The 53,406-nt window shown below is 39.7% G+C and overlaps 1 protein-coding gene across 2 annotated transcripts; it reads right to left on the reverse strand.

Moving 5' to 3' along the window:
• Window positions 1–376: 376 nt before the first annotated feature.
• LOC311284039 (enoyl-CoA hydratase EchA19) lies at window positions 377–31,856 on the reverse strand. 2 transcript variants are annotated; one of them, XM_084398861.1, is made up of 6 exons: window positions 31,663–31,856; window positions 29,828–29,998; window positions 25,532–25,629; window positions 24,985–25,129; window positions 3,555–3,704; window positions 377–927 (listed from the first exon to the last, which is right to left on the reverse strand). In XM_084398861.1, the coding sequence occupies exons 1-6, from the start codon at window positions 31,796–31,798 to the stop codon at window positions 692–694; spliced, it is 936 nt and encodes a 311-aa protein (XP_084254987.1). In that variant the 5' UTR covers window positions 31,799–31,856; the 3' UTR covers window positions 377–691. The 2 variants fall into 2 exon arrangements, with proteins under 2 accessions (XP_084254987.1, XP_084254988.1); XM_084398862.1 differs by lacking the exon at window positions 31,663–31,856 and adding an exon at window positions 31,451–31,573.
• Between the last annotated feature and the right edge of the window lie 21,550 nt (window positions 31,857–53,406).

Consider the following 53,406-nt stretch of genomic DNA (forward strand, 5'->3'; position numbering starts at 1 on the left):
AATGAGCTCAATGTTAAAATTGACCGGAGTTCTCCTTTAATGTTAACAAATTGAATCTTATTATAAACAGTTAGCAATTAAATGCTTTGAATTTTATTACTACTACTCATACTTGGGTTAGCAATTTGAACAAACTCCTAACCCTTAGCTTTTGGAGATATCTTGTCCTGTTTGTGCTCCAGAAATAATGCATCAAATTGTGCAGCTTGAGCAGCAGAGAAGGTGAGCTGTTACATGTCTAAGCAAACTAATTTATGATGTTGATCTGGCAGAATATTATAGATCTTGGGGGTGGGCTTGTGGGCTCAGATTTTTAGCTAGTAAACACCCACCCATAGTGAATTTTGCACAGGAAAGCACGCATTTCACTCAAATTGTCTTCAGTATGATCTTTAATACATTTGATTAACAATAACAAATACACTGAGGGGAACTTGATCTGAGGTCAATTTAAAAATGCACATTCTTATGATTTACAAATAGAAACTTACAAATATTTAAAAAAGGTTCAGTTGTCACAGTTAAGTTATGGACAACAACAAACCATTATTAATAGCAGGCTTCATCTTACCCCAGGCCTGGACTGGACCAAATAAACTGTTTATCATAGACTCTAACATGTGATTCGCTGTACTTTAATATCTGTATTATTTAGTTACACACACTGACTAATTTCCGATCAGCTGTCCATTTACAGTTTACTCTTAGAGAACGTCCCTCCTCTTCCAGCGCCTGAGCTGAATTTTGTTGCCCCAGGGACTGCTTCAGCTGGAATGACTGGCAGACCTTGGTCGAACTCATATTGCATGGCTTGGGTGAAGGAGGAGGAGTCAAAGACAGCGTGGAAGGCGGAGTTACGGTCGGCACGGAGACAGAGCTGCGGAAATGCGCTGACCTGTTCAGCAAGTTCAAGAGCCACTTGAAGTGCTAAAACAAACGCACACAAGACTGATTGTTAGATGTGAACATGTTGCCAAAATGGGTAACAGACAGACAGAGGTCAAAATTTCAGCAATAGACGTGACACCTCTGACCAAAAGTTTTGCTTTTATTTTTAGCTGACCTTAAAGTCACCAATAATTTTTTTTTTTTTTTGTTCAAAAAGCCGTTTCACTCGGATATACGTCACAATAGGGAAGATAATACGATCACAACTTCCGTCTCATGATGACTTCAATGTGTGACCTTGAGTGACCTCCATATCATCACTCATTTCCTTCTGATATGGACTCATGTTGTCCTTCTGTGTAGCAAATTAAAGTTCTGGCCTCTGTCCAGATCTCTTATGGAAAGTCCACTCGAGTGACTCTCACTTTGAAACTGAAGTGTTTACTTTGATGGTATCTCTAAACAGCTTTGAGCTCATCTCATCTAACCTGACTGTGACTGTGTGAATTGCGGTCACATTACATTAGTTTTATCTGCTGACATTCTCAAGGGAACTCTCCTGTGGATGAATGAAAGATGCAAACACACGCATAGTGGTCAGATAACAACACATAGTCAGTACAGCATCAAAAGATGCACTGACATGCTGTGGAAAAACAGATATAGTCTAAAAGAATCACATTTTTATAAACATATATGGCTTTCTTTCTTCTGTTGGTCATTAAAAGGACCAGCTAGGACTGCAACTGAAGTCTTTAAGAAGTGCTTAGGGCCATTGATAATCAGAAACCAGTTATCTACTACTGGCTAAATGACAGAGTCACACTTTGGGCCCTATCTTGCACCCAGCGCAATTGACTTTGTACACTGACGCATGTATCATTCCTATTTTGCACCCGCGCAAAGCGGACTTTTCCCTCCACAGAAGCACGTCGGTTAACTAGCAAATACACTTGCGCTCCCCGGGGCGGTTCAGCGCAAAGAGGAGGCGTGTTCTGGCGCAAACGTTCCCTCATGCTATTTTGCAGGTTTAGAAAACAATTCCGCCACAGACCAGGAAAAACCTAGTCTAAAGTCAGTGGCGCGTTGGGCATGTTATTCATGCTATTTTAAGGGCGCATGCTTGGCCATAATCAATGTAGCGTGTGCACAACGCGCATTACAATTTGATGCTCTCATCTACACAGAAGCAGCCGTTTTCATTTTTGCAAATCATACATTATTACTAGGAAAAATATTAGGTCTTGTAGGTTTTGATAAGCCTAGGGCTTCTACGTATCCCTTTACGAACAGTGTGATTATTAATTATGCAAAAAAAAAAAGGTTTTGTTTTTCTTGATTTTGTTTTATTTTTATTGATGGATATTTAATGTGTTGCTGTCTTTGGTTTAATTTATTTTTTAATTGTTCGAAAAATGAAGATTTCATTCATTTATTCATATGTTGTGTCCATGAAGATGTGAAAATAAAATAGGCATAAATCTAGCTTACACATTTAATCATACGCCCAAATTATTATACGCCTGTTTAACCGAAGCTAATTTGGGTGTGTTTGTTTCTCCATCCCCAATGTTACTTCTCTGTGTTTTACGGCCGTGACGAGGACGTCGGTCTCCTCGGCTGTGAACCGCTCCTGGCGCGCGCCTGGCAAGTCCGCCGTTATAATAGGAATCCGCTTAGAAAAAGCGCGCCTGCTCTTAAAGGGAATGTGAGATGTCGCTCTGATTGGTTTATTTCACGTTACGCCCAAACCACACCTATGAATAATGAAGCTACTTCAGACCAACCCCTTTTAGATTTGCGTTGGGCGCAAGAGTCATTTATCCCGCCGGGAAAATAGCAACAGCGCCGAGACCCGCCCACAAAGTTACTTGCGCTTTGCGCTTTGACACTTGCGTTTCAGATCGTTAAAATAGGGCCCTTTATGTCAAAGGTACACTTTGGACATTCTGTTATCTAAAAGTAATAAATAATAAAAGTAATTTTAGATAACACTCATTAAAGTATTGGTAGACTGTAGTAGACTGTTAGGTTAGTGTTAGGTGGACCATTGAAATAAAGTATTACAAACGGCAGCTCTGGCTCTACCTTCAGGTTTCAACCTGATTGGTCATGTGGCAAGCCAGAACACCTTTTAAACATTTTTTTTTCTAAGCAAGACACCATCAATGACATTTCTTCAACATGGTTAAAATCTATTCCAAGTGGTTTATGATATTCAATTGCCTCTGTAACGGACGCAGGCCAGTAAAAGTTGTGCGTGTAAACCTCACTCCCCTGGCCTCAAGAGGCACGTTAGCGACTGACGCAAGAGGCTGCGGTCTTTAGTGTCCTTGTTAGCGGGCCCGCCTCCCACGCCGGAGACCCCAGTTAGAACCCTGCTCGGAGCGGGTCGAGTAGGACCGATTACATTTGGTGCCGTGACCCGGATGGGAGTGAGGTTTAGGGGGGTGAATGTAACAGACCTAGGCTGTAAGAGCAGTGCGTGTAAACCTCACTCCCCTGGCCTCAAAAGGCGCACTAGCGGCTGTGGTCTTTAGCGTCTTGTTAGGGCGCCTGCCTCCCACGCCGGAGACCCCGGTTCAAATCCCACTCAGAGTGGGTAGAGTAGAACCGGATACACCTCATCATGCTAAAGCAAGTTTCAGGGTGTACTGTATGTGTACCTTGGCCATCGGGCACCACTCTGTTTGCCAGTCCAAACGTTAAAGCCTCTTGCGCCTTCACCGGTCGGCCTGTGAGAATGAGATCTAGAGCTCGAGAAAGACCAATCAGCTGTGGCAATCTCACAGTACCTCCATCAATCAATGGAACACCTGTGTGAGACAGATAAAAAGAGGCTTATAGACATAGGATCAACTGTAAAAAGTTTAATTTTGAACACACAAAGATATATGGTACTGTTTGAGGTCAGTTTTTTTCTTTTTTCTTTTTTTATAAAATAATACTTTTACTCACCAAGTAAATACATTAATAATGTTATGAAAGATTTATATTTAAAATAAGTGCTTCTATTTATCAAAGAATCCTGAAAAAAAATCTAAGTTTCACAAAAATATAAAGCAGCACAACTGATTTCAACATTGATAATAATAATAAATGTTTCTTGCGCAACAAACCAACATATTAAATTTATTTCTGAAGGATCATGTGACACTGAAGACTGGAGTAATTGTTGCTGAAAATTCAGCTTTGTCATCAGCAAAAAAAAAAAAAAAATTATAATATATATTTTAGATCAAATAAATGCCTAGGTGAGCATAAGTGTCACAAGTGTATGCAGGCAGACGAAGACACAGAAGAGTAAGGTTCCAACACAAAGTTTACTTATATAATCCAAACGGGTAGCCATCCAAACAGACAGAAGAGTTCACACACTTAAGTATAACAGTGACCGGACAAACTCAAAGGAAACAGACATTAACTAATATACACAAGATAATGAGGTAAACACAGCTAACCAAACTAATTGATGACAGTAACCATAGAAACTAACGAGTGGCGAAAATTGCAATGGCGCAGACCGAGGACCGATGGAGCTCAGCGACATCGCTGGTGCTGGAGACCCAGGCGATTCCGTGGTGAAGAGTGTTGGCGGTGGAGCCAGAGTACCCATGGATTGGGGTGGTGCCGGTGTGACTGAGGACAAAGGCAATCCCGAAGGGAAGAAGGAACCCGCTGCAGCTGTAGGGGAGGAGGGACGGAGCGCAGCAGACAGAAGTAGAGCAACGACTGACCAAGGGGGAACCGGTGGGACGAGGGAACCTGCTGCAGCCGCAAGGCCGAGGGTCTCTGGTGGAGCATAAAGTGGGAGGAGCCAAGGCAGAGCCATCAGGTCGATGGACTGAGATGGAGCGAAGTTATCCGAGGCAGGAGGAATTAGATGTTGGGTGGGCTTGGGTGAGAATCGATTCTTCCTCACTGAAGTCCATCAGCCAGTCCTCGGTTCCCGTTCCCTTGGCTGCTGGTGTCGCGGGCTGGTCAGACTTGCTAGGGGTTGCACTTCCGGGGTGATGGTGAGTGCTGTTCTCTTGTCCTCTGGCTCTGGCTCACTCACTCATAGCAGCGGGTGGTCCCTCAACGTCTGCAGGGGGCTCTCACAAATTCTTCACAGTCGAAGGTGGTAAACCTGGCTCTGGGTCTGGCTGTGCTTTGAATCGGGGCCAGATGCTTTTCAGACACCTAACGATGGCCTCCCTCCAGTTAAGTCCAGTGGTGTCTGGAAGGTCTATAGGGTGGTGAAAGTTCGCCCCAATCCAGAACAGGGTCTTTAGTGTCTCATCGTCGAGGGGGCAGGTGATGGCAAGACGTGCTCTTCTGAGCCACCTGGATGAACTGGGCGTTCCAGTCCAAATTTTGTGGTCCGGTCATCTGTCCCAGGTGTATGCAGGCAGGCAGACGAAGACACAGGGTGTGAAAACTAACAAGTGGTGAGAATCTAAACAAAGGGAAACCAGGAACTGAAGGATTACAAATTAAAAGTCCAAGAACAAAACAAACTGGACATAATGGTGACATCATGAGACGTCTTTCAAAAATATAAAAAAAAAACCCTCTTGAGCGATACCGTGTAAATTAGGTATGTACAATATATGTGTGGCCACATTAATTCTGAATTTAGCGAAATATTAGCTAGTGACATCAATTATTATGTTAATATTAGTAAAAATGTATTAACATTTTCACTAATATTAATATACAGTATATTTTCTAATGGATTTAAATCACTTTTGATATCAATATAAAATATACTACAGATATAATTTAGATATTTATATAAATCACAAATATTGATTAAGCTAAACTGGGGAAATGTGATGTCACAAAATTAATTCATATGTATGAGCTGTTTTATTTAAGCCCTTAAAATAAGATTTACATTAAGCTCTAAAGTCTGAGTTGACTTGTAGATTAGGGTTTTAGATTATTTTAGATTCGTTAAATATAGTAACAAAGTAAAGATCCGCACACCGAAGAGCTCCCATTTACATGATTTATTAATGTGTGACGTTTTGGGCCTTTCGCGGCCCTTCCTCAGACTAACAGGAAGTACAATACAGTTGCCCTTTTCTAGTCTCTGTGTCATGTGATTACACCACAATTTTTTTATAAATACATTCACATCCAATATTGCACCGTGCCCATGTATACACAAAACACTCATCAAGCAAAAATACATACAGGGAATAAATATACATATCAATATATCAATATATAAATATACACAAATAAACACGCATATGGGTTATTGCACATTGTCCGTGTAAAACTAACATTCATCAAAGAATGGACATATCAATTATTATACCATGTCCGTGTATCCACCATATATACATATAATCACATATCATATACATATTAACATCAAAACACGTTACAATCTTACTCTTATTGGCCCTCATTTATCATTCTTGCGTAGAAACGGGCGTACATATTGGCGTAAGATTATGCTTACACTCCTCTCATCGCCTGATTTATGAAGCTGTGCGTACCTTTGAAATCCAGGTGTACGCAATACCTGCGCTTGATAAATGCCGCGGCTGAAAACGTCATTAGAATAACACGCCCCTATATATTCAAGTCTCCGCTCCCCCCACGCCCTCATTTTACGCCATGGACACACGGAAGACGGCAAAGAAGAGAAACTTCTTTGAGAAAGAGAAAGCGAAACCAGGGAAGTGGAAAGAAACTAAATTGATTTCTAGATTTTTATTATTAATGACGCTTATTGTTATTTAGAAGAAGAATGTCGTTATTATGTGTATTATTATTATTATTATTATTATTATTATTATTATTATTATTTAAAAGAAGAAGAATATGTCATTTTTATTATTTTGTCAGTCTGAATTATTTTTTGGTCATTGAAAGCCTTTCATTACTAAACCCAGTCCGTGCACACCTGCCGGGCCTAACCCTGGCCTAACCATCGTTTCAAAGAATAGTACAACGGCGAGCGCGTCGAGTATTAAACGCCTCGTCCGTTTGGGGAGGTGCGCGCGCAGTCTGCGGAGACTCGCGCTGCGGAGCCAGGCGAAAGTATAAACAAGGCTTGAAACGTCAGGTAAAGCGCACAGGCTCGGAATACATATGCCTACAAATCAAATGCTTTGGTAAAGTCACACAAATTAAACATTGAAGTCAATGTTGCACAAAAATAAACACTGAAGTTTATAATTACTATGTTTTTTTTTTTGTTTTTTTTTACAGTGGGTCATAATAGATCATATCTTTTAGTTTGTCAGTGCGTTTTGTGGTGTTAGGAATTGTTTTTCTGCGCATTCCCGCACTCAAAACGTGCGTACACCACCTCCCGAGCTGGCGTAGGATTTGAGCGTGCCGTACGCCAACGTCCATATTGATAAATCTCAAAGTCACCGTGGTTTTGGGTGTACGCTGGAAATTTGGTGTACGCACTTTTGATAAATGAGGGCCAATGTGAGTGTATGAAATCACAAATCCGATACATATCTTTACCGTATTTAAATTAACAACATAATCAGGTCAAGTAAAAAGTAAAAAGGTGAACCATTTTATCCACTCTATAAGACAAGTTAGAGGCATCTGTTATTCTCTCAAAATTGCATCATTAGACAATGAGGACCAAATACTCAGTGAGATTATACCAGTCCATATTTATAAAATAAATAACTACATAAAGATAGAGAAATGTAGACAACAATAGAGAGTCTCAGAGCACCAGAAATACTACTCACATAACAAATTACCCTAAAAAAAGGTCTGATATCAAATTCTTCATTGAGGCCTCTAGGAGCTAAAGTATTTAACGTATATATCCAAAATAATTCTCTCTTTAAGAGTATGTTATCAACGTTACCCCCCCCTACGTAGACACTTAATAGTCTCTATTCCCACATATTTTAAACTAGATACATTGTATTTGGTATTCATGAAATGTACAGCAACAGGGCTAGATATAACACCATTTATGATAGCACTGCGATGTTCCGAGATCCTAGTTTTCAATGTCCTAGTGGTCTTGCCTATATATGATAATCCACAGGGGCATGTCAGCATATAAATCACATTGGTAGTAGAGCAAGAAATGACCTCTTTTATCCTATATTTGTTGCCATTATGTGGGTGATTAAATGTGTTGGTTTTATAAGTAAAATGACATTGTTGACATCTTCCACATGGGTAGTTCCCAGTAGGTAGCCTATGTTGTTCAGGAAATGAGGAGTTATTATAGAAGGTACGTCAGCTCGTACTAGTCTATTGCGTAGATCAGGTGGTTTTTTAAATACCACTCGAGGAGGATCTTGGAAACAAGATCTTAGTGTTGGATCCGTATTCAGAATGTGCCAATGTTGTTTAATGGCACCCTCTATAGCTTTAGCTACCGGTGAGTACTGGATGGCGCATACTATTCTCTTGTCATCCCTATTAATCTTTTTCTTTTTTAGACAATCCAACTGTGATAAATTCGCAAAGCGTGTTGATGCATCATTAATCCAAGATTCCTTATATCCCCTTTCTCCAAAGCGTTTTAAGATTTGTTAAATATTGCATGGATGTATAATAATATTAGCAATTGTATTGCTGTCTTCATATTACTACATGAAAATAAATATCTTGTAATAAGCATCAGTCAGAATATATATATATATATATATTCTGACTGATGCTTATTACAAGATATTTATTTTGGCCCTAACTACAGCCTAGTGTTTTATTCTGTCACATATTTATATAGCTGCGTTGAGACCAAATATCACTCAGTTGATCAGTGATGTTCTCTCTCACCGACAATGTTGTAGCTTCCTGCATTACATTTATTTCTGACTGATCTAACTCCCATTGCTTGTAGTAGTAGTAGTAGTAGTACTTTATTGGTCCCAGTTGGGAAATTAAAGTGCATTAGCATCAATACATGAAGACAGTAAAGTACTCGCAGTACACACAAAACATACAATACACATTTAATAAATAAACAAATAGCCATCATCTTGTTAGAAGTTTAAGAAGGACAAAAAAGAGTAAAATATAAAAACAGGTCAGACAATAAAAGCAATAATGAATATTTTATGTCTGATAATTAACTGCCTTAAGTACAGCTATACGATGACCTAATTCCTAGACCTCGGCACAGGATAGATGAGTTGTAAAGTCTCACAGCAGTAGGCATAAATGACCTCCTGTAGCGTTCTCTGTTGCACCGTGGCTGGATCAATCGGTTGCTGAATGTAAGGTATTGTTTGTGATGTTCAACAGCTTGGACATTATTCTCCTATCTGTAACAACCTCAAACATGTCCAGATCCACTCTAATGACAAAGCCCGCCTTCTTAAAAAGCTTATTCAGCCTTTTGGTATCTCCAGCTTTAATCCCAGTGCCTCATCACACTATGGCGTAAAACAAGTCACTAGCGATGACAGATTGATAGAACATGTGAAGCATCTTGCTACACACATTGAAGGACCTGACCTCAAGAAATAGAGTCCGCTCTGGCCCTTTTTATAGATCGTTCTGGTGTTTTTTGTCCAGTCAAGTTTGCCATCTATGTGGATCCCCAAATACCGATAGGAGTCCACTATCTCAACGTCTCTGCCGTGAATAGAAATAGGTGAGGGATGGTCTTTTTTCCTTCTAAAATCAATTGCCAATTATTTTGTTTTATTTACATTTATTTGTAGATGGTTCACTCCACACCACTTCACAAAATTGTTGACCAGAGCTCTATATTTCGTCTCTTGCCAGCCCTCAATGTAACCAACAGCTGAATCATCTGAAAACTTCTGGAGGTGGCATGACTTCGAGTTGTAATTGAAGTCTGAGGTATAGGGGGTGAATAGAAACAGAGACAAAACCGTTCCCTGAGGAGCACCCATGTTGCTCACCACCTGCTCAGACACACAGTTCTGCAGTCTCACAAACTATGGTCTGCCTGTGAGGTAGTCCGTGACCCAGGAGATTATGGAGGAGTCCACCTGCATAACATCCATTTTCCTTCCCAGTAATGCTGGTTGGATGGTGTTGAAGGCACTGGAGAAGTCAAAGAACATTATACTCACAGTGCTGCCAGCCCTGTCCAGATGTGAATAGACCCTCTGCAGCATGTAGATGATGGCATCGTCCACACCCACCTGAGGTTGGTAGGCAAACTGTGAGCCAGGACCAACCTCTCCATGGTCTTTATAATATGGGAAGTCAGTGCTACTGGTCTATAGTCGTTTAGAAGGGTGGGGCGCCGTTTCTTTGGTACTGGAACAAGGCAAGATGTTTTCCAGAGCACCGGAACTCTTTCCAGGCTAAGACTCAAGTTGAACAGGCGCTGGAGCACTCCACTCAGCTGGTCGGCACAGGCTCTTAAGACTCTGGGACAAATGCCATCAGGTCCTGCTGCCTTACCCTGGTGAAGTCTCCCCAGCTCCCTCTTAACCTGATCCTCTGTGATTGTCAATGTGGCCTGACGGTTGTCAGCAGTGAAGAGTGTCTGAGAGGGAAGCTGCTGGGGGAGTTGAAGGTGAAAATGATTGTTGTGGGTGGTCTCTATCGGTACAGTGGAGAAACTGTAGGGGGATGTGCATTGGAGAGCAGTCTGGGGCCCTATATCAAACCTGTTGAAGAACTGATTCAACTCGTTAGCCATCTCTAGGTACCCCTCCGTTGCAGTCCCTGGCTGTTTAAATTGTTGTGTCTCTGGCCATCCTGATTACTATTAGCAGAATTGTCTAGGGGTGCAGTTCCATCTATTCAGGACCTCTTTTGATCAGAAACACCATCAGCTCATCATGGATATGAAAAATGAAAAATGAAAATGTGCTTGACTGCCTTTTTGACCTTTTGGCAATATGAACTTATTTTTATTGGAATAATTTGTCAGGTATACACTCTCCAAACTTTCCGCAGTTCACAGCGCGCAAAACAAAAAGCTGTAAGCTGTCACCATGTATTGCCCTTGTTAACATACAACTGCCGGAACGCAAAATCTGACATTTTCCTGACCAGCATCCAGCAGGATCTGGCTCAAATTAATCACAGAGTGCTTATGTATTATGTGAATGATCATAATGCACACAGGCCATTGTTTTACCTTCACTTATTGACACACACCTACACACACACACAGGGGTCTTGAATACGTCTAATCGCCAGCAATCTCTCTACACAGAGACCTCTCTCTATCTCTGCCAATTCAAACTCGCATCATTACTAGCACATTCTAGAAAGGACATTTTCTCCCAAAATTATCAGCCCTATTGTAACGGGTTATTGAAATAATGCAGCTTTATTCATAGCGGCTTGAGAGGGTGAGAGATAATGAGTGGATACATCTGCTACCAATCACATGTCCTCCAGTCCAACACACTACACATCTGGCAGCCCGAGCTGAGGTAGGAGGGAGTTTTTGTCAGTGAGCACATCCTTCCATATTTCCTCTGCTCCTTTACCCCATTACTCAAGTCTGTCGTTCAGATAGTCAGTCCTCCATCTCTATTACACATCTGCGAACATGCAGCTGACATGACAGACATGATGAGGTGCATCTGTTTCAGAAGGTGAGTGTAGTCTAAAAAGCAGAGGCAGAATGTAGAATACATAAATGAAAGAACCCAAAATGTCACTAGATTGCTACTGTACACTTTCTACACTCGCTCATTAGCAATTATGTTCAACTTTGTTTCACCAGCAGTCACAGTCACTCAGTTAGCTCAATTAGCCACTATTCATAAAGAACAGTTGACGTCTGGTTTCTTTGTCATGATTTTGAGGTTGTAGAAAGAGCCAGGTCCATTAGAAATCTAGCGGAAATACAGCAAAGTGGACTTTGGAAAGCATAATTGGATCTGAAATTCTCATTAGTCAGTGGATGTCAATGTCAGAGCATTATCCAGCAAAAGTTTTAGTCGTAAGATACAGTGCACTTTCACAAACCTTGCATTGTTCCTCTATGTCCTTGCTCCATTTGAATCAATGCTTCCAAGTGACTATGACATACAAGATCAGAAAAACATTAATGTTTATGGGTCAGTGGGGCAGTACCCTCAAAGGTATATGTACCTTTTACCCCTACAACAGGGTGCATATTAATACCTCAAGAGTACATATTAGTACCATAACAAGTATAAACTGGGTATAGATGCTGCCTTTAAGGGTAAATAAGGAACAAAGGTGCACCCATGATGGTAGTGCCCCAGTGATATATTTTTGAAAATTTTGTTTTACAACAGGCATGTTTATATACACTATTTTCTTTTGTCAATCCAAATAAATCCAACCCAATTTCAGATTCTGAAATCTCTATGTACCCTAGACCAGTGCACATTCATTAAACATTAGCCCTGCTCACACCACCAGCGACACGCAGTGGCAAAACGTTTGGATCCCATTCATTTTCAATGGAGAGCTGGCGACTTCCGGTGACAGACAGTGACCGCTGATGACAGGATGTGGGCATGTCCAGTGACGAGACAAAGTTGAAAAATGTGTAACTTTATACAAATGAACAGCGACTTTTGGGAGTGACAGCCAATACAAGACACAGCTCACGTGAATCTTCGCCTCTATCTGAATTAATTGTGATATATATATAATGCCCTCTAAATCTATAAGTACCATATGTAAACATCACAGCACTGCACATGTGAGATTTTTGAATCCGATTGAGAAAGTTGTTAGATCCAAGGGTTTCCATGGCTTAAATTATTCTTGTTAAACAGATTAAGATCTACACCACCCATTTCAATCAGATCGGAATTAATTTAGGATCAAGCTCAATCGAGGGTGGCACGGTGAGCCAGGCTCTTTCTGTGTAGAGAATGTTCTCCATGTGTTGTCGTGGGTTTCATGGTGCTCTGGTTTCCCCCATTATCCAAAGACATGATAGGTGAATTAAAGACAGTAAATAGCCTGTAGGTATGGTTGAGATTGTGATACCCATGTCTGTGTGTGTTAGCCCTGTGATGGACTGGCCATCCATCCATGGTGGTTCTTGGGATAAGCATACCCCCAACACCAAACATAAAACTGTTTTTTTTATTTTTTATTAAGCTATCATCCAATTGACCTATCGGTAAGCCCCTCCCCTCGAACGCAGATGAGCCAATGGCAGTTGAGTATCAATTGCACGGAGACCGGAACTCGGACATCTTTAGGTTTCAGCGCCATAGAGAAACATTGGACGATCCGAAGCTCTCATCGGTTTGATGGTGTTTATGCTACAAAAATGGTAAAACGATGTGTACTTGTAACACTGATTCTAGGTATCCTGAGATTTTATTTTATTCCATTTCCTAAACCTAAACAAGACAGAGCAAAATGTCTGCTTTGGCTTAAGCTGTGTATTAATCCAATGATGTGGGTGCAGTAACCTAGTCCTTAAGTATTCAACCCCAATCCCAATGAAGACGAAATGAAAATGTTAATTTTCTGATTGTCATACTCTCAATCAGTTACAAATAAAGTTAGTGAGTCCATGCTAACGTACAAACCTAAATAGCTAACTGTTCTCACGTCATGTACAGACTGGTGTACAATTCAATGCCTCTCCATATTAAGCTGGTTAAACGTAAATTAATTTAATTTACCCTGCGGCACATGAACAGTGTTGATCCTGGACGTTGTCATCTGCGATCGTGACAACCGTAACATAAGGGCTTCTCCCACTTGCATTGTGATCACTTCCAAATGAATCTGGTTACCCACCATATTTATTTTAAAATCTTTTATATATCCCTCCATGGCATATTTAAGTCCAACATGAATGCTCCTTGACGAGAGGTGGTCCTTCTGTGTCCAAAATGTATCAAAACATCTTGGGACAAGGTTTAGCAAGTTAGCAACTCCGAGTTAGATATTGTCCGAGTTAGCAATAGTAACAAAAGAGTCTCACTTACGATAGGTCAATTATAAAATTAATTATTAGGTTGCATTTAAACGCAAGTGCATAGATTGGTCAATATCTCAGCCAACACACCCAGAAAAGGGAATTTATTTAATATGCATCAGAGGGAAGAGTTAGCTAAAGTAGCCCATACATCTCATCAAGTCAATCCACTACCTTCATAATCAGACTTTCACTATTGCGCAAAGACACACACACACACACACACACACACACACACACACACACGACATTGAAGTTGTACAATAGTTTTACAGAAATCCCTGCATGACTCCATGTCAGTAGTCCAGCATTAGCACCTGGGTGATTTCAGTTCACCTCAGGTGTTCGACTGAATGAATGGATCTGTCTGTGTAAGCCTGAGCCTGCGGTTGAACTTTTATGTCTTCCTGTGTGAGTTCATGCTGGTGATACTGGTATCCACAGAACATCAAAGTCCCAACAAAGCCTATGATGCAAGCTTGCACACACAATGGTGTTGGGGTAGGCCTAATGCTGTTACACCGCACCAGAGCTCAGGAAAAAACCTTTACACGTACACACACATATTCAGTTACACAAACTTAACAACAGCTAAATGAGGACACTAAACTTTAAGTTCTGATCTACATGTCTGTGAAATCAGAACCAATAAGACAAAGCCTTGATACAAAGCCTTATTAATTATATTTCTAAATCCCTAAGGGTTAAACCTGAGTTAATTCTTAAGCTATTTAACTTAGAACAAATGAAGATGCTCAGAAAATGAGTATAAGTCTTTCATTCTCAATATCCGTCAAATCCGTCAATGTATTTTATGAAAACTTCACCTCTGAGTCCAAGCATTATAAGCCAAGGAAGGATCTGACGGTTGAAAGAGAATGTCTGTAAAATCGGAGAAAGGTCGAGTCATTTCAGTTGTTGGCAGCTGCTCCGGTGGCTGAGGTGAACGAATGGAAATTGCATTCAGAACAAGTGGCTTTGACCACCTGGGCTGTTGGATAAGATACAACGTGTGCAGTTAGGGCCTCTTAAAAATGATAAACTCAGATTTCACAGATCTTCTGGTCTCTGATAAATGTACTGCATTTCATTTGAGCTGGGAACAAACTATCCAAAAGAAACAGAATATTCAAAGAGGGAAAAATAATTGGAACATGAAAAGTGGGCGTTCTCCTCTACAAAAATGGAATGAGACCTGAATGTAAAGTTCATGCGAAGTTCCCGTCCAAGACTCTGCCGGAGCCCACTATTTGACGTGGAGGCTGAAAGTCAGGTCATGACATTTTGATACATCCCAATGGTAACACTTTTTATCAAATTACCTGCAATGCCTAAATAGCTAGATGATGTCAACAAACAAGAAAGGTCAATTTAAAGGCATAGAAAGTTATTACATTTAAATGAAAAGTTATCACAAAAACATATTTTGCTTTTCTTTGGTATAACATGCACTGATGAATTGTGCACAACAGACTTAAAACAGACACCCTTATGCGTGCAGTGGGTTTGATGGGAGGGTTATTGAGAACGAAAGGTGGAAAGTCACGTGAGAGGAGGCAGTGCCTCCATCGCACTTTGATTGGATATGATTGGTTCATGTGATAAATCCCACCTCTTGTTTTTGTGCGTGTTCTCATCGGCCTGAATGAAGAAAATGATGGCGTTAATGACTAATTAAAAATAAGTAAACAACTTAGAGATCACCGCTTTATGTCACGTCAAAATCAAACTTGAAATGTCCTGAAAACATGATGACTGTGTATGGGTTTTAGTGAGCATTCAGCTTGGGGAAATTAAGGTACATCTTCACGTCTGTGACCAGTGTATACAAGCTTGATGACTGCTGAAAATAAGTTGGCTATCAAAAAGAACAGCTGAACATTAGTTCACAAATAATATATATGTAGTTTAAATTGTTACTGCCTTTAGCTATTATTTTGGAATAAATGTAGAAATGAGTAAAATCACTAACTTGCTGAAATTTATACTTGGTTTTTCTATTTATTAAAACCAAGTATAAATTTCATCATACTTCATAGTTATTGCAAAAAATACAAAACAGAAATTGTATTTGGTCTCTCTTTTTTATGTAATGTTTATTTAACCAGGAAATTAAGTGTTATTGACATAAATGTACATTTGATATACAGTGAGGACTTTGCCTCATTTTAAAACACCACCGCACACCACTAGTGCACAATAAGACAAGGAAGGTGTATTAATAAAGTAAAAAGGGACAATATGATAAAAACTGCGTAACTGTACTCTGTCAAACAATATTTCCCTTGGAATATAAACTGTATAACTTCACTTAAATGGCTTGCCCACATTCTTTTCAGGGCTTTTTTTTTTTTAGTTTACTGGCTCAATGTAGTATTCTGAAGACACAACAGGAAGTATTTGGCCACATCAGACAGATTTCAGTGAGTTTTGGTAGCATATTTTCCTTTCCCAGTGTTGCCTCCCCCACCCGCGTCTCTTTCTCATTTATTTCTCTTCATCTCTCACCATGAGGGATTCCCCTAGGCTGTTCCCATCTTGGTCTCCCAAATACAGCCCAAAAATAAAGCCCTAAAACCTGCCAAAACAAGATTAGGTAAAATAAAACCGACAAGCAGGATGTTAAAATAAACCCTTTTCCACTGATGGTGGCCAAGACGTCTATTATGTGAGATGAATGGTGTTTAAGGGCCTACTGTGCACTGTAGGGTAAGTACAGGAGAGAGTGAGGAAAATGCAGAGGAAATAAGTGGGTAGTGTCAGAGTGCTTAGCCTTGTTCTGGGTGAAATAGTCTCCAAATGATAGTTCTCATTTAAGCTCGATCATAGCAGAATGGCCACAGGAACCAATGTGTGGCAAAAACAACACATAAAATTTGTTGACAAAACATTTTGGTAAGTTGAGTGAATGGTTACATGCTACATGCTCCGATCAGATGTGTAATGTGACTAGAGATGCAATGTAGTGGATAGATACGATTTTCTGGGGGGAAAATGTGTGGTTTCTGTCCATGCAAAAGTCACTACAACAATGTCAGGGTGTTGCTAGTGGTTGCTCAGCTGTACTGAGTATGTTTGAACAAGTTGCTTTGTGGTTGATAGGGTGTTATTGGTGGTTTCCAATGAGTTGCTATGAAGTTACTTAGATGTGCTGAGTGGTATGTAGGCTAGCATATTGCTGTGCAGTTGCTAGGGTGTTGTGGGTTGATATGTGCTTGCATACAGTATCTCTTCTGAGCATAGATATGTATATGTAGATGCCTTATTAGGGACTGCTTCTATGGGCAGCTATGTGTAAGCCTTTCGCCATCCTGGAATGGTCAAATCAGGTTCATTTGCACTTGAGAGCAAGTTCTTCATGCCTTAAAAGAAAGTTTGAATGTAACTCAACACCCTTGTCTCATGTAGTATACACGGAACCATGAATATTCAAATTAGCCCTGCCTCCACTCACTCACACCAGCTCAGAGATCCACTCGCTTAACTCAACGTTTTAAAATGCATAACTTTTGCTACGGTTACGCCTGTCGTCTACACTACTCCAGCGTTTTCGACCCTCGAAAATGGAGACTTACAAAAATGCTACAGATCCCGATTTCGTTTGATATCTCCGGGGTTGTGTTTCAGTGTAAACGGACCAAAACTGAGACTTTTGGCTTGACTACGTATTCAAATAGCTACTAATTTGTTGCTAATGTTACACAAACCATGTTCCCGTTCACTTTCTCAGTCTGCCTTCTAATAATCAGCATCCCTAGAAACGCATTGAACAACTTTAAACATCAGTGGAGAAAGGCATATAGTTCATCATAACTTCGTAATATACATCATATACATAATTCACCCGCTATATTGCTAAAACTACCTGATTTTTCATATAAACAGAAAAAAAAAATACCAGGATAACCTGGCTTCTCTTGAGACTCCACTGCTTTCCAGTTAATGATATGCAAAAACCCAGCCCCCACATTGACGTGATTGGTTGCAAGGTAGTTTGTGACGTAAGAAACACCAGCGATTTCAAACCGCGTTTTTGTGACTGTCTTTGGTTCACTGGAGTTTTAAGGAGAAAATGCTCAGTAATGGTGTTGACTTATGAATATGCACATGGTTTGTCTTAAAGCATATTAAAAACACCACAGAAATATATTAACAACATTAAAAACATGAGGAAGAACATTAACAGTTGCCAATTTTACCAATTGTTAAACAGAAATATGTAAGAAATAATTTACATGGGGGCATTGAATAATTAAAAAATAATGCACACTCGAGGTGCTAATGCGTTCATGATCCAAAGCAGAGTGAATCATTTTTCAATAATTAAACAGACCACAATCATTTATACTGCTTATATCCAGGTTACCACAGCTCAAGATATTGGGATTTATTCACTAATAATTGCATTCACTATTCGTATTTATATTTTATGTGTGTGATTTTTGCGTACGAATGGTTTTAGTTGTTCCTGTATTTTTTCGTAAATTCAGAATATATTTTAGAAAGAAAGTTATTGGTGAATCATGATTTGTTCGTGAAAACTTTTATACGCAGATTTCACGATGCGTACGCGTGCTATGTGAATGACACCCATTGTTCAGATGTTTTATTTCAAGATATTAGATTTTAGCCATTAAAACGGTTGTACGCATAACAAATTTCTTATGCATCTCATCCCAAGCCTCCATTGTTAACTCCATTTTAGAACTAGTGACGGAGGCTAGAGAAAGAGAGAGAGATTAAACATAAGTCTGTGTGGCTCTCAAAAGTGTTCGGCAGCAGTGTCTCTACTAATAGCTAAACTGTACGTTTAACTGCTTCAAAAACAACGACGTTGCTACCACACTACTTAGAAATGTCATGTAACTTTTCAGTTGTGAACAATTTTATAGAAAAAGTTGATCGCAGGGCAGCGCTGACAATACATTTCTGTGCACATGTATGTTTTCGAGTGTGTCAGTACAGTACGTGTGCATGAGAGAGAGAGAGAGAGAAAGAGAGAGAGAGGGACAAAGCATGCTTTCCATGAATAATAAAAGGAAATTTGGTGGGAAAAGTATGGAAATTGTTTTTATTTTTATCCTTTTGTTCGCTTAGGTCTGTTGTGGCAAAAATTCATTAAACAATCATCAACTGCGTAAGAGACACTCTGAAATTCAAATGATCATTAAAAAGTATTTTATTCTTGCAAGAAGGCCCAGTTGTCACACAGAAGTCACCAGTACAGTCTGTGGAACAAGTGCGACAACGAGGGAGGAAGAAACAGAGCCTTTATATCTTTTCCAAGGTCTCTTTATTCCTACAAACTCAGAAGTCCCAAATGGGACCACCTCTGATCCCAAGGGGTCAGAGGTTCCCTTTTCAGCTCTCTCCCCCTTTGTCTCACAGTGTTCACATTAGTTCAGAAACACAAGTCAGCTATAATATTATTTCAAAGTCTTACTGCAAATGGAGATTCATACTGCAGTCAATGAAAATAAAAAAATTCCATTACAGGTCCATTTGCTGTTGTAATGTAGACTGTAAGGATCTTTGAATTAACTTAAATAATAATGGCAAAGTAATATGACTGCAATGCGATCTACAGGCCTGGAACTACTTCATAGCTTCATACTATTGGTTTGTCAACCAATCAGAATCAAGCATTCAACAGCTCTGTGGTGTGTGTGTGTGTGTGTGTGTGTGTGTGTGTGTGTGTGTGTGTGTGTGTGTGTGTGTGTGTGTATATATATATATATATATGAATTAATGCATTTTGCATAATGTTGAGGTGGGACAAGTCGGAGCTCTCAGAGTTGTAATTACAAGTTCAACAAGGATGTGAGCTGTCAATTTCAGTGATCGAGCCCTTGGTTAAGTTCAAACCCCTCTGAGTAAAAATCAATGAGTTTTCCAAGATGCCACAACATTGTGCAGCTTCTGGTTGACTGCAGAGATTTCAATTCCCAAAGAAATGGGACAACCTTTCACAAGTGAGAATGTGTTGGTTTGCATCTTTTTATATATGTTAACTCAATGTTACAGGTTTTTAAACTATGGTAACTTTTTAATGTCGTGTTAGCTAATGCCTTCGTCTTGTTATATTGTGCTAAAGATAAACAAAATTCTATGAAAATCATCTGCTGAAGTCTATTGCAGATATAGAAATCCATACATGCGTATAACTGTGGTTGTAGATGCTAGAGCTGTCGCAATAACCGCAATATTGTAATACCATGATACAAATAATAGCCCAACAAAATTATTGTCAGGTTTATATTCTGTTATGTGGACCCTTATTTTGACATTCTATTCGGTTTCCTTTATTTCCTGTTTCCTCGCTCTGTTTAGTTTTGGTTTCATTGGTTACTAATTACATCCTCATTTGCTTTTGTAGTTACGCATTGGTTTCACATGTCTAGTTTACTTTCCATTGCTCTATCCCTGTTTATATAGCCCCGTGTTTCAGTTGTTCTTAGTCAGTTCTTGTGTGGTTTGCATTATTTTTCTGTGTGTGTTTGATTTATTAATAAAGCCAAAATCTCCATCTTCATGCGTGCTGACCGCATCGTAACACTTATTTATATAGCAATAAATAAATAAATAAATAAATAAATAAATAAATATCATGTGTCATATATCGCAGATCGTGATATTGAGCAACTCAAATTCACCGCAAGGGAAATTCCTTCAGTCTGACAGCCCAAGTAGACGCACAGTCAACTTGCTCTTGAGTGTTCAAGGACAATGGCTGCATCTGAAGTAGGCAGGGGCGTTTCCTCCTCCGAGGAGGCATTGGAGGCAGTGCCTCCTCAAAAAAAATTGGATGAGAAAATAATCCATATTATAAAAATAAACCAATGCAAATATTACAAAATGTGACATTAGAAGTGTATAAATCACTAGTTTTTCTAAAGTAACACTATCCAACAGCAACACCAGCAGCCCATTGAGTTTTACCAGACCCCTTAAAGCCTGCCATGGGTTTGGTGGGGGTTAACAGAATAAATGTGAGAAAGTTGAATGAGAGGAGACAATACCTCCATCATGCTATGATTGGATATGATTGGTCCGCGCAATAAAACCTGCCTCTTTTTTTCCGTGCAGGTTCGCAAATCGATCTGAATGAACAAAAAGTAAGTAAACAAATCACCCACTTAGATATCACCGTTCTATGTCACGTCAAAATAAACTTGAAATGGCCTGAACACAAGATGACTATGGGTTAAAGGTTTGGTAAAATTTCTAAATAAAAACAGAAAAATGCTCAGTAGCACTAAAAATTACACAAACATTTTCACTAATCATTACTGTAGAGTGCCATTAAAGACTTCTAGACAGCAGACGTCACGCCTTCCTGGGTGGCGCGAGTGCAGTAGAGGCAGACAGTCTGAGGAACGGGTTCACAGGCACATGCGGGCAATGCCCGGATGCTTGGTTTAATGAAAGAGAGAGGGTCATGATGATGGCTCTATGTTTTAAACGAGCAGCTGGAAAAATCAGTTCCTGGCAGTAAATTATAGCACTGCTGGCATATTTATACACACTGTGGTCATACTGTATCTGTAGCATAGAGAAACTAGTACACTCAGAATGAAACTGCATCAAATTTCTCTTTCTAGGTAGTTTCTAGTCTGTCTGCAATATTTTTGCAGCCCAGGATTTAATTTACCAACATTTTTGGGGTTGAAATTGACATTTTATCCGTCGTAATAGAGCCATTTACAGTATTCAGTAGACATCAAAACAGTACTCTGCTGGGACCACTGTACAGTAATGTATCAGATATATCAAGCTTCATGAATATGGTAATCATTTAGTACTAGGGGTAATACTGACAAAAAATTATATTTCAGTATTTTCTGGAATTTTGTCAGTAATGATAATTAGACAGTACTTCACTGAATGTGTCTCTGTGCTTGTTCATTGGCTGGTTTAGGCCCACAAGTATCCCTCATGGACAGGTGACTCTCAAAGCTTTTAATATTCTTCATATTCTGTGTGGTGGTTACTTTTTTAATTAAGGGGCGATATTTGCCACCTCAAATTTACCTTTATAAGTGCAATTTTTTCTAACCTTGTTAGATTTCTGCATCATCTTATATGTCAAATGCTTACATTAAATCGAAAAAATCTAATAAGACACCATAGTCTTACCTGTTAAATTTAATCAAAAGTAACAAAATCCATTTTTGCACTGCATAAGTGGCACAGAATGTGCATCTAAAGCACCATGTATATGTACAACCCCATTTCCAGAAAAGCTGGGATGTTTTGTAAAATGCAATAAAATCAAGAATCTGTTATTTGTTAAAGGCACAATATGTAACTTTTTTGCTTTAAAAATAGCAAAAATCACTATATCTATATTATATATATATATATATTTTGTGTACTTACATTATCCCGACTGTTTCCAACAACTTTCAAACCAGGATAAATTTGTAATTTAATTCGAAGACACGTCCCGTTTCTTTATTTCCGTTTTGTCGCCGTCAATGACGTCATATCCGCGTTGTCCCTGGTTTCCGCTCGTACTGCCATAGCAACCAGAGCCCTCTGATAGTAACCAAAGCGACAGACGTGGACAACTGTTAGTTTGCAATGTCTATTTGCACGCTGTTGTTGTTTCGTTCAAACATTATGGACCATGGCAAGCAGACTTTGGATAAAAAAGGAGAACTAAAATCAATATCAGCGCGGTGTTTTGGAGATGCGTAGAGCTCCCATAGACAGTATATAAACGAGAGCTCCACGTCCGAGACTTCGACCGCTCCTACATGTACTTTATTAAACAGGTGAGCACATTTACATAAAACTAATCAATGTTATATAGTTCAACAATGATAAAATGTTAGAATATGATCTGTATGTTATTCTAATGTTGATCTAGCTTACTGCTAGTCTCATACAGACAAACTAACACATACATTTCAACACATTCAAATGCAGTTTAGTGTGATAGTGTAATGTTAGACCAAGTGAAACAGCGCTGCGTTACCTGTCTAATAAACTGACCTGTGAGTTGTAATTCTGCACTTGCGTGTAGTTCGGTAGAATGAAATGTCCATATTCCTTTTATATCCACGGGACTCGCGTCGCGTGTGGAGCTGATAGCTGTCTCTCCCGAACTGCTTCATATCACAGTCATGATAAAAAACATCGATGTATTCAGTCATCCATAAACATTATTAGATCGGTCGGCTTGACGTTGATGACAAGATCCATAATTCTTAGCAAATGTTGCATCATCAAACTACGCCTTTGTTATTGTAAAGAAGTTAGCGACCACTAGCGGCGAAAAATTTACATACTGTACGTTTAATTCTCTTTAACCTTTATTTAACTGACAAATGTACAAGGAAAAGATTTTCAAAGTTTTCACTGAGCAACTTAAGTGTAGTTTGTAAATAGAAACACATTTTAATTTTGATGGCTGCAACACACTCCAAAAAAGTTGGGACAAAGGCAAAATAAAAGTGAAAAGCTTACAGAATATCTCATTTAAACTGTTTTGAAACAGTCCACAATGACCAGGTGAACTGGTAAGTCTCGTGATTTAGTGTAAAAGGAACATCTCTCTTTTTTTTTTTTTTTAAGCAAAGATAGGTAATGGCTCATCACTTTGTGCCAAATATCATGAGAGAATTGTCAAACAATTCAAAAATCACATATCTATATGCAAGATTGCAAAGAATTGATGTCTTTCACCATTTACCATAAAAAAATAATGTGAAAAGATTCAGGGAATCCAGAGAAATCTCAGTCTGTGTAGGGCAAGGCAGGAGACTTATGTTGAATGTGCGTGACCTTTGAGCTCTCCGAAGGCATTGCATGAGAAACCATCATGCGACTCTATTAAATACAGCCACATGTGCTCAAGAGAAAATGGAAAACCATTTTCACTGAACACAGTCTGACATTACATCAAGAAATGCCACTTGAATCTCTGTTATGCAAGGAGAAAGCTATACATCAGTTCTATGCAGAGATGCCGGCGAGTTCTCTGGCCCGAGCTCATCTCAGATGGTCTAGAAGACGGTGGAAATGTGTGCTGTGGTCAGATGAGTCAATGTTTCAGTTTGTTTTTGGGAAAAACAGACAACGAGTTCTCAGTCCAGACTTTCATCAGCGACAGGTGCAAAAGCAAACATCTGTCCTGGTATTGGGGGGCATCAGAGCAAACGGCATGGGTGACTTGCATTTGTCTGAAGGTACTATTGACATGGAGGCATATATTGGGAATATACAGAAACATTTAATGGCATCAAGATGGCATCTTTCCTGGGAAGCAAGACAATGCCAGGCCTCATTCTGCACATGCTAAAACTGAGTGGTTTCTAGACACTCCGCACCATAGAAGGGATGTGCCTGACTGCAGTCCAGATCTGTCTCTTATGAAAACGTAAGGCCCATCATGAAAAGGACAATCGGACAGTGACGACCACAGACTGTTGAGCGAGCAGTCTTGTTTCAGTTAAGATTGGGCAAATATTCCGCTTGAAAAACTGCAACAAGTAGTATCCTCTATTCCCAAAGGATTAAAAAGTGTAATTAAATGGAAAGGTGATGTGAGAGTGGTAAACATACCTCTGTCCCAACTTTTTTGGAGTGTGCTGCAGCCATCAAAATCTAAATTTGTTTATATTTACTAAATACACTTAAGTTGGTCTGTGAAAACTTTGAAAATCTTTTCTTTATTTTTTGTAAGTTAAATAAAGGTTAAAGAGAATTAACAAAATCACAGATTCTTGATTTTATTGCATTTTACAAAAAATATTGAAATGCTGTATAAAATCAATATCACATTTGCAATTGTGCTGAGATTTGGGAAAAACAGCATAAGCACAGTAACTAAACCATGGGCATTTTTGCGCTATATCGAATTTTGGGGTCAATCGAACTACATTGTAAGCAGGCACTCTCAAAGCGAGTTTTTTTATATTGTTTGTTTGCAAAGTGAGTGACTTACTCAATAACACCAGCTTTAACATTGTTAAACTATACATCTTGTACACTCCAATTTAGTACCATGGTATATATCACAATAGTGCTGGTCTAAATAAAAAACATGGTTTTACCATGCTTTCTTGTTATTGTAAATAAATAAATGTTCAAATAAATAAAAAAAACTCTAAAATTCTAAAATAATTTAGGCTTAATGCACTTAATAAACAGAGCAATTCCGTTAGATATGACTGCATACCTCAACCTTAAGCAAAATAACACCTCAATGTGAAATAACAATAACAAACAACAATACCTACCAAATCTGCGGGAGAAAACGCCCATGATGGAGCTCTCCTCCACCACCCTCAGGTCAGCCAGCAGGGCCAGCTCCAGACCTCCAGCCACAGCATACCCACCGACTGCTGCGATCAATGGTTTTGAGAGCCTCATACGCGACGGACCCTATACAGCAAACAACACACATCAGTTTATTTCTGTTCTAAATATCCTGCAAACCAATAGGTTTATAGACTCAACCCTCCACTATGAATGACATTTACAGTGACAGTTTTTAATCATCAGAAGCCGCTAACTCGCTTTTACTAGTAAGTGTTTCCAACAGTATCACATGGTTCAGAAGATTGCGTGAGTTTCACAGTCTGCACTACTCTTGGTAGTTGTCGATGGTCTCTGTCAGAACAGGCCTTAAGGCTCAGAGAGGGTGGAAAATGGTCATGTAAAACTATTTTTGCTGCAAGAAACATTCATTAGTTATAATATTACAAGCTGAATTAAAAGGAATGCATTATATGACTCCTTTAGTATTAATATGCAATACTGCATCTGAGAAGGACCACTCCGTACCATGGGACCACGACCACGGCGGACATCTTGCTCCAGTTTGCGGGAACCAGAGCTCTGGGCCAACTCCTTCAGATCAAATCCAGCACAGAAATTCCCTCCTGAATCAAACAAACTCAATTATACAACAAAGCAGATTAAACCATGAATGTCAGACAGCATAACATAACTTAATAGCACGAGTATCCCTTTCATGTGTTCAGGCCTACACGCTCTATTCTTATATTAATATTTTGACATGTATTCAGGTTCTAAATTACATATAAAAAGAAACTGAAGAAACTTACACATTAGAAAGAATTACCAATACAATGGCATATACTTTGGTAAAGACAAAGAAACCCTTGTGAAAAAGAAGTACACTTTAGCATACTTAAAGGGATAGTTCACCCAAAAATGAAAATTCTATCATTGTTTACTCACCCTCAAGTTGTTCCAAACCTGTATGAGTTTCTTTGTTCTGCTGAACACAAAGGAAGATATTTGGAAGAATGTTTGTAACCAAACAGATCTCAGTCCCCATTGACTACCATAGTATATTTTTTTCCTACTATGGAAGTCAATGGGGACCGAGATCTGTTGATTACAAACTTTCTTCCAAATATCTTCCTTTGTGTTCAGCAGAACAAAGAAACTCATACAGGTTTGGAACAACTTGAGGGTGAGTAAATGATGACAGAATTTTCATTTTTGGGTGAACTATCCCTTTAATCATTTGAAGTATATTATTACGATAATAAGAACTTAAAGGTCCCGTTCTATGTGATCCCATGTTTCAAACTTTAATTAGTGTGTAATGTTGTTGTTAGAGTATAAATAATATCTGTAAAATTATAAAGCTCAAAGTTCAATGCCAAGCGAGATATTTTATTTAACAGAAGTTGACTACAAAAAACGGCTGGATTGGACTACACCCCTCTACATCCTGCTTTAGTGATGTCACTAGAACCGTAACCTCCGCCCACAGGAACACAGGCTGATTGATGGCGAAATGTCAACAGACGTGGTTGATGTTTATCTATAATCGGATACCGCAAAAGTTTAATTCGAAGTTGTTAGTTTGCTCTGTCCATTTCACCACGGACTGTTTTTCTAACCTGGGATAATATCAAGCAGGCTTCTCTCAGCGTTTCATACTGACGAAGGGGGCAATTTCAACTATATTCCAGCAAGCGGTAAGTAGTGATTTAATATGGAAGTAGCGATCACTCTTCACATCGTTCGTTTCTCTTAGTAGGATAATCTTCCTTAAACTGTGATTAATATACAGAAAGTGATCAAAGAACAATCCCTTTCCAATCGCCCAAGCTATCAATCACACAGCGCGAGTTTATCTGGACACTTGCCAAAACTCGTTATGAAATCAATGACGCTGTTACACTGCACAACGAAGCTCTTACTGTATTTATCATGTTTGCATTGGTGAAATCATTAGTGAGTGCAGAAACTGCGTTGCAATGATAAGATCTTTCACGCGATCAACAGGCTGTCATCTGCTCAATGCTCATAACTGCAACCTTTTATGTGATTGAAATAGATCTAAATACTTAAAAAACTTCTCACGATTCGTTAATCCAGATAGCTGTAATAGTAAAAACGTATAATAGCTGTAATAGTAAAAGTTTTCCAGATAGTTCCACATTTAATGCCAGATATTTCATATGCAAGCATGTCAGCCAATCACAGCAGAGGGCGTTTACACTGAAGTCTCACAGCAGACACGCCCCTTCAAACAGAGTGTTCAAACCAGGGAATTAAATCAGGCTAGGAAATATGCCTTTTATTTCTAAATTATAACAATTTTTTGATCTAAAAAACATACTAACATTATAAGGGCACCCCTGGAAACATTATTAAATAATAAAAATAATCCATGGAATGGGACCTTTAAGTACAAACTGAATGTTCTGTTTTCAGACACATCACTGCAAGTTAATTTCAATTAAATTAAAATGTATTATAGGTTAAATTTATATTAATTGCAATTAGCTGACCCTATAAAGTATGACTTGAGTATATTCATTTCATAATTACTTCTGTTGTTTTCAAATATGGTTAAAGTGTACTGTCGAATGTTCTGATATGGTAAACTAAAGTATACTTTAATGTAATTTCTTTTGAAACTTGCATTTAAATGTGATGTATTATGTACAAATGTACACATTTGTAATGATTAAGTTGCATTTAGTACATTTAAAAAATATTCACTTTAAGTAACACTTTATTTTAATGTGTCATTGTTACATGTATTTACTATGGTAAATTATTCATAATTACAAGTACTGTACTAACACTAAACCAAATCCAAACCCTTAACTTAATAGTAAGTACATGTTGTTAACTCTTATTTGTGTAATTACACTGCAAAGTGTACTCCCTTTAAGTACACTTACCCTTTTATTTTATTAATATAATATTATCTGCAAGACAAGTAGTTTTTAATATACTTTAAAGATTTTAAGTACACTACAAATGCACATTCAAAATAATTAAGCGCACTTCTTCAGGGAAACACATGCTAATTACAAGTCATTTTAAACTTCAGTAAAAAGTTACGAGTTAAAACAGTCCTTCAGTGTACTTGAACAAATCATTGCCCGAACCAGCAATTATTCATAATTTAGCTGAAATGCGAACATGCCATGGACACAATTTTCCTAATGGCTTCCTAATGGACTTGTAAAATCTAGACCAGTAAGTCAGCTTGTGTAATGTGCTCAATTGCATTTTAATGTTCATTTAAATGTCTTGAGATACAGTAGATGTTAACACAAATAAGGGAATTCTTGTGTGGCCAACATTAACTCTGACACTTCTTCAAAACTCAAGCAATTACTGTCATCACACATTCTTTACATGTGTTGTCAATGTAACGTTATCTGCTGTGGTCAGTTCACCTGCAGATGGTCCTCTGGCTGGGATCCAGGTTTAGAGTGTGAGAGAAATCAAAACCTCTCGTTTAACTCGTGATAAAGGTGACTGAGGAAATTTGAGTAGGGATGGTCGGTCCAGGTTGAACAAATTATTTCTATTTAGCGTGTCCAATTTGATGGCCTGAGATAATTGTTTTCAATGTGGTAATATTTTCATCACAGACTTTGACATAACACAGGACTCTTAAAGCCATGTGCATGTCTTTTAGCAAATGAAGGCAGCAAATTGCAAAGCAATGTTAATATGCTTAAGACATAACCAAGTAAACATTTAATATCTACATTAGATCTTATGTGCCATCCTTAGAATTTGGTCTTTAAACTTCAGTTTTTGCGGTATCTCTGTATATTTCTATAGGTGCGTCGCAATCAGCTCCCTAGTTCAGTAGTCAGGGCACTGATTAGGGAGTCAACCCTGACAGTAAAGGCTGTCTCAATCGCAGAATCCTTCCAGTGCACTGAAACATTTGCTCCCTAAAAGGTCCCACAATGCACCGTGAAAACCAGGCAGCATCGATCCTCACTATGTTCCCTAAACGGAAGTTCTGAAGCGCAAAACTTAAATCCTGTGAGCCAACCTACTACACAATGACACGTGATAGATGTTTTTAAAAATAAAAAACATTATTTTATTATATTTCAGCATAAACATTCATCGCTAGACCATAATCTTGCTAATATTTACAATTTATTTACAGCTGAAATGTTGCATGTATATTTAACAAGCCAAGTATTTATCATAATGTAACTTAAATAACATTACAAGTAATGTCAGAAATATATCAGCTCTGCTGTTGTTCATAAAAACCAGTTGTGATGTTGTACAATGAGGACGTTCTCATGTCGCCGGAAATAGAGTCATCAGTGTACCAATGTGTAGTGAGTGAGCCAGGGTCCTGACCAGTGCCCGAATTCGTGAACCCGATATACTGATTCACGAGCTAGGAACTAAATGAGACGCACCCTATGGCATCGCTGTCGAAGAGTAATTAGCTGGTGAAGTGGATATATTTATCATGAGCATTGTAATGTTTGAAGCGGATGTCATAACAAATGTCAGTAGACCGGGAAGACTTTAAAACAAGCGGTTTATTCATAAATCCGTGAGATCTTACCTTCATGATGTGGAAATACAAACCAGAAGACAGAAAACAAACAGTGCCGCTCTGAAAAGGAGTGGGGCTACATAAAGTCTTTACAAATTTCGCAGCAAAAGTTGGAAAAAATGCAGGTGCATTTATAAACTATTCTTTGCTTTACTGCTCAATCAGACGACATTCTTCATTCTTTCCACTGACCATCAAACTGAACTGAAGTCAGCCCACTTTTTCCACAGTGTGTGACAGTAGTGTGTAACTGAACTTACCGACTCCATAAAGCACTGCCACATTAAGGCTGTTGTCCTGGTCAAAGGCTGTCAGCTCATCGGTCAGTCTCTGAGCAGTCTTTTGATTTACTGCATTACGTGCTTCAGGACGGTTAATCCCAATGACCATCACCGCACCCCTCCTTTCAGAAACCACCGTCCCACCTGTACCTGCATTAATCACGGGAGGAAACACATGAACATTTGAGCAGAATGAATCTGTCTGCAGGTACATACATAGAGTTTTTCAAACAATAAAAGATGACATAAAAAATGAAAACAAAATATTAAAATTTTCATTTATTTTAAATGTCTATGATTTTTTCATTTTGAAACCTAAGAAATGTTATTTTGAGAAATGTCTTGCTAGAAAAGTGGGACATGTGTTAACTGCTAGAGCAGTCACAGGCAATTTTGTAACAGGTGATATTCGTTTTAACAAAAATTTAGCTAAATCGGAATAACAAGGCCTAACGTTACTTCTTAAACAGCCGTTAAAATAGTAACGTTATACTATTCCAAAATCAGTCCGTAGCTTTCTTACACACACCAAGGTGTAGAATCTCTGATTTTGCCATCACAAAATCTCTGCCAGACAGGCAATGATGACAGAATGAGTTTTGTAAAACAAAGTCAAGTGTAAAGTGTAGTAAGTTTATACTGACCAGGGGTCTCATTTATAAAACTGTGCGTAGGAACCTTACTAAAAGTGTACGTGCGCCCGAAAGCCAAAAATGGCGTACGCAAAAAAATATTCAGACTTATAAAACCGTTCGTAGGCTAGAACCTGCGCAGAATTCACTTTATAAATCCCAGTCAGCGGAAGATTGTGCGCACATGCGTCTCCACCCCGAAATAACCATATATGGAGTTTACAACGCCTAGTTTTACTATGCAGATCCTCATATGCATAACATTTGCATATGATTATTCATCCATTATGATAACGTTTAACGGTACAAGACCATACAAGACACATTACATTAATAAAAATCATGTAGTTGCCTATCCTTGCCTTGTTTTTGAATACATAAATCAAATAGTGTAAAATACATTTCAGAGAAAGTTTTTCTCAATCTTTTCCACTGGCTGAATTGTATTTTTAATTGATTTATATTTTTAATGGAAACAGATAGGCCTTGGGCATTATTTGCACTTAACTATTTTCTCAGACAATCTGGTATTATCATGATAAGCAATTATCTCTGTGGTTAAAACAATAAAACACTGCACGCCACAGGTCACACAGGAAAAGTGTTCAAAAACATCGCATCCACAACAAATATTTGACTGAATTAGGCTATAAAAAATGTTGTAACTTCTCAGTAATGATTTCATGTTTAAGTGTTTAACTCCATTAATTTGAATGGCATATTTAATCTAAATGTTTATATCAGAAGTAAAACATAGTTTAAATCATTATTTTATTTATTTAAACTGTTATTTGCGTCAGTTTCGTTAAACGGCCCAACGCGCTCGCTGGCGCGGACATTTAAGAAGGAATGGATATTTGCTTCAAGTGATAGGCTTGGTGAGTGAAATTATATTTTGTATTATCTTTATGTATATGTCTTTAGATTTTCTGTCTAAAAGTGACCAAAAAGACATTTAACTCCAGCTCACCGTCGGTGTCGCCGAACTGCTCCATCTCCAAAACGTTCGTACATGCATGGGTCAGAGTTTGCGTGCAGGTGCGCAAAGTTTTTATAAATCACAACTTGTGCGTCGGAAGTGGCGTACGCCTCTTTCAGGGTCTGTTTTGTGCGTACGCAACGGTTATAAATGAGGCCCCTGACCTCTACTGTTAAGAAATGGAAACACAGTTATAACTTTACCTGAGTTACCGCTGTTTATCTCTTCTTTTAAAACGGTGCTATACAGTCTTTGTCTTTTCACTGAGTTGAAACACGTGTGGTGGATTACCCTCCTTAAGCCATTATCAACTGACCTTCTCGCTAAAATTAAAGCCATAATTTCGGGAAAATGCTGAAAGCACTTTTAATCTGTGTTTTGCAAAGTTTATTGTGTCAAACTTCACTGTCTTATGTTGACGTAAGAAGAATCAGCATTGCGGATTACCAAAGTAAAAGTCACTCATAAATCACATACTGTAGTAACACACACATCCTCTATTTTACTGCCAAAATTACCAAGAAATGACACCAAAGGTTTCCAAAACAGTAAATGACAGACCTTCCACTGCATCTAAAGAGAATTGCACTTCTTATCCAAAACATGGTGTAATATCTACAAATGAGAGAAACATGCTTCCTCTGTTTACAAAGAAAATCAGTCTGTTATAAGGTAGCCTATATTACAAACTCACATATCTGCTTGGTTAAATTAAATATTTTAAATAAACCAATTAAATGAAATCTACCATAAGAAGAAAAAAAACCAGTCATATAGAAACACCAATCTGAAGATGATACTACTTTTCTGAAATTATAATAAATAAATAATAAATAAAAAAGCAGTACAAAAATATTACCATTATGTGTATAAATACTTTACAGTTTACAGCTTTCTTTATGCAAAATATAACTCTTTTGTAATTTAATTAAAATATGGAACATTTTTGTAACAGGTTTAACAGAGAAACACATGAATAAACACAGCATTGAAAATTAATTGTAATTTAACAAAAGTAAAAAATAAAATAAAAACTATTGTGTATGAAATATGTAATTTAAGAATGTGTATGGGATTCATTTCCCATCAAAAGTATTGTGGTCACGGTTTTAAAAACGCATTGTAAAATTTTAAAACGCATGTAAATAATATATAGCACAAACTGTGTTCACAGATCAAAAAATAATAAGCGTGAATCAAAAAATTAAAAGCGCATTTAAAAAGAATAACATTTATCAAAAAATGTTAACACATTAAAAATGATATTGCACAAAACTTTAATGCAAAATAATCTGAATCACACAACATTACGATTTCCTTGGTTTTAGTACTTTGTATTTTGTGCTCTCTTACCTTTTCTGCTCATATTTGTTTTTGAACACTTCTGCTGTTTTTCTCTTCACTCTTCTTTCCACGTTCTGCGCTTGGTTTTCAAATGTTGCAGTGTAAATTAGGCCATAACCATTGTTCCACTTCACTAGATTGGCATGACATCTCCATATATAAACATATGTGTATATTCTACACTCTCAGAAAAAAAGGTACAAAAGCTGTCACTGGTACAGTACCCTTCAAAGGGGTTCTAATATGTACCATTTAGGTACGAATATGTACTGTGTGTGTGTGTGTGTGTGTGTGTGTGTGTGTGTGTGTGTGTGTGTGGCAGAGAGATTTGTGAACATAAAGCAGGATAGAACACAAAGGAGAGGAAACAGGCAATGAATGTATAACATCAGATTGATCAGAGATGCATCAGAAGAAGGGAGGCAGATGGCATAAAGTATAGTACATTACAGTATGTATGCCATGTGATAAACTGATTACCATGGTAGAGACTGCCACATTGTTTTTACTCACCCTTCATCTGTAAAGGTCAACTACAGTATACAGTCATATGGCACAGTGAAAACATTTACTGTATTGCCAGCGAACTCTGTAGCACAAAACATCATGGCAGTTTCATAACTTCATCACAGGTTTTGATGACACACTAGATAGATACTATTACAAACATTATGAATTCAATTTCATAAGTTATGTAATTAAGTGTATTTTCTAATGTGGCAACTGTAGCCTGTATTACTGTAATTATTTCAGCAACAATGGTGAATTGAAATATGTATCTTGCATTGTTTGCTGTTGAATTATTTGATTGTTGTTGAATGAATTGTTGATTGTTAAAAGTACTAAATTGAAAGAAGATCATACTGTTGTGTTTCGGTGATTAAACCAAATGTTCTCATTACATATTACAATAATCTTGTGTTTGAAACAATGATTATGTAGACTGAAATGTGTATAACTGTAATGAAAGCATGAGATCAGGTTTTGAAAGAATGACTTGCTGTGTTACAAGTGTGATCTGTTTGGATTTTTGTACTAAGAGTTTTGAAAATGTACACCTTACTTGTGTAAGGTGTACCAAATAGTACCAAAGTAAAAAAAACAAAAAAAAAAACAAGGTAATTAAATTATATGCTTAACAAAAAGTGGCCCACCTGCATTCACCCTGGTGCACATATGTACTGTATAATGGTCGATGATGTGTTGGCTGTGAGACTTCCAACTCCAAGAACATAGCTGTATGTGTTGATGGCATGTAGGCGACCTTGAGTGTCCAGAAAGGCGCCAAATAAATAAAATGTATTATTATTATTATTATTATTATGGCATCTTGCTCATGGTGTCTACCCCACTAGATCCATGGCTTCATAATAGGCCTTTGTCTTTGTTGGCATATTATGTCATTGATTAATGACCTGCCTGGATTAGCAGCAGTCAGGACACGGTGTGTCTGGAGCCTGCAATGCAACCCACACGCTCCTGATGCCACTGGACACAAGATGCCAGGCTGATGGTTGCTCTTTCCACCTTGTCCACCTCCTCTTCAGTTACTTCATGCAGGCTGAAACACCATGGCTTCTTGGATGTTGTGGCAAAAGCGTTGAAACTGTTCAGAACCTCTGCATGTGATGATCTATCATCTAGCATGTCCAGAAATTGCAGCTGCTGTGAAGTAGAGACTTTTGGAATTTGGGGCTTTTCTTTTCCTTTTTATTCCTCTTGATGTTTTCTCAGAGTAAAAAGACAAGTGCAGGCTCAACTTTTCTTTTACACAAATCTGATTCCATACATGGTACTTTATTAAACCCCATCCTAACACAAGCCTGAATGACCAGAGGTGTCGTTTCCCGACATTTGTTGCTACCTGATTGAGTCACCAGGTAAGAGACAGCTAATCTTAGATTATTCAATCTACTAATATGACCTACTCTTGACCTTAAAATGACTTCCCCCCCAGACTGAAAGAAAAACATAAACAGTAGTTATGGAAATACAAAGCATGAAACATATCAAGCTTAATATTCATATGCTCTCCAGATAGGCTACACCACTTACCCTGCTGTGCAGTCGCAATGACCTGTCATTACAGTCCCGTCCCCCTGCACTACAACCCAGGGCTGATGGGGCTTTTCAGTAATAAATAATAAATGAATGCTGCTCCCTTATATTTTGTGATGTAAAACCACTCCCACAAAGCCACTGGTGAAAAAATTGTGAGCCTCCAGGGATCTGTAATTCATCATGTTGCTCTGTGAGTAGATTCCTGTATGATATCACATGGCCGAATATAGGCTAATAGCACTGAGTATTCATCGACACTGAGTATAGCGTCGCTGCTACCGTCGAAGCTGTGCATGATAGAATGTATTTATTTAACATGCTAAGCCATAAACATAGGACATAAGACATAGCTTTAATGAACATGGGATGACCCTGGGATACTGATATTAGTCAGACTGAATAATTTAAGATTAGCTGTCTCTTACCTGGAGACTCAATCAGGGCTGTGTTCAGCCCCGACAAAACGTTGCACAACGTTTTTTAAACAGAAACGGTGATGCATTGAACACACTGTTCTGATGAAGCAAGAGTTGCAACTATGGCAGCTGAGAAGGCCATTCTTTGTGTTCTTTGTGAAGAATTTTCGGAGCCTGATGAAGTCGGTATAAATATGTGTTTAATACTACAAAATATGCCCGATGTTACAGTTACTGCGCTTGCCGCCCAGAACAAAAGAGAACATCCCAATCGAGTGAAGGGATTGCTGAAACTGAATTGGAATTACACATCTTACCTAATTCAGACTAAAACACATCTATTTAACCTCACATACTGACTTTATTTGTAGTTCATACTGTTTTAATACCCTGTATTTTCTTTCTCATTTTTAGGAAAAGCACTTAATTACAATTGTTTATTTCTATACTAAATGTCATACACTTGCAATGAAGCTAAAAATATAAACAACTACATCATTATGTTGATATCCTATATTTTTACAATAAAACTTAGGACAAACATGTCTTCTAATATCCTCAGTTGTTGCGTATACCGAGCTGCATCGAACACATTTGTAAATTACTTTCCTTGAACCCATTGTGCGAGTTCACTTTAATACCGCGTGCTTTATATACATGTTGCTGCTGATTGGACTGCAGTTCTGACACACCCACCAAACAAGAGAAAACGTATCTCAAACCCCGTTGCACACCGGTGCACACCGTTTCCAGGAAACATGACGTTCAACCTGGAAACTGTAGCAAAACGTTGCGCACCGTTTTGAACTTAAACGTGCCCCAGGTAACAAAAAATGTCAGGAAACGACACCTCTGGCCATTCCGTTGTGTCATTTGTCCAGTCACAGATACTGTACGAACAATCCGACCCAATGCGGCTCAGTTTCTCTGCGTATCTTACTCTGTCAAGTGGCAGAAGTGATTCTAAGAAGGACATTCTGGCTTAAAGGGATACTCCACTTTTTTCGGAAATATGCTCATTTTACATCTCCCCCAGAGTTAAACAGTTGAGTTTTACCGTTTTAGAATCCATTCAGCCGAACTCCAGGTCTGACGGTACCACTTTTAGCATAGCTTAGCACAGATCATTGATTCTGATTAGTCCAGTAGCATTTCTTTCAAAATGACCAAAGAGTTTCAATATTTTTCCTATTTAAAACTTGACTCTTCTGTAGTTAAACCGTGTACTAAGATCGACGGAAAATGAAAAGTTGCGATTTTCTAAGCCTATATGACTAGGAACTACTCTCATTCCGGCGTAATAATCAAGGAACTGTGCGGCTGTACCATGAGTGCAGCAGGCGTAGTGATATGACGCAGCGCCTGAAAATAGGTCTAATAGGTTAGACAAACTTAGTCCCGGTCACGTTGGAAGAAGTTACCGAGCTGGGGACTATTTTCAGGCGCTGCGTCATATCATTACGCCTGCTGCACCCATGGTACAGACACACAGTTCCTTGATTATTACGCTGGAATGAGAGTAGTTCCTAGTCATATCAGCCTAGAAAATCGCAACTTTTCATTTTCCGTCGATCTTAGTACACGATTTAACTACAGAAGAGTCAAGTTTTAAATAGGAAAAATATTGAAACTTTTTGGTCATTTTGAAAGAAATGCTACTGGACTAATCAGAATCAATGATCTGTGCTAAGCTATGCTAAAAGTGGTACCGTCAGAACCGGAGTTCGGCTGAATGGATTCTAAAACGGTAAAACTCAACTGTTTAACTCTGGGGGAGATGTAAAATGAGCTTATTTCCGAAAAAAGTGGAGTATCCCTTTAACACCATGCTTTTCCAGTCAGGGGGAAAGGATTGTTTCCCCAGCTTTGACTAGACACCTACCAAGTCTATGGGGGTCCACTAGTTCTAGATTGACAGTTCCTCCTATAGCCAATCAATCGAAGAGGGGAGTTGACATAAAAAAAAACTAATTCATAAGGACAAAAACTGTAAATAAAAAATCAGATCCATTGCAGCTTCCAAATGATCAAGGGCTTAGGGTTTAAACACATTTCAAGGGTTCCTGCAGTGACGCAACGCAAATAATAATGTTTATCCGAGTGAACAAGATGGAGGGAAGTTAGCGAGGAAAAGGCATAGAAAATTGGCTGCCCTGATGACTGGATTACTCATGGTGTCAAAAAGTCAAGCCACAGCGCCGCCATATTGGTATTCCTTAATATTTCCTCTCATTCCATTTAATTATTTGGAAAGCATCTGATTTTAAAGAGAAAAAATGACCTAAAGACACAGCATTTTTTACATAAGAAGACTCCCTGTACATTAATATATAAACGCAAACGTCCTAAATATTTAAATGGCTATTGTTTAAAATCGGGAATTTCCCCTGCTTATTAAAAGTTATTTTAATCTTTATTGCAGTAGCGAATATCAGATCAGCTCAGACACGAGACACTTCATTTGTATTACAGATGTCAGAATGATGGTTCGAGAAGTCTGAATACAGAATTATGCTTTGTAAGGCATGCACAATCAACTTAATTCGCCATGAACAGCACAACTTATTCATAGAACCGATGCTGACTGCGTATGGATTTAAAGAAGCTTTATCCAAGCATTTATACTGTTGCACTGAGCAAGATGATGCATGGTTTAGCTTTTTAATATAACATAGTTCAATAAGTATAGGGGATTGTATGTATTGTAATATTGAATGAATATTCAAATCAATTTCTGCTAATTGGGTTAAAAATGCAAAGAAGGTCTGCACTCTAAAATAAATTATTCTTCAGCCCTTTGCCTTCGTCAGTTGATTGCTATTTGGGTTAGACTAACCCTAGGGTTAGACTAACCCTTACAAAAAATAAGTTTATTCAAGTGTTCTATTAGTATACTTCTTTTAAACTAAAAATAAGAAAGTATATTTTCAGTCTACATTTTATATACTTCTCAAAAATATACTTTATGTACTTCTCAGAAATATACTTAAAATTACACTTAAGTGTACTTGACTTATACTGAGAGAAAAGTCCAAGTATATTTGGCCTGTACTTGTACTCAATCTTTTGATCAAGATATACTTAAAAGTATAATTAAGTATTCAAAGTATACTTGGCTTGTAGTTGTGTTAACTCTTTTGATTGAGTAGCCTAAATATGCTTTTTTTTACATCGTTTTTCACAGTCTTATGAAGCTTACATTGTTTGAAAATATTGATTAGAATCTTGATATAAAACATATGTTTCTAATTCTGCGTATCTGCATTTTTGTGAAGGCTTGTCCACTGGTAGTCTTTAGGAATTTACTCTAATTCTACTTTTCCCCACCATTGACTGTATTTTCCAGCTATCCATGTGTTCACTGTTATACGGTAGGGGGTGCTATACAGGGACGGATTGACAATCTGTGCGTTCTGGAAAAGTCCAGAACGGCCTTCCAACCAACCGAGGGCTGTCGGCACAAAAAAAAATCTAATAAAGGAATATGAACAGCCAACAGCAGGGGCACTAATACGATCACTTATACGCTACGTGTAAAAAAAAAAAAAAATAATAATAATGAGGAAGAAGAGTCGGCCTACTAGCCACTGACAGAAAGTTAGTTTTATAACTAAGGCTTACCTTTACTGCACTTTTAAATTTGCTTACATTATATTTGAATAGTTAAGTTATAGTATAGCAGTGGTCTCCAACGTGGTGCCTGTGAGTTGCCCGCTAAACACATAAATAGCCCCCACTTGCCAATAGCGATCCACTGTAAGTCGGGGCTCCAGACTTCGACTAAATGGTATCATTTTGCGACCTTTTCAACTAAACTTTTCAATTTGCACTTTTGCCTCTACAAAATTACCCAACTCTCTTTGATTATACGCTGTCATTTGCGTTGCGTATTAGAAACTTCAAATGGCAAACGCTCCCAAAAAGCGGAACAAAACTTGTTTGATCTGAGCAACGCAGAGCATTATCAGCTCGGCCTAAAAAACAGTGATCGCGGACAAAGCAGCTGTGCGGGCTGATCTCGATCACGCGAACATTATTACACAGAGCTGCGCGAGCCACTGAGAAACCCACAGATGACTATGTGATTTAAGCTTGTTAAAAGCCAGGTGAAACAGCGCTGATATTCTCAACATATTGGCCCAAAAAAACAGGCGAAACATTGTTCCAAGAACAAATCAGTTAAGACATTTCACTCCACAACTTATGAATTAACTGTAGTAAAACAAACTTTGTTTTCTTTAAATTGAGTTTGTTATTTACTGTGTGTGTATGAGTAGATGCCAATTGATGGTGTTCATTTGTTATAATGCCAATGTTGGAGTTTTTTAACTTTGAAATTTCTAGCTATTTATTATTTAACATTGACGAACAAAATCAACTTTTCTACTTCTATGTATAGGCTACGACTCATGTCTTCTCACCCACCCACTCAAAACAAACCTGTGTGCCCTTAGGGCTATTATTTCCCCGGTTCTCCGGGGTGGCGTAGTCAATCATATATTGCCATTTCTGGCGTCTCTCAAGTGTAGAGTGTGGTAAACACCCCTCAACTTTCTCTATTCTCTCATACCACAACGCTACACATTCATGAAATGGAGAACTACTGTAGTACTGACTCAATAATACTTACCACTGTGAATTCTGATGTTTGACGTGACATGAGAATTTTCCAAATTTTGTGCTGACAACTGTTTTTGCCCCCGTGTGAAAGATGGCGTGATAAGTTGTGCACCCAGAAATGTGAAGTTGTCCTTTAGTGTGAACCCTCTGTCGCCAAAACAGAAATGACAAAATATAACTTAAGATAAAGACACTACACAAATATATTCCATCAAAACATATGGGAATGGAGCCTAATGGAACATGGGGAATACATAACTTCAAATGCTTTCAGTAAAAATAGGAAGTTTCAAGTTAAACTCTGACCTGATCTCCAGCTTGATGGTACTTACAATCTGAACATCTGATGCTCTTCTGCCCCAGCCTTTGGAGACGTACGTAATTGCGCCAGATGGGTGGCATGCAATGAAGTATTTTACAGTAGTCCAGTTCTTGTATCTGGTTTAATTGACTGATCTGTGGGGAGAATTTTAGTTTTTCATTTTGGTTTAGATATGTTATATGCATATATCTTATCTGTGCAGTATAGGTGGCCATGAAAAATCTTAACATTATAGGAAAAAACTGTTTTGATCAACTATAAATGGTATGCATTGCTGGAATGCATCAGCTTCTTCGAATGATCAATTCTCATCTCGAAACAGTCGATAAGCCTTGGGTACTGTACTAGCACTTTAGCTGGTACCGTGCTCCGCATGCATTCCCTTTCTGGCCAGGCAATCATGAAGGATATTTTGGCATACATGAGGTCCAGTCATCAGGTAAATATGTCACTAAACATGCTGTGTGCAATATGTAATATACACATTAATTCAGTAATAGGGTTCTAGCACAGTTTAACCAGAGTAATGAACAACTGGTCTTCAGTTGAAAACTTGCACAGGACCCTTGGCTTGACAAACTGCACCAGATACTGATGCAAAAATGTCAAACCATGACAGGCCTGTTTTCGTCAAGTTTCATAACAGTAGTCGGCACTTCATAACAGGTAATTTAATTTATCCATATGTTATAACAGAAGTCCTGTATTTTAGTTCCAATTAGGGAATGGAATCAATGGAATCAAAGATGAAGCGATCAGGCAGTTGAAGAAAGTCAAGTTTTCGTCAGACAGTGTGGAAGGAAATGACAATAAATGCAGAGTATTTATTGTCATTTCCTTCCACACTGTCTGACGAAAACTTGACTTTCTTCAACTGCCTGATCGCTTCATCTTTGATTCCATTGATTCCATTCCCTAATTGGAACTAAAATACAGGACTTCTGTTATAACATATGGATAAATTAAATTACCTGTTATGAAGTGCCGACTACACACATACACGTGACGAGATGTAGGATCCCACAACCATCCTGAGGAATCCTGCCGCCCGATAGATAGCCTGCAGCCACTTTGTTCTTCTTCCCGGCTCCGTTTGTTTATTCGTCAGTATATAAAACTTCAGATTTTTTTATTTTTTTTATTTTTTATTATTAGAGGTGCAGAATGCCACACAGCAATTTTTCGGCATTACACCAAGCAAAAATCAATCGTAATTATTACTAATAGTAAAGATCAGGTCTAGTCCTAACCAGGTCTACGGCGAGCGTTGGAGCAACCGAACACCTCCAACCCATATTGCTCCGTGACGTGTCAACGGTCGCTTGGGCCAGGTAGTATTTATCATAGACATAATAAATACATAGACGCCCTATTGGCCGCTGGACCGTACGTCAACAGTGCCGCCATATTGCGGAGGGCAACTTTCCGATATCTCTCATAACAAGAATTGAGAAAAATGCCTGCTTCTTGTGCTACTTGGGGCTGTACAAATCGCCGCACAATTGAAGGACTGAAGACTGAACATTTGTTTCTGGTTGTATTTGGTCATTATATAATTAGTAATAGTAACGTTAGTTGACCACCGGAGTCAGTCAGACTAAAATAGCAATGTCGCTAGTTAACTTAGCTGTGAAAATTGAGATATGAGTTGACATGATTTATATTATAGTTTTAGCTTATATTATATTTTATATTATAAAGTAAATTTCCTGAAAATCTAAATATTCATCTATATTTTCTTAAATCCGACTTTTATGACAAGTACTCGTTTCGGGTAGGCGACTGAACATCGCCCGACTGACTGTGCCATAGACCTAATCCCCGGTACCATGCCACCCAAGGGAAGGATTTTTCCATTGTCTCAACCTGAGTCTGAAGCCATGAAACGTTACATCGAGGAAGAACTGGCCAAGGGGTTCATCAGACCCTCAACATCATCAGCCTCAGCCGGCTTCTTCTTTGTAAAGAAAAAGGATGGAGGGTTACGCCCCTGCATCGATTATCGGGGACTTAACAACAATACCATCAAGTTCCGGTATCCGTTACCCCTTGTTCCTGCCGCACTAAAACAGCTCCGCCAGGCCAAATACTACACTAAAATGGATCTCCGCAACGCCTTAAATCTGATGCGCATCCGCAAGGGTGATGAATGGAAGACGGCATTTTCCACCACTAGTGGGCATTACGAATACCGGGTTATGCCGTTCGGCCTGGCTAACAGTCCCTCTGTCTTCCAGTCCTTTATGAACAATATTTTTCGGGACATGCTGGATAGGTGGGTGATTGTGTACATTGACGACATCCTGATCTACTCCACCTCTTTGGAGGAACACATTCACCACGTCAGACTGGTCCTAAAACGCCTCCTCCAATACCAACTCTTCGCCAAAGCTGAGAAATGTGAGTTCCATCGCACCAGCACCTCCTTCTTAGGATATATTATCAGCTGGGATGGGGTAGCCATGGATGAGGGGAAGGTCAAGGCAGTTCTGGATTGGACACTCCCACAAACAGTGAAGGAACTACAACGCTTCTTAGGATTTGCAAATTTCTACCGCTGGTTCGTTAGAGGGTTCAGCAAGGTTGCAGCTCCATTAACCACCATGACGAAGCGTCAAACGTCCCATCTGAACTGGTCCACAGAATCTCGTCAAGCCTTCAATAAACTAAAAACTCTCTTCACATCAGCTCCCATCCTGCGACATCCAGATCCCGAACGCCAATTCATTGTGGAAGTCGATGCCTCCAACACAGGAGTAGGGGCTATCCTATCCCAACGTCAGGGTGATCCAGCAAAGATGTACCCATGCACCTTTTTCTCTCGAAAGTTGACCCCCGCTGAACGTAATTATGACGTGGGAAATCGAGAACTGCTAGCCATGAAGCTGGCTCTCGAGGAGTGGCACTGGCTGGAGGGAGCAACACAACCCTTTATCATACTCACTGACCGCAAGAACCTCGAATATCTTCAGTCAGCCAAACGCCTAAACCCACGCCAAGCTAGATGGGCTCTCTTCTTCACCAGATTTCAATTCACCGTAACTTACCGACCAGGTACCAAGAACACCAAAGCCGACGCTCTCTCCCATCAGGCCGAAGAAACCCTCGCAACCCAGACCCCAGAAACTTTAATTCCCAGAACCCTGTTGGTGGCTTCCGTGCAATGGGACATACAGTAATCACTGAAATCGAGCACGCCAACCAACAAGTGACACCTCCCTCCGACTGCCCTGCTAACCTCTTGTTCGTTCCGGAACCTCTACGCCCTCGACTCCTCGAACAAGTGCACTCAACGCCGATTTCAGGTCATCCCGACATTACCGCCACCACTCATCAACTTCGTAATCGCTTCTGGTGGCCTACTTTACCCACTGATGCCACTAAACATGTCCAGAATTGTGCCAATTGCAGCACCACCAAATCTCCCAGACAACTTCCCGCCGGTCTCCTGACTCCATTACCTACACCCCTTCGGCCCTGGTCTCACATTGCCATTGACTTCATCACTGACCTACCCAATTCCCAAGGACACACTACCATACTCACCATAGTTGACCGATTCTCCAAGGCTTGTCGCTTAATCCCTTTACCTAAGCTTCCCACATCCCTCGAAACAGCGGAACTCCTCTGCAACCATGTATTTCGGTTCTACGGTCTACCCGACGACATAGTGTTCAACCGAGACCCTCAGTTCACCTCCAGAGTGTGGATTTCCTTCTTCAAGCATCTCAACGTTAATATCAGCCTCACCTCCGGTTATCATCCCCAATCCAACGGCCTGGTTGGGCGAACCCACAGAGCTTCCCTCCTGTCCGTTTGGGACCAAGCCCACACTCATCTTCTTCATGCTGTCCGACGACAAGAGCGACTAGCCAACCGCCACCGCCGCCCTGCTCCTGAGTACCACCCTGGTCAATGGGTCTGGTTATCCACCAAAGACCTCAGACTCCGATTTCCATGCCGAAAACTCAGTCCCAGGTATGTTGATCCGTTCAAAATAGCTAGACAAATCACTCCTGTATCTTTTCGATTAGACCTACCCGCTAATTACCGTATCACTCCCACTTTTCATGTCTCCCTTCTGAAACCTGCCGGTGGTCCGAGAGGAGAGTCGGAGGAAGGAGCCTCACCGCAGACTCCCCCATCCATCCTGGTTGACGGCGAGGAGGCGTATCGCGTGCACGAGCTGCTCGACTCAAGACGTCGGGGTAACATGCTTCAGTATCTGGTCGATTGGGAGGGGTTCGGTCCGGAGGAGCGATCCTGGGTCAACTTTGGGGATATCCTAGATCCCACACTCACTGAAGAGTTTCACCGGACGCACCCAGGGAAGCCGGCCCCTCGACCTCGTGGGAGACCCCGACGTCGTTTGCCTCCTCTCATCAGGAGCCGCTCGCAGGGGGAGGGCTCTGTTACAGAAGAGGCTCCTGTACCGCCTCCTCTTCACCACCGGAGGGATCCGTCCCCGGAATATTAATCATTACCAACTACAATTCCCATAAGCCTCTTTCCTGGGACTGATTGCGCACACACCTGCATCTCATCATCCACACACACCTGCATCTCATCCACACACACATACATATAAACCACTTCCACGCACCACACCAGTGCGAAGTCTTGATTTGCCCTGGCTGTCATTACCGAGTGTTTATACTTGTGGATTGTTTATTACCTTGACCTTGGACTGTGTACCCCGTTTCTGATCGTTCTCTGCCTACCTCGACTTGGATTGTTCTCTGGACCTTGCTTCTCGCCGCCTGCCCTGACCATTGCCTGTTATTTGGTTTGTCTCTGCTGTTTCTCCATTGTCCTGTTTGCTGGTGTTGACTCCTGCCTGTTTGACTCCGTTTATAAAAGCTGCAAATGGATCCTCTAGAGTCTGATGCATCATTACAGCTAGAGTGGAGAGTCTGGAGCGAGAGAAGAGGAATGTGAACGGCCGAGAACGGAGGGCAAAGAGCACTGTGCATGATCTTCTGGAGGATCTGAAGGGGAAGAACCTCATAAATGAAGACTTGAAAGAGAGGCTCAATTTCTACTCTGGTAAAAAAGAAAAAGAAAGAAAAAAGAAAAAACCTTTGAACTTTATGCATATTTTATGTGTACACTTTCACATTGTTATTATTATTTCCATTATTACTGCAAGAACACTTATTAGTTAGTCTTTTATAACTGAATTTCAGATCTTCCGATAGACCTCTTGTCAAAACAGGGCCACGAGTACACAAAAGAGCAGAGGGAGTTTGCCCTCACTCTTCACTTACATGGCCTAAAAGCCTATAACTATTTGAGAAAGTCTCTCCATCTCCACCTCCCACATCCACATACATTACAGAGGTATTCTTCATTTAATTTGATTTGAATTTGATTGCACAACTGATTTTGTGCACAAAGATTGCACATTGAATTTGATTGCACAAAATGGTTTAATACATTAATTAACTACTTTTCATTTTACAAAGGTGGATGAGTTCTGTAGATTCCAAACCTGGCCTCAACATGATGATGTTGGACATGTTGAAAAGACGACAAGAGGAAGACCCGGCTAAATATGGATGTGTGACTCTCATGTTGGATGCCATGGCTATCAAAAAAACATGTTCAGTACAATACTCATGCGCAGAAAATGTCTGGATTTGAGGATATGGGGGATGTTATGAATGAAACTGATGTTGCCACCGACATCTTGTTTTTATGGTGGTTGGCCTACAAGGCCATTGGAAGGCTCCAATTGCCTACTACCTGACCAACTCTCTGTCACCAGATACACAGAAGGTCTTAATTGTGCATGCCTTGGAGGAACTGCATGAGCGTGGAATAAGAGTGGTATGTGTCACAATGGATGGGCATGCCTCTAATATTAGCATGTGTTGTAGCAAATTCAAAGTTCTTTTTGGTTCAGGTCTCAACGTAGTTATTAAGTTATAGCAAATTCGAAGTCCTTGGTTCAGGTCACAAAGAAGTTTATCAGAGTCGAGGTTCCAGGTCAGAAGAATTAACTTTATTGACAAGCAACAAAGTGAGAAGATGGCTGGCCATCCGGACATCTGAGGCTACAATGGCCAGTGTTCATGTCTTATACTTTTTCTTATCGCTAGGTGCCCAATGGGCACCGTCATATCTATCTCTTCTTCTTTGTCACTCCTTGTGGCCTTGCCACCATTAGATACATCTCTCCCTAAACCTTCTTCTATTGGTGGAACATCTCAAAAAATATGTTTTTCTGCCAGCGCATCCCAACTTACAGTCCAGTAACCAGCAGCACTGGTCAGATCAACTGGACATTCATTGTTCATCTAAATGATGTTCAAGTCAAAGATGGAGTGCATGCAGCCAACAAGGTAACAGGCAAGCACGTGCGTTTTGATACCCAGAAGATGAAGGTGTCTTTGGCTGCACAGACACTAAGTCGCTCAGTCGCTGTAGCTCTGCGCACATTGAGAGACCTTGGCTATTCACAGTTTAAACACTGTGAAGCAACGGCTGAATTCATTGAGGTAATCCTATGCAAAAATGTTGATGAATCAAATGCTTCCTCTTAATGCAAACATTTGCTTTTAGATGATTGACAGGCTATTTGACATAATGAACAGCCGCAATCCATGTGCCAAAGGGTTCAAAAGTCCCCTGGGTTCTTGGAATTGGAGAGATAGAGTAGAGTTCTTGTTGAGAGCCAGGGAATATTGGATCAGTTTGGTGATGAAAGATGGCACAACCCTTCATCAATCAAAGAGGTTATTTAAAATTGTCAAGCTTCTGTTCACGTAAAGAGTTCACAAGTTCATGACATAATAAGTTCATTTGATGCACTTGTTCCCTTGTTCTGATATTTTCACTTTCTCTATTTGTTTCTGTTGGAATTTTTCTATGTTCAGTATTTTTTCAGTTCTTTCAGGTGGCAAATTGGTATGCACTATGTTCATATTTTTAAGCCTTTCCAGTTCTGTTCTAAAATTGTTCCTAGTTGGCTTATTGCCCTAGAGGTAAATCATTTACTTAAAGGTTCCTAACCCTGACGCTAATTTATACTCTTAAGGAGCATGCAGTAATTTATGTACTAGGAAAATACAATTACCAACCAGAGACATTGCAATGGTGTGGCTTCTTGGGAATCGTACCTGAATGTTTTCTCAAAAGCCCCAACGTTTTTGGATTTTACAAATACCTTTGTATAATTTGCCCTCAGTCTCTCTAACTAATCTGCTCTACAAGTCAATTGAGCAAATGTTCTATTATTAGAGCTTTCTATTGGTCACCGCAATGGCATGTCAACGTGTTGCTGTGCCACATCAAGACCATTTACAACTTTCAGTGAACAAAATGACATTGTGCTCTCTTAAGAGTATCTTGATTTTGCCATGATCATATTGACAAAACATTTTGTTTTAAAGGTACCTGTCTGTCATGGGGTTCATCATCAATATTGACACCCTAATGTTGATGATTCCTGAACAGCAACGATTTCAGCGGTACATCTGCGGTACACTTACCATTTTAGCCAGGATCACTTGGAGCTCCTCTTCAATTCAGGTAGGGATTTCAGAAATTTAGAAATGACAAAAAAAATAAAAAATCTGAAAAGAGGCAATATCCGTATCAAAGGAAGAGCTGCATGATTAATCTTAAAATAGAATATTGATTCAAACACCTACACCATCTTATTCCTAAATGACAATTATTCGTCTATGTCTATTCGACTATGTCTATTCTTCCAAGTAAAATGGCTGCCAGGAGGCTTGCCCGGGTACCTGCTCTGCTATTATGTTTTGCACTTTTGTCTGTGGTATATGTGAGGGAAACATCATGCATCACAACAGAGTCGTGAGGAGCTGTTACATATCAGGATTACACCTGACAATTTGTAATTATTTGCCAACATTCCAGAGGATAAACTGGATGTTAACAACACTGGATCGCCACCATGGGGAAATACATCTAGCACAAAAAGATGGAGAACTGGAGTGGTCTCGAGGTTCAGGAGAACCTACCGGCCCCCACTACCGGCTCTGATCTTATCCAACGTGTGACATAAAATGGATGAACTTCTTCAATTATACTAATCGGCGTTTACATTCCACCACAAGCTAACGCTAACACAGACATTAGCGATCTCTCCTAACACATCTCATCTGTTGAAAACTCCAACCCTGATACGTCTTTCATCATGTTAGGTGATTTCAACCATACAGACCTGTCATCCGAACTCCCAAACTACAAGCAACAAGTCACTTGCCACAGCAAAGAAAGCAAAGCACTGGATCACTGCTACACCTCAGTTTCAGATGCTTACCGGGCATTCCCGAGGGCTCCACTGGGGAGGTCTGAACATGCTGTGTTGCTCCTCATTCCGAAGTACAGACAAAAGCTTAAATCCATTAAGAAAACATCCAAATCTGTCAGGTCCTGGTCCATAGAAGCCATTGAAACGCTTCGAGGGTGTTTCAAATGCACGAATTTGGACATATTCAGTGCAGCTTGTGACTCCCTCAACAAACTCACTGATACTGTGACGTCATGTGTCAAGTTCTGCGAGGAAATGTGCATCCCCACCAAAACAGTGACATTCTATGGCAATAAAAAAACATGGTTCTCCAAAGACTTACATCTCTTACGCAAAGAAAAGAACTGGGCGTACAAAAATAGAGACAAGAGTCAATACAGAACAGCCAAATATAAACTACGAGCTGCAATAAGGAGACCAAAGCACAGTTATGGAATGAAACTGGAACAACAATTCTCATCAAGCAGCTCAAGATCAATATGGAAAAATATTAAGGACATGACAGACTACAAAAAACGCCCCATCTCCCCTCTTAACAATGATGCAAGTCTCCCAGACATATTAAATAACTTTTATGCAAGATTTGAAAAACCTACCTCACTAGTCATCCTCCCCGACCCCATTCCAACCCCACCCTTCTGCATCCAGGAGGATGAGGTGAGAACTACATTTAAGAGGCTTAAGATCAGGAAAGCAGCAGGGCCGGATGGGATCAGTCCTGCTTTGCTTAGCCATTGTGCAGCTCAATTGGCGCCTGTTTTTTCCACCATTTTTAACATGTCATTAAGCCAATGTACAGTCCCACAATGAGCTCCTCAGGGCTGTGTTCTCTCCCCTTGGCTCTTTTCCCTTTAAACAGCATACTTTGCATCCATGGACACTTCAGTGAAAACAATAAAGTATGCGGACGACACAACCATTGTAGGCCTCATCTCAGACAATGATGAAACACAGTACCGCATGGTGGTGGACCAAGCTGTAAATTGGTGTTCGAACAATGACCTCCAGCTCAACACAGCCAAAACCCAGGAACTCATTATTGACTTTAGATGTAGGCCACCCATACAAATAAATGGCAATCCAATCACCATCACTTACTCCTTTAAATTCCTAGGAACACACATTAGCAACAACCTGAAGTGGACAACTAACACTAAACACATCATTGCAAAAGCTCAACAAAGACTTTACTTCCTCAGGCAGCTTAAAAAATACCGGATCAAACATCAGCTCCTTGTTCTGTTCTATTCCGCTATCATCGAGTCCATCATTACATCATCAATCACAGTATGTTATGGTAGCACAGACAGCCAAACAAGGAAAAACTACAGCAGACTGTCAACAAAGCATCCAAGATCATAGGGAAACCACTGCCCTCAATTGATTCCCTCTATACACATCGGACTGTAAAGCGAGCAAAGAAAATCATCTCCGACCCCTCACATCCTGCACACCACCTCTTTCAGCTCCTTCCCTCAGGGAGGCGCTACAGGTCACTCTCTACCAAGACCAAACATTTCACAAACAGCTTTTTCTCCATAGCCATCAGGACTCTGAACTCCTCTCTTTAGTTTAGTTTAGTTGTCCTCTCATACACTACGCATGATCATTCACCTACTGTATCTTGTATTGTTACATGTTGTGAAGTGTATTGTTTATTTGTTGTTTGTAATGTATGATGATGTAGAGCTTAAACATACTGTACCGAAAACAAATTCCACCGGCATTGTTGTGTGGCTAAATAAACAATAGCAAAAAAAATCGTGATTCATCCAGAATCACAAATTTATCCAGAATTGTGCAGCTCTAGTTCACCCAAAAATTAAACTTTGCTGGTAGTCACCATCAGGCCAAGATGAAGACTTTCTTTCTTCATTTTATGAAGATTTTTTTCATATACATCTTAGGATGGCCTTAGGGTGAATACATTATCAGCGAATTTTCACGTTTGTGTGTGTGTGTGTGTGTGTGTTTGTGTTTGATTTTTAGGAGGATGGAATAACAATCCTACTGCAGGCCAGGTCTAGGGCATTTTCCGCCGTCTCATGGTCCGGTGCGGTGTCTCTCCAAGCACATCAGGGAATGTGGCACCACAGGATCAGACCGTGTCGCTATCAGCTGTCGAAATGTCATCTCTAGCAGTAGATGAATCTGAGGAGCTTCCATTCCCTTTTGTAAACGTTTCTGCACTTGTGTGTGACCACAGCTACCTGCCAACCCGCTTTGGTAGCCTTGTGGACAATGCCCTATTGTACATTTCAGATTTTGTGGTGCGTCAGATTTTGAGAAAGCTTTCCTGTGATGTGTGCCGTGCTAGCATGGTGGCAGATGCTGTACCTGCGTCTTTTGATCAGAACTACCACTTGCTTTCACTCTCGCTTTTTGTACGCGAGCTACCACTAGGGGGTACGTGAGATGAAAAGGGCAATGTCGGAAAAGTGTAAAAAATTAACTTTTTAAATCTTATCTAATTAATTCATAAATAAATAAATAATTTCAAATCGGGTTATAATGATATGGAAATGTGAAATTAAAGGAAATCATTTGTAAACTCTATAGCAGGCTATGTTTTAATTAAAAAATTAAATTAAAATTCAGTCATTCAGGCAGTCAGAATATCTGGCGCGATCAACGCATTCTCATCCTTGGACGTCACATACTGACACTTGTGACATTTCGTCTACATCGAACGCACATGGCACCCTTTAGCGTCAATATGACACGCACAGGATATGGGTAGGTTTAGTTCTGGGGTAGGTTTAGGGTTAGACCGCTAGGAGGCGCCTTCTGGCTCATTTCTATCTGCGTCTCATATTGACGATAAAGGGTGCCATGTGCGTTTGATGCAGACGAAATGTCAACAGCGTCAGTATTATGACGCCTTGGGATGAGAACGGGCTGGGCGCGATATAGTTTCGTGGACGTGGAAGTGTAGGCTAGGTAGAAAGCTGGCTAAAAACAGGGACACTGTCCAAAAGACCTAATAAAAGCGATCAAAGAGGAGAAGCGAGAGAAACAGAGCAGGAGACAGGTAACGATGGGATGGGAAAGAATGATGAAGGCAGAGGTGGAGCACAGGGGGATAAAAGAAAGGACGAGACAGAAACTACGCAAAAAAAGTATGATGAGGCATATCTAGGCCTAGGCTTCACATGGATTGGAAAGACAGACTGCCCAAAGCCACAGTGCGTGGTTTGCAGTGAGGTGCTATCTAACCACTCACTGAAACCCTGTCACCTTCATCGTCACCTCCACACTAAGCATCCCAGTTTCACTGAAAAACCCCTCAAATTTTTTGAATCAAAATTGGAGGAGTTAAAAAACAGCCAGAAACAGCTACAACGTCATTCAAATCAGTCTAATAAGAATGCATTACGGGCGTCTTATCTTGCCAGCTACAACGGGAAAAGAAATCTTTGATTTAATTGATGCATTTATGAGGTCCAATGGAATTGACTGGACACGCTGTGTGGGAATATGCACAGACGGTGCCAAGGCCATGATAGGAAAGCACACAGGGCTTGTAGCCCACATCAGGAAAGTCTGTTCAACCATTCTCTGGTTACATTGCAGTGTTCACAGGGAGGCCCTTGAAGCAAAAAACATGCCTGGCGATTTACTTGCAGTCCTCAATTATGCTGTGAAACTGGTGAGCTCGTCCACTAAATTCAAGGCTATTTGCACTGTTATGCAATGAAATGGGCAGCGAACATAAGGCACTGTTGTTGCACATTGAGGTGCGTTGGTTGTCGCAAGAAAAGGTGTTGACAAGGCTTTTTGAATTGCGACATGAACTTCAGCAATTTTTTGAAGATAACCCCTTTCATTTGTCCTCCATCCTGCATGGCTCGCCTATCTGGCTGACGCATTTTCTGCTCTGAATGAACTGAATTTGGGTTTGCAGGGAGTCAGTGTTATCTTGTTTAACACACAAGACAAGGTAGAAGCTATGATTAAGAAGCTACGGTTCTGGGCAGGCTGTGTGAGTGGGAATATACTCCAGTGTTTCCCGACATTGCATGTGTTCTTGGACGCAAACAACGTTGTCATGGATGAACATGTACAACGTCTAATAATTGAACACCTCAACCAACTCACCGAGCAGCTATGGAGATATTTCCCACCTATGGATACATCCAAGTTGTGGATGCGCAACCCATTTGAAGTTTCGCTCCTTGTGCCACAGCTGTCACTTCAGGAGCAGGAACAGCTGATTGACCTGTTATCAGACGGAGCGCTCCAGCTGCAGTTCAAAAGAAAGCCACTTGTGGATTTTTGGACAGAGGCAATGGCTACCATTCCTACGTACCCTACGTACGCTACGTACCCATTCCTGGCAAAGCGAGCGCTGAAGGTTTTGATCTCCTTCGCCACAACCTACCTATGCGAGTCTGGTTTCTCTGTTCTCACGGCAGTGAAGACAAAATATCGCCAAAGACTGCATGCTGTTGAGAAGGACTTGCGCATTAAACTGTCTTCAATTGCACCAGATATCACAGAGCTTTGTGAAAACATTTAGGCCCACCCGTCGCATTGACATTGGTAAGTGTTTTCATTAAACACTTACCTGAAATAAATACCAGCAGGTTACTGGGCTACTAGGAATAATCACCTCTCTCTCTCTCTCTCTCTCTCAGGCCGCTCGAGCAAGCTGCGCTGAACTTTCCTAGAAGCCCTTTTTTTTTTTTCAGTCTGTCTCTGAGCCTGTGTGCTCTTTGTTCTTTGTGTTTCATAATGTTGTCCTCCACACAGTTTTTTGAGTGTGAGGGCTCAGACCAGTTGCATATTTAGATTTTGTAATTTGTTATGTATGGTGGCTAATTAAACATGATGCTTGGAATATGTCAATAGAATGTGTTACTTTTTTGATGATGGGGGTACACGAGCCGAGTCAGGATGT

The sequence above is a fragment of the Rutilus rutilus genome (genome assembly GCF_951802725.1).
Source record: "Rutilus rutilus genome assembly, chromosome: 24".
Classification (NCBI taxonomy): Eukaryota; Metazoa; Chordata; class Actinopteri; order Cypriniformes; family Leuciscidae; genus Rutilus; species Rutilus rutilus.

What these genes read in the sequence shown, in the direction of transcription:
- LOC311284039 (XM_084398861.1), bottom strand. Translation starts at nt 31,798, where the DNA reads ATGGCTTTAATTTTAGCGAGAAGGTCAGTTGATAATGGCTTAAGGAGG. An exon ending in GATAAACAGCGGTAACTCAG is followed by an intron (nt 29,999 to 31,662) that starts GTAAAGTTATAA and finishes TGATTAATGCAG; the next exon opens with GTACAGGTGGGACGGTGGTT. An exon ending in AGTGGTGCCCGATGGCCAAG is followed by an intron (nt 928 to 3,554) that starts GTACACATACAG and finishes CGTTTGTTTTAG; the next exon opens with CACTTCAAGTGGCTCTTGAA.